General features: G+C 43.2%; 6 protein-coding genes across 7 annotated transcripts; all 6 read left to right on the top strand.

Moving 5' to 3' along the window:
* Positions 1–2,641: 2,641 nt before the first annotated feature.
* Positions 2,642–5,930, top strand: LOC117383666 (odorant receptor 131-2-like). Its single transcript, XM_033980863.1, has 3 exons — positions 2,642–2,677; positions 3,165–3,305; positions 5,151–5,930. Exons 1-3 carry the CDS (start codon positions 2,642–2,644, stop codon positions 5,928–5,930), a joined length of 957 nt encoding a protein of 318 aa, XP_033836754.1.
* A 5,905-nt stretch (positions 5,931–11,835) lies between these two features.
* On the top strand, positions 11,836–14,855 carry LOC117383664 (odorant receptor 131-2-like). The gene is made up of 2 exons (XM_033980861.1): positions 11,836–11,970; positions 14,076–14,855. The coding sequence occupies exons 1-2, from the start codon at positions 11,836–11,838 to the stop codon at positions 14,853–14,855; spliced, it is 915 nt and encodes a 304-aa protein (XP_033836752.1).
* Positions 14,856–19,716: 4,861 nt separating this feature from the next.
* LOC129456892 (odorant receptor 131-2-like) lies at positions 19,717–22,752 on the top strand. Its single transcript, XM_055227756.1, has 3 exons — positions 19,717–19,797; positions 20,122–20,262; positions 21,973–22,752. Exons 1-3 carry the CDS (start codon positions 19,717–19,719, stop codon positions 22,750–22,752), a joined length of 1,002 nt encoding a protein of 333 aa, XP_055083731.1.
* A 1,218-nt stretch (positions 22,753–23,970) lies between these two features.
* LOC117383663 (uncharacterized) lies at positions 23,971–29,952 on the top strand. 2 transcript variants are annotated; one of them, XM_033980860.2, is made up of 4 exons: positions 23,971–24,390; positions 25,698–26,147; positions 26,221–26,320; positions 28,127–29,952. In XM_033980860.2, exons 1-4 carry the CDS (start codon positions 24,102–24,104, stop codon positions 28,446–28,448), a joined length of 1,161 nt encoding a protein of 386 aa, XP_033836751.2. In that variant the 5' UTR covers positions 23,971–24,101; the 3' UTR covers positions 28,449–29,952. The 2 variants fall into 2 exon arrangements, with proteins under 2 accessions (XP_033836751.2, XP_055084085.1); XM_055228110.1 differs by having other exon boundaries at positions 28,121–29,952.
* A 5,925-nt stretch (positions 29,953–35,877) lies between these two features.
* LOC117384315 (protein rapunzel-like) lies at positions 35,878–40,605 on the top strand. The gene is made up of 4 exons (XM_033981609.2): positions 35,878–35,968; positions 36,697–36,774; positions 38,763–38,800; positions 39,379–40,605. Exon 4 carries the CDS (start codon positions 39,404–39,406, stop codon positions 40,085–40,087), a length of 684 nt encoding a protein of 227 aa, XP_033837500.1. The 5' UTR covers positions 35,878–35,968; positions 36,697–36,774; positions 38,763–38,800; positions 39,379–39,403; the 3' UTR covers positions 40,088–40,605.
* A 2,781-nt stretch (positions 40,606–43,386) lies between these two features.
* rpz3 (rapunzel 3) lies at positions 43,387–52,943 on the top strand. Its single transcript, XM_033981585.2, has 4 exons — positions 43,387–43,585; positions 47,386–47,891; positions 50,061–50,334; positions 51,429–52,943. Exons 2-4 carry the CDS (start codon positions 47,398–47,400, stop codon positions 51,849–51,851), a joined length of 1,191 nt encoding a protein of 396 aa, XP_033837476.1. The 5' UTR covers positions 43,387–43,585; positions 47,386–47,397; the 3' UTR covers positions 51,852–52,943.
* Positions 52,944–70,691: the final 17,748 nt, after the last annotated feature.

Raw genomic sequence — 70,691 nt, 5'->3', positions numbered from 1 at the left:
TAACCTCGCACAGCAAGATGGATTCTCATATTTGTGAGTTTACAAAGTCATGACAATCCATCTTGGCATGCTCCTGCTGGTGGGTCTACCACCATAGACCAGCCAAAACAAACATAGTGACACTGACATTCTTCAGTTTATTTGATCAAAAATACTGACTATTTTGGAAAGAGATGGTGTAATCCCTCATTTGTCCAGTAAAAGATGAAATTAAATCAGTCAACTGGAATAAAAGCATGCAGTATAAAAACTACTGTGCAAATCACAACAAAATGTGGCGTGCATAGTCATATATGCACATTTCAGACCAAAGCACATTCATTCAGTATGATGGCTGGACATTACCATGGTGTTTATACTTGCTTATAATTGTTTGGAAAGATGAACGTGGCACCTTCACCATCAACTCATTGCACTGTTTCCTGAAGGAAGCCCCTCCAGGTGAATGGTCTCTATACCCCAAGGTGGTGCACACGGTCTGGAGCCTGGGCAAGTAGAGGTGGATCTGCCCCATACTGGCCAGCATGACCGTGGTTTTCATTGCTGTACAGTCTGTGTTGCAGTCTCCTATTTATTTATTTATTTGATTGGGACAATGCACGTTAATGAACATCAGCATGAACGTAAACACGGATTACAGTGTGTACGGAAAGTATTCAGACCTCCTTAAATTTTTAACTCTTACATTGCAGCTAAATCATTTAAGTTCATTTTTTTCCTGATTAATGTACACACAGCACCCAATATTGACAGAGAAACACAAAATTGTTGACGTTTTTGCAGGTTTATTAAAAAAGAAAAACTGAAATATTACTCAGCCATAACTGTGTAAACCCTCAGTCGTCCAGGTCTGATCCATAGCAAAATATTAAGTTTAAATTTGTCAATTGGACAAATCATTGTAAGATTGAAGATGTTTTGCTGCTCATCCAAGCCGCTTCTTCAGTTCTGGTCAGATCACTGGTGGACACTGCCTTATATCTATCTGAGGGGAGGGGCTAACCACACTTAAACTGTAAATAGCTATTGTCTCCAATTTCAGGTGAAACTACCCTATGCAGCCCTTAACGACCCTGCTATTGTTCTCATTGTTCTGGGTCTGAGGATGGAGTTATAGATGGAGGAGAGATTATGTCTCAAGCCCAAACAGGTCCTGTTTAAGGAAGGAATCTCTTTCCTAACAAGAATAGCTTCTTTAACTCCTCTCTCAAACCATTTCTTTTCTCTGGCTAAGATCTGAACTTCACTGTCTTCAAAGGAGTGGCTTTGAGATGGAGATGTACGTGGATTGTGGTCCAGAGGAGCTCTCACACCAGTGTTGGTACATCCTCTTATGGAGTGGCTGTTTAGTTTCTCTCTCTTTTCTGTAATGCTCACTGCACTCTTCACTACACTGAATGGAGTAGACTACATTACTTCATCTTTTGCCAGACACAGCCATAAGTATTCAGACCCTTTGCTGTGACCCTCATATATTTAACTCAGGTGCTGTCCATTTCTTCTGATCATCATTGAGATGGTTCTACACCTTCATTGGAGTCCAGATGTGTTGTTTATACTGATTGGACTTGATTAGGAAGGCCACACACCTGTCTATATAAGACCTTACAACTCACAGTGCAGGTCAGAGCAAATAAGAATCATGAGGTCAAAGGAACTGTCTGAAGAGACAAGATTTGTGGCAAGGCATAGATCTGTCCAAGGTTACATAAAAATTTCCATAATCCTTAAATGGAAGACGTTTGGTTCGACCAGAACTCATCCTAGACCTGGCTGTCCTAGAGCCTTGGTGAGAGAGGTAAAGAAGAACCCAATGATCAACCATTACTGCAGCATCATGACACTCTGTGACTGTTGTTGAATGGCCCAGCCAGAGCCCTAACTTAAACCCAACTGAGCATCTCTGGAGAGACCTGAAAATGGCTGTCCACCAACGTTCACCATCCAACCTGACAGAACTGGAGAGGATCTGCAAGGAGGAATGGCAGAGGATCCCCAAATCCAGGTGTGAAAAACTTGTTCCACCATTCCCCAAAAGACTCATGGCTGTATTAGCTAAAAAGGGGCTTCTACTAAATACTGAGCAAAGGGTCTGAATAATTTCCGTACCCGCTGTATAGCCAAAGGCTAATTTCCATCCACTGTCCCAAATATTGGCATTCCCATCTTCAGTGGCTGTAACTGTGGGTAACTGTGGGTGTGGCCATTGGCGGACCCAAGCTGCAGCTGATTGGTGACATGGATCCTGTTCGACGAACACTCTTGACAGAGCAGCCTTCACTCATCAGCAGTATGACCGAAAGACTCCAAAATGCCGTGGCACTTCCGCTGGTTACACTGAGCTCCTCTTGTTGTTTTTTGTTATTGGGAATTCCTGCAGCCACTCCAGCAGAGCTACACTGTGTGCAGTCTGAGCTCGGGGTTAGGGCGTTGTTTGAAGTATACATGTCAAAAGTTATTAATATTTCAGCAAATAATAGCAACATGATTGATGATGATTCCATAGCCCTGTTGCATCATTCTCTCTCTTCCTCTCTCCCCCATTCCGTCCTCCCGCCTTCTCTCTCCCCCCCCCCCCCCTTTCTCTATCTGATATGTATCAGTGTTCGGGGGCCTCCTTAGAACAGGCCCAGTGCAGTTCATGGCTAATCTGTCCAACCAGTCTGACCTGTCCAGGGTAAGGATGTGCTCCAGACAGTGTTACATCAAGAACACTAACCCTTTGATCATGAACACTGTAAACTCCTGTATGTGTTATATTTACTCTGATATGTGCATTTCTGAATGGATTTGAATGTTGCTTTCAGTAGTTTTATGAAAACATATTAATTGTTGTTGAACAAGTATTATTTAAACAATCACTTTGATTACTCATATACATTCATTTACACAATCTGATCATTTTAATGTGTTAGTTGGAAAGATGTGTTTACCACAATTTGCATGATGTTGTCTGTGGTACCAGAGGAGAGGAGAAAAGGAGAAAAGTTAAATCTCTACGCTATTTAATCTTACATTCTCCAAACTTTGTACTTCTACTTCACTTAAATATTTTTGAAGTCAGAGTACTTTTTAGCAGTTCTTGACCTCACGTTCTACCCGTTTAATGTATTTAAATATTGATTATATTGTATGTATATGTGTTCTATCTTTTATTTCCACAGGTCCCAATGAATGAAACCAGGGTGGTGATTTTACAAGACACTTTTGCGTCTGCTGTGGCTAAAAATGTCCTCCTGGTGGTTTTGGGACTGACCATCAACTACATCAATGGGATTTTGATACACACCTACAGAAAACACCAGGTACATTATGATATTTTACCTGTGTGTGTTACTGAAGTGATTAAAGCACAGTACCATATGAGCTAAAATGACTTGATATGAGGTGTCTCTTTTTCCCTCTTTGGTCAATTAACTCGCATTTCAATTATCAATTAAAAAGTTTATAATATGTCAGTGCAGGGTTTATATCACTTTTATAAAAAGACACAAAATATGTTTTGCATAATACAACTAGGGTTGGGCAATACCACCATTTTTGGTATTGGTACAATACCAAGTACTTTAGGGGGCTACCTGTATTTTTTCTGTACAGATGCCGATACTCGATAGTATTCTTAACTTAATGAGTGAAGGCATTTCAGTACATTTTATTTAATGGAAATATTTGTATAATAAGGGTGTCAAATAGACTCTAAAGTCAGACACAGATGGATCTGTCCCATACCCTACTGCTGGAAGTGTTTGGACACAAAACACTGAAGAAATGGCCTTAACAAGGTCTAGGTTAGTCTAGGCATCAGTATAAAACTGATGCCTAGACTTAACTTTTGCTTATGGAATATGTTAATATCATCAATATTTGCGTAACAATATTGATACCCCCAGTTGTACTCAATCAGTATCAATATTTTGATACTCCCATCCCTTGTTTTTTGATCCATTTGACTTGAGTATTTTATCAAAAGGATGGAGTATATACAATTTCAGAGGAACACTGTAAATATTCTCTAGAAACACACACATTGTGTACAGGATTAAAAAAAATTTAAATAATTCAAATTTTCTGCATTTTTATACTTCAAATTGATATTTTTATTGCTTGCACCTCAATTGATGAAATGTGTGTTTGGCTGTCAGTCCTTGGCGTGATATAAAAATATTAAGATTCTTAAGATTTGGTTGATTTTTTTGGTTATGGCCTAAAGGATCTTTATTGTAGAGGACAGTTATAGCTTAAAATAGGGAAAGAGCACGTAGAGACGAACAAATGTTGGAACATGAAGGGCTTCTTGTTTCTAGACTTTAGACTTTATTGCCGCCGAGGGGAAATTTTTTTTCACAAGCACAAAGCTTGTTTGACATATACACACAGACAGACAAAAACACAACAATACAGACACATTACAGTGAACTCAGTGAGGCCTGTTGTTCAGGCTGAGGGGATCAGGCTGTTGTCAAAGTGTGCCCTTCTACACCTGAGCACCCCTACCTCCGTCCAGAGGAGAGAGGGCAGAGGGGTGAGGGCCCTACTGCACCTGAGTGTCCTGTACCTCTGTCCAGGGGGCAGAGGAGTGTGGTGTTCCTGTAGTGGATGAATCCTGTACTATGGAGAGTGCAGTGCGTCTAATGGCCCTGTTGTTAATGTCTGCAAGGTTGGGTGTGGGAGTGCTATGATTTTAGCAGCTGTGTGTGTGTGTCCTTGCTCCCTGACCCAAGTGCAGACATTAGGTGGCAGGACATGGTTTGACAGTGAAAACTCATAAGTGGGAGATGGATACTTGTTTAAAATTTGTTGACAGACAAAACTATGGACATGGGTGGTTTACCAACAGCCTAGTGTGCACCCAAGACTACTGAGATGGTTGTTGAATGGTAAGTCCGGCGGAAAACAGAGTGAACGAGTGGATTGAATCAACAGACAGGTCAGTGGATAGTGGCTGTGTGTATGCAAGTACTTAGGTTGGATGCTTCGTCACAGGAAATGTAGAGCTGTGGGAACATTGACGTTAAAAACTACAAAAAATAAGAGCAGCAACATTTGTTTTTTTCTGACCGATGCCTTAAATGTGGCATCACATGGAAACTGTGCAAATCAGTTCAAATAAATGTATTTATTTATTTTTACTCAAATCGGTTTATTTCCAGATATTCTACACCAACCCACGTTACATTCTGTTCGCCCACTTGGTGCTGAACGACATGCTCCAGCTCTTCTTAACCATTGCCCTGGTTATGTTGAGTAGCATCTCACATGATATACTCTGCCACGTGTGCCTGATCTTCATGTGTGCCCTTGTCCTAACGTCTCATAACACCCCCATCAATCTCACCGTCATGGCGGTCGAATGCTACATCGCCGTCTGTTTCCCCCTCCACCACGCCCAGCTCTGCACCATCCAGCGCACCTACGCCCTCATCGGTGGCATCTGGGCCATGACCACCCTGATCATTCTACCAGACATTATCATCCTGGTGGTCACCAAACCTCCGGAGTTCTTTGTGTCTAGGGTGTACTGTGAGAGAGAAATTGTTTTTGACCACCCAGTCATCTTGCTGAAGAGGGACGTCCAGTACATCGTCTACCTGTCCGGTGTCTGGTTCATTCTCATCTACACTTACTGCCACATTTTCTTTGCGGCTCGAGCAGCCAAGTCATCTGCACATCAGTCCAAAAAGGCACAGAACACCATCCTGCTCCATGGCTTCCAGCTGCTCCTGTGCATGCTGTCTTATGTGGACCACTTCCTGTTGAGGGTTCTGATGATTTGGTTCCTTCAGTACATTGTACACATTACATTTGCAGTGTATGTTGTTACCATGGTTCTGCCTCGTCTCATCAGCCCCATCCTGTACGGGCTCAGGGACAAGGTTTTCAGGGAGCACTTCACCAAATACCTGGTCTGTACTGTCATCATCAAGGGTTAGGGGCAGGGAATTTTCATGTTAACAAAAAACAGCGTTGTGTTTGTCAAATAATGTGATTTTTTCTTCATAACTCAAGTATTTATAAAATTTACTTATTCAACAAAGCACTCAAAAACCTAAGAGAATCAAAAATACCAAAATACGTAAGGTGTAAATTGACATAATTGACAATGAAACACTGACACATTTAAGGCCGTAGAGGCCATAGTTCATACGGGGTGGGTTAAAAATCAGGTCGATTGCCCTTGGAAAATTCCCTGCATTCTGGCCAAGTGAACATGTGTATACAGAGCAAACAATATACATCACAATATGACTGTAATGTTCTGAATGCTATCTGCCAGGATATGTGTTTGTATTAATCTTGTGTTCATCTTTTTAATGTTAGTGTAATGTAATGTTAGCAGGTTTCAACACTGTTTTAGCAATCATGACATTCTGGCTCCCATCTAGAAGCCATTTTTAATTTGACGGTGCTGGGATGAGGGGCTAGAATTTATTTTACTTTGAGCATAAAACGACCCATAATTATGTGAACTTGTAAACAAGGACATTGCAGTTTCACTATAAAACTCCTCCTTTGGGGGCTGGACTTGGTTAAGTATGATGAATTCTAATGCCAGTACCATCAAATTGAAAATTAATCAGAGCCAAAACGTCTTAATTTCAGAATCAGTGTCCAGATGACCACCACTGAAACCTCTCTGAAAAACGATTACATTAGGTTTATTATGTTTTTTATCACGTGTATATGTATTTTAAGCTTTTGGTATTATGTGATTTTTTATTAGATATTATAATGATTTAATTGTGCCTACAACAGTGAGTTTAAACATTTATAGTTCTGATATTTTTAGTCACAGTCTGAGCATTTTCACACCTGTTAGTTTGAAAGTATAAATCCGCTTGGAACACACGGATCTGTTACTTACAAGTGGATCATAAATGAGCTTTTACGCAGTTACAGACATGTGTACACAAACAAAAATATTTGTGAAAAAAAATGCACATGTTGATGATAAAAATCTATTTTCAAAGCCCGGTGAGTTAGAAATACAAAAAGGTTTATTCTTTGTTACAACGGATATGGATAGGACAGGGCCTTCTGGCGTCCCAAGCCTCTCCTCAGTCTCCCTCTCAGAGCATCTGAGCTCAGAGTATTAATCAGAATGATGAACATCACACATCACAAAAGAGTCATATCAGTCATGTGTTAATCAGCTTTTACACTTGAAGGCAGGTAAAAGACTGTAGAGTTTGCTGGGGATGGGTTAGTGAGTCTTTACACATGTGAATATCAGGTCTGGGTCTCTGACAGACTGACACAGATGCATCAACACAAAGACATATAAGAGTATTTTCTTCACAACAAGAAAACACATACATTTTCATCACAGTCAAGTGGTGGAAATTTCATAAATTTCAGGGCCATCATAGTGACATGACATAAATTTACATTTCATGCATTTTATACTTACATAATATCTCCATTCTTAGACCTGATGGAGGTGCACTGCTCCTTTGAATTTACTCTCCCTCATCTTTACACTTAACTACACAGAGAATCTCACCCTTTTGCCCTTTATTAGTCAATAACCCAAGACAGGCTTTTCACCTAATGACTGTTTACAGCTAGTTACGACTCTAGGGGCATTTCACCTCGTGACTGTGAGTTATCTGTACTGATTAAATGAATTAACTTTACTTTGGAGAATAAATTCAAGTAAGTCCCAATGCTAGAAACTATGTAATGCAAAGTGTAACACAACTAAACCCATGCTCACAGCTTGCTTTTTATCGTGTAAATGCAGAAAGCTCATGGTGTAGAGGGCACTCCTGTCTCCAATGTCCAGCTTGACAAGAAATGAAGTGTGGTTCACTGGAAAATCTTCTCCTGCTCTTTCATTTGGCTCTCCTGCTATATTTGCTCTGCTCACAGTTGAAACCAGAAGTTTACAGACACTATATAAAAAGACACATACATTTATTTTTCCTCACTGCCTGACATAAAATCAGACTAAACGTTTCCTGTTTTAGATCAATCAGGATTACCAAAACTATTTATATTTGCTAAATGCCAGAATAATGAGAGAAGGATGTTGACAGGATGACAAATTTTCATTACTTTCTTCACAGTCACAAGTTTACATACAGTAAGATTATTATGACTTTAAACAATTTGGGAAAACTCAGATGATGATGATCTGAAGCTGCTGATAGGTTTATTGACAACATTTGAGTTAATTAGAGACACACTGTGGATTTATTTGAAGGCACAACCTGAAACACTCTACGTCTTTGTGTAACATGTCCTGTGGTCTGACAAAACTAAAATGTAATTGTTAATGATAATGAGCTTTGTCATATTTGGAGGAAAAAGAGAGAAACTTGCAAGCATGAGAACACCATCCCAACTTTGAAATACGGGGGTGGCAACATTCGGTTTTGTTTTGCTGCAGGACGGACTGGTGCACTTCACACCTTCACTCACATCATGAGGAAAGAAAAACATTATGTAGAAATACTGAAGCAACATCTCAAGACATCAGCCAGGAAATTAAAGCTTGGGCACAAATGGGTTTTCCAAATGGTCAGTCACCTGACCCAAAGTGACTTAAGGATAACAAAGTCAATGTTTTGGAGTGGCCATCCCTGATCTCAATCCTATTGAATATGAAAAGGCATGTGTGAGCAAGGTGGAATGCAAACTTGGCTACACCAGTTCTGTCAGAAGGAATGGCCCAGTATTATGAGAAGCTTGTGGAAGGATAATGAAAACATTTGACCCAAGTCATACAGTTTAAGGCAGGGGTGTCCAAACTATGGCCTGGGGGCCAAATGTGGCCCTCTGACCAAATTTTTTGGCCCTCAGGCCTTCAGTTGAACTCGCCCAATTGATCATAATCAGTACTTTTTACTGCAAATTTGAATAATCCAACCAATAAAACCTAAATAACATCACATTGCATTGTCATACAGACCTAATATTAATATTTATATATTATAGTTTGGCTCCGATTTTTTGCTTCAGCTCTCCTAACTTCTAATAGCTTAGTTTCAGTGGCTTAAAAGGATGAGTGGTCAAAACTGACCCAAAAGTGAGGAAATCAGGAGTGGAGAGCCATTGTATTAGGAGTACGGTGGTAAACACATGAGTTTTTTGAAGCCCAAAAGATTGAAAAAGACCAGTCAAGTAACTGAATATGGGAATTTTAGCTTTGGTGAGATAAATAAAACATTGTGTGATCTGACATCTTGGGATTTTTGCCTTTTATTGAGCTTTTGATTAATTTATTCATTTAATTTGCATGTTTACAGTGGGGCAAAAAGTATTTAGTCAGTAACCAATTGTGCAAGTTCTCCCACTTAAAAAGATGAGAGAGGCCTGTAATTTTCATCATAGGTACACATCAACTAATAGAGACAGAATGGGAAGACTGAATCTGCAATAGGTGCAGCTTGGTGTGAAGAAATCAACTGTAGGAGCAATTATTAGAAAACTGACTAAATACTTTTCCCCCCCTCTGTAAGTTTGTAGGCCGCCTTGCTCGCACACTGGCCTTTTCAGGTCTGCCTATAAATTTTCAATTGAGATCAGGGCTTTGTGATGGCCGCTCCAAAACATAGACATTGTAATCTTTAAGCCACTTTGTAATCAGTTGGGCAGTATGCTTTTTATGTTTCTTTTGGAGTGATGTCTTCTTCCTGCAGAGTGTCCTTTCAGTCCATGTCAGTACAGTCCTCGTTTGACTGTGGATAATGACACACTGTTACCAGCTTCAGCAGCATCTTCAAAAGGTCTTTTTCTTTTGTTCTTGGGTTGATGTGCACATTTCAGACCAAAACACCTTCATCTTCGGGACACAGAACCCGTTTGTTTCCTGAGCAGTATGATGGCGGGACATTCCCGTGGTGCTTATACTTGTGTATAACTGATGAACGTGGCACCTTCAGACATGTTGATGATGTTCCACAAAAAAGCAGTGTGTTTCAGATGTGCCTTCAAATACATCCACAGGTGTGTCTCTAATTAACTCAAATGTTGTCAATAAACCAGAAGCTTCCAAAGACACGACATCATCATTTTCCCAAATGATGATTATTATGACCTACATACAGTAAGTCATAATAATCTTACTGTATGTAAACTTCTGACTGTGAAGAAAGTAATGAAAAATTGTCTAAAAAATTCTTCTCTCATTATTTTGGCATTTAGCAAATGCCAAATAATTTTGTAAATCCTACTTGACCTAAAACAATTAAAGTTTGTAAACTTCTGGTTTCAGCTGTATATTTGTTATGAAGTATTGATACTGATCACAGTGAAATAGCTTTATATAGAAGTGTTAGTAAGAGGCACGTTGGCTCACATCATGTGGTTAATTGTATAATACTTCAAAAGAGTCGAGTACATTATCCAGTATGGGGGCTTCTTTACAATTGAAGTCAATGGAAAATTTAAGTATTGTATTTAAATGAATAGTAACTGTGTGACTATGTACTTTTGTACATAACCTGTTGATAAACCAGTCATGACCTTTGATATGGTTGTCGTGTTTGTGAAATTGTCAGTAAAAGTTTTGACATAATTTATATTAAATGAAAAAATGTGTTGGCAGGCATTGTTAGTTATAGAGCAGTGTTTCTCTGTGGTACAGGTAATTTGTTGTTTAGAACTAAAGTGGGAATGATGTAGCCCACTTTTAGTCGTGGTTTAGCCCTCATTAGTCTTGGAATAGTCCTAACACTAGACACTGTTATAGAGTTATGTGAAAAGTCATACTTCATAGTCTTGTTGTGTGATTGCTTCTCTTTCTCTCTCTCCCTCTCTCCCTCCTCTCTCCCTCTTTCTGTCCTCCCTCTCTCCTCTCCCCCCCCTCTCTCTCTCTGATATAACTGTCAGTGCTTGGGGGCCTCTTCAGAGCCGGCCCAATGCAGTCCACAGCTAACCTGTCTAACATGTCTGGCCTATCCGGGGTAAGACTGCTCCAGACACAAGCAGAACACGCTCTGTAATGATTACTCTGCATCACTGTGTATTTAGGAAATATGTGTATATTTTAGATTGCAATGCTTCTAATTTGTATTTTAGTATGGTGTGATGCTCTTTATTGGCACATGGACATAACAATACATTAAAGCCACAGTATGTAACTTTTTAGTCAAAAAACAGAGAATGTTTTATTAGAGCTTAGTTTTAGGGCTGTGGTAAAATTAAAAAGAGCAATAGATCACAATCTAAATTCGGTCGATCAAAATGATAAGGCGAGCACATTTTAATGGACAGGTCTATGGATAATCCTTCAGCAGTGAGAGTGTGTGATGGTGAAGTCACCTCTCACTCGTTTAGGTGAAAGCTCTGAGTCAGAGCCTCAGTGCGTCTCTTTGTGACTCCTCATGTGTCTTTTTTACTTAAGTCTGTACTTAAATCTGCATAATCTGACAAAAAATCCAGTGCCTCCTTCTCTCCTGATTATGTGTGTGTGGTGTTGTCTGCCCTCGCTCGCCCTCCCTCTGATCCAGCCACAGATCATCAAGTTTTCACATCTTTCTCTCCTCTAGTGCTTCATATCATTATAATCCAATTTATGGAAAGCAAACTTCTGTTTTCTCACCATTTGTGAATGACACTTGAGACCTAATTTGGCGCACGGACGTCACACGTGTTTCTGTTTCTGTAGCTGTACTGCGCATTTTGCTTTTAGACTTAATATATTGTACAAACTCTGTGTAGATAGATAGATAGATAGATAGATAGATAGATAGATAGATAGATAGATAGATAGATAGATAGATAGATAGATAGATAGATAGATAGATAGATAGATAGATAGATAGATAGATAGATAGATAGATAGATAGATAGATAGATATTCATATGTATATTTTATTTCCACAGCCCCCCATGAATGGATCCAGTGTGGTTATTTACCGAGACACCTTTACGTCCGCTGTGGTCAAAAATGTCCTCCTGGTGGTTTTGGGACTGACCATCAACTACATCAATGGGATTTTGTTACACACCTACAGGAAACACCAGGTAAACTTGACCATTTTACATGTTACTGCACTGATAAAAACACAGTAACATATGAGCTAAAAGGACTTCAGGCACAGATTCATTTGCTTATTAGATACTGACCAATACTAAAATTATTTTCGAAAACTAGATACTCATTTGACCTGATACAGATACTAAAAAAGTCACATTCACAGGACAGAAATGAACCTTTCCTGAATATCTTTAGAATGATCTTGAGCTGTATCAGAACAAGTCTAAGACAGACTAGTATACACCATGGACCACTACACTGTAAGCCCGAACACTGCACTAACTAAAAATGTGTTTAAAAATCCTAGTCATAATTTCAAAAATACTTCTGAAAATGTAAACAATGAGTTATGAATGTCCAAGATTGGAATCTAGTTACAATCAGGTTAATAATTATGTTAATGTTAAGTTATGTTAATAATAATGTTATGTTATGTTAATAATTCACCATAAGATTTTATTATAACACTGCTCTGATAAAGATAAATTGTGGTTATGAGTTTTAGCCCTGGTTATGAATGTGTTGTTCTGCTGAGGTTCTGCTGTGAACATAATTTAAATGGTGATTCTTAATAAGTTGATAAAGACACGATCTGTTGCTATAATACGTAATATTATGTCAACAAATCAAGTTTTTGTTGGTAGAAAAAAAAGATCCCTTTTTTTTATTTTCAGATTGCACTGGAAATGGGTGCTGCCAATGAAATGTGTTGTGTTAGAGAGATTCATTTGATTTTAATAAAATATTTAGCAAGATGAAGTGGATGCTGAAATATTCTACCTGATTTTTTATGTACATATGTATGCAATGTTATTTTTATTTTATTTTTTATTTAAGAGTGAAAACTAGAAAAAATTAAATCAAAATCTGGTGAATTTATTGAACGTACAACTGTTTCGTTCAACTGCACTTAAAAATGATAAAAGATGAAGGTCAAATTTTATTGATGCAGAAACATTTAAAAACAGGTCAGAAGGCTGTACCTCTGTGCCAATGCCAAGGAATGCTTCCCATTGTGGCCTTTTGGGTTTAAGGTCTGTAAGGTGAAAATCCACTATGCTTCAGGTCTATTTAAAACACGGTCATAAAGCAGAGCAATGAGACGACTAATGGAGACTACCTGTGGGTCCTGGGACTGCCGTGTAGCTCCCACACTTGTAGCTGCCATTTGGTATTATATGTAAAACTACTGAATACAGCAATAACAGCATTACTTACTTCAGTGGATAGGTTAGTTGCTTTGAGATGGAGATGTACGACAGGCTGTTGCTCGGGGCGTAGTGTGCAGTACATCTCCATCTCAAAACCACATTAGGAAAAGAGTGAGACACAATCCATCTCTTAACAGAAATGCGAGTCTAAAATATCAGTAATTTCCCCTTTACAGCTCCATCCTTGTCCATAATCTCGATCAGTGTTATGGAATCGTGGATGGATGTGCAGCAGTTGGTGTACAGGGAGAAAAGAAGGGGAGAATGACACAGTGAAGGGGAGGGCCAGGTTGATTATGTTTGTAGATGGGCTGCAGTTGAAGGACTTGAGGAGGGGCAAGACCAAACGATCCAGTGTCTTCATAACTGCAGACGTCAGGGACACAGGCCTGTAGGCATCAAGTCCAATGAGCGGGTGATTCTTAGGGACAGAAACCATGACTGATGACTTGAAATAGGCAGGGACATGGCCTGACTCCACTGAGGTGTTTAAGATCTCCCTGGAGACAGGAGTCAGCTCATTTGCAGTGACTCAGGGTGAAGTGCCATGGGGCTTTGTCCTTTAAAAAACCTAATAAATTCATATTCCTGACCTGAGAGCGCAGGAGGTGAGGAACATGGGTCCAATCGGTCTTGGCTGAGATGGGGTGAGGGGGGTGAAGGAGGGGGGTGAGTCCTTGAACAAATCAACAACTTCAACTCTCACTTTGAAGTCAAGTTTCAGGTCGTCAGCAAAGCGGGGGGTCTTGTAGGTCTTGTAGCTTATAATTTACCAGCTCAAGCTCTTTTGACAGTGGCAGAGTTGTGAGAAACACCATCAATCAGGATGAAAGTGATTTTTTATTTTTATTTTTTTTTTAACTCAGGTATCTGTTTTTCAGATATTCTACACCAACCCACGCTACATTCTGTTCGCCCACCTGGTGCTGAATGACATGCTCCAGCTCTCTGTAACCATAGCCCTGTTTGTGTTGAGCTACACCTCTCGTCATGTGCCCTGCCCTCTGTGCCTGATCCTCTTGTGTGTGAGTGTCCTAACTTCTCATAACACCCCGCTAAACCTAGCCGTCATGGCGGTCGAATGCTACATCGCTGTCTGTTTCCCCCTCCACCACGCCCAGCTCTGCACCATCCAGCGCACCTACGCCCTCATCGGCAGCATCTGGGCCATGACCACCCTGATCATTCTCCCAGACATTATCATCCTGGTGGTCACCAAACCTCCAGAGTTCTTTGTGTCGACGGTGTACTGTGAGAGAGCCAATGTTTTTGGACACCCAATCATCATGCTGAAGAGGGACGTCCAGTACATCGTCTACCTGTCCGGTGTCTGGTTCATTCTCATCTACACTTACTGCCACATTTTCTTTGCGGCTCAAGCAGCCAAGTCATCTGCACATAAGTCCAAAAAGGCACGAAACACCATCCTGCTCCATGGCTTCCAGCTGCTCCTGTGCATGCTGTCTTATGTGGACCACTTCCTGTTGAGGGTTCTGATGATTTGGTTCCTTAAGTACATCATACACATTGCATATGTCGTATTTGTGGTGGTCATGATCTTGCCGCGTCTCATCAGCCCCATCCTGTACGGACTCAGGGACAAGGTTTTCAGGGAGCACTTCTCCAAGTACATGGTCTGTACTGTCATCATCAAGAGTTAGGAGAAGGAAATGTTCATATTGACAATAAAGTCTATTGTTTTGAGACAAATGCTATTTAGTGTTTGTCAACCTCTAGGCTGTGTCTGAATGTCCTCCCCAGCCCCTAAGCCTTCATTCACTACATAGCCCCGCACTCTTTAGTGGACTCTATAGTGCACTCATTCATAGAGTGATTTGGACTCACAGCTCACTACATTTGGGTCATGTGACTTTGAAGTCTGGATGGAAAAAAAGGCAGCTAAACTTGTCTAAAACTAAACAGCTAAACTTTCTGTCATTAATAATGATCAAATTGAACTAATAATAACCGTACAAATTTTTGTCAAGCTAGATCTCACGCAAACAGACTATATAAAAAAAAATGGAATTGCCTGAGATGTGGAAATTATTGCTCTTTTAACAGCTCAAGCCTGGGTAAGCGGCTAACTCTTTATTTTTTGTTTTTTTCATGTATCTCATGTATCTGCTTCATTCAGTCGTGTTGTGTCCTGTTAAAGACCTGTCACTGTTCGCTGTTGTTTTTCCAACTCTCACAATGCACTGTGGTCTATATACTGACCGGTCTAGTGACCACTGATGCCCACTTCTTTTTAAGGTGCATTGTGGGAAAATTTGAGTGCACTACTTTTCACCATCTGGACATTTGGAAACCAATAAAAATGGCCCAAAATAGTGACCTAAGTTGGTGATAGTGTGGACATTTGGACACAGCCTTAAATATCAAATAATCAAATAATGTTTATATATATATATGTATTTATAAATACTTATTATAAAAATATATATATATATATATATATATATATATATATATATATATATATATATATATATATATATATATATATATATATATATATATATATATATATATATATATATATATATATATATATATATATATATATATTTTATAATAAGTATTTATAAAAAATGCATATTCAACAAAGCAAGCAAATAACAAAAACAGGCATGCATTTACATAATTGGCAATGAAACACTGACACATTTAAGGCTCATTTATGCTCCACTTTCGAGATGCATTCAGATACACATGGAGTCTTCTGTCCATTTTTATCATTTTTACATCTCCTTAGAACATGTGGTATCTTATTAGACTTAACCAGAGAAAATTCACTACTGTTGTGTTATACATCAGATTTTAGCAATGTTTGTTTTTTACAAATTTGTTGGTCATGGAGGGCATTGACGAGGTGTTGAACTGGACAAAATGTACTTCAAAGAACATGAAGGCTGCTCAGTATGGGCGAGTGAACGACCCACGGAGCTATAACAACTTTATTACCACTGACCGGTTTATTAAGATAAGACTGTACATGCAGCTATAACATTGTACTAGAATAAATCCATGTAAATGTTGTGAGGATTAGTCACAGGACTTTAAGTCCATGTACACTGATATAAATACCACTGTGTCTAGTTATCGGGCTGAAAAACTGGGCATCCACTGCATATAGGTTTCTAATCCATCTACAAAAGTTAGAACCTTTGTGGGCCATGATTTTGAAGATCCTGTTAATACCAGAATAAGATGTTGTTTACTTTTTGTTGCCGTAGTAACATTATTATTGTCCAGTGCACATTTATGGAAAACCATTAGAAGATTAGAAAAAGGGTCAAATGTCCACAAAAATATGTATTTTGTCCTTGAAAATTTCTTACCCCTTTACTTTGCTGTATTATTGGATTAGTAATAGAGTGTTGATGCCATTACAGTAAAAAAGAACAGTACAGGAAAATGAAACCTCTCTTGAATACTATTTCTTAGGGAACAACCATAGACTGTTTAGTGTTCGGTTTCAGCCAAATGAAGCTCATCGAGTTCCATACAGATCCATATTTGGAATTCAAACAGCAAAGTATTATAGCAACCAACCAATGCTGTTGAAGGTAACGCCCCTTCCCGCCCACACCACTGGTTTAGCAGGGGTGGGCACTTAGCAACACTGTCAATCAAACCTGCTGCTAACACTAATATGAGATGGTGGAAAGATGGTGCCTGATATGTCTGTTACTAATGTTCATATCTTGATTTATGGACAAAATTGCCAAATAAAAGCACCAGGTTCATGTAGCAAAGAGAAGAGGGTCAGGCTGCTGCTTCTTCGTATGTAGACAGTCAGCAACAGAGTGAGGTACAGGAGACACTAACACAGCTCCAACAGATTGGCCCCCAAAATTGACAGACATTGTAAAAACAGAGTTGGTGCGCAGTCCTTTCAAACCAAGATGCACTCAGTCAAGAACAATGTTGCCTATTGTTTTTGTTGCAAACTGTTTTCTACTAAAGATTTCAAAATAATCAAAGGAGGAGTGAATGCTTGGTTAAATATCAATGTCATTCTAACAATGAGCACACAAAAAACAAATAGTTTGACCCAGATGATGGAAACCTTTTAAAATAAGTTAAATTACAAGCAAAATTTGACATCATCATGGCAAATCATATCAGTAAAGTAAAGACAAACATACACATGCCCATTATCTTGGTAAGGGAGTTCAAAATTATCTAATCAAAATCCTGAGTGAGAAGGTATTGGAGGAAATCATAGCTCAAGTGCAGCAGTCAAAGTACCAAACCATCTTCTTGGACTGTACACCTGACATAAGCCAACAAGAACAGATGTCTCTTACTGTCAGATGTGTGGCATTGAATGAAACCAAAGAAATCAAAAAGCACTTCCTTGGTTATGCTAATGTTCAACAAACTATAGGGTTAAATTTGCCCTCTGTCATTTTGAACGTGCTGAAAAAGTTAAACATCCAACGTGATGACTGCAGGAGGCAATCTTATGACAATAGTGGAGGTTCAACGAGTTCAAGTCAACCCAAGATCTGACCTTGTTATAGCAGATGCTGCCAAGTCCTCTAAAAATGTGCTTTGGTTCTTTGGAAATGTACGGAAACACTTCACATATTGTTCAGCGGGCACACAAAGATGGGGTGTATTGAAGAAGAATGTGAGGATAACGGTCAGGTCCGAGAGTGACACAAGATGCGATAGTCGGGATGAAAGTGCTCAGGCTGTGAGGGACCAAGAAGCAGAAATTAAAGAGGCACTGCTGGAGGTAGGGGACATGATCAATGGCCCATAGCGCAAAACAGAACCACAGCACTTAAGGAAGAGATAGGCTCCTATTGCTTATTTTTTTTGCTGTGTTGTGTTCTCAAACATTTGTACAATAGCAAACGCATTAAATAAACTTCTCCAATCAGCCTCAAAGCAGATAGATGCAGCAGTGAATTTCTTTTCCCATACTAAAACATCCCTTTCAGCTTACAGACAGGTTGGGTTCATTGTAGCTCAAAACGTAGCCACCAGTATATGTGGAAAAAATGAACTGCAAGAGAGAGTTTAACTATGAATCTCCTGATGAGCCAGTGGTAGATGCCATGAAGAACCTGGATTCAAGACATCTCACCTCATCCACACCTCTAATTACCCAGAAGCCCTATTTATGCAGCATAGCCTGACAACACTGTCTTCCTCCACCTCGTCTCTCTTGTTCAACATTCAGCTCAAAGACCTCACCATCTACAGCGAGGGGGAGTCCTGAATCGGATGGGCTAACCACCCGAAACAGCCGACGTCCTGAGTCTCTACCGATCCTCCACATCCATTCGTACCATCAATAAATATCTTTATTGTATACCATTGTTGTGGCACAGTCCTTGGTAGTGAATTAAATATTTGTGAGAGAAATAAATTATAGTATCATCAACATATAATAAGTATATTTTACATTTTTCTATGATTTGGGGTAGTTCATTTATATATAAAGAAAATAATAAAGGTCCCAGTGATGACCTTTGGGGAACTCCTCTGCCAACAATAATGAAAAATTAGTTAAACCAGAGCAACACATTCTTAGAAAGACGGACTGAGTATGGTTTGTCCAAGAGGAGGTATTGGTCCACTGTGTCAAATGCCTTCATGGAATCCACAAAATTTGCACCTGTAAGACATTGGTTATCAAAAGCAGTAAACATATCATCGGAGAGATCACCCAGAGCTGTTGTTTTAGATTCGTTGTTGCTAAATCCTGACTTTGGAGATAAAAATATTGTGATCATTAATATAAGAAGGTAATGATTAACTATTACTGGGGTTATTTTGGCACATTTCAAAATAGATGGTAGAGAATTCGTAAGGATAGATAAGTTAAAGAGCTCAGTCAGTGCATAAATTAAAATGTCAGCAGTAAGTTTGATAAATGTGGCTTCTATCATATCAGGTCCACAGGGATTTGTTTTTGTTTTCATTTCGTTAACATTAAGAACTTCTATTAAGATATTCTTCTAAATGAGAATAATGGTGTTTCAGGTCATCAGGATGCTTAGTGTCTTGATATATCTCCAAGGCTTTTTCTCTGCATCTACTCACCTTATTCCAGAAGTTGCCGTGGGATGGATGTTGTGGATGGCATTGCTCCATCCGCTCTAAAGGTGGATGTTGCTGCTGTAGTGGGGGTTGTCTGTTTGAAAGCACCCCCTTGATCCCACTCTCCTAGACTATTTAAGCCCCCTGCTCCCAATATGGCAGCCTCGTTTGCTGCTGCTGCTGCACTGTCCGCTGTTGTGCCTTTACTTTTTCTGGGGTTAATTGTAAGTGGTCCTTTTCTGTGCTGCTGTTGGTCTGTGGGAGTCAAACCCTGGGTAGATCTACTACAGAGGGCTGGTTGTTCAGGTCCTTGTTGTCTTTAAAGTATGGTAAGTTCGGTTCATTTCAGCAAACAACAGCTGCAAGACTCCATAGTCCTGTTGCATCATTGCTTCTCTCTCTCTTCCCCATTCTGTTCTCCCTCCCCCTCTCTCCACTCCCCCTTCCCCTCTGTTATAAATGGCAGTGTTCGGGGGCCTCCTTAGAACAGGCCCAGTGCAGTTCATGGCTAATCTGTCCAACCAGTCTGACCTGTCCAGGGTAAGGATGTGCTCCAGACAGTGTTACATCAAGAACACTAACCCTTTGATCATGAACACTGTAAACTCCTGTATGTGTTATATTTACTCTGATATGTGCATTTCTGAAAGGATTTGAATGTTTCTTTGAGTAGTTTGATGAAAACATATTATTTAAACAATCTCTTTGATTACTCATATACATTCATTCATTTAGTTATGATGAATTTAATGTATTGGTTGGAAAGATTGTGTTTTTTCTTCTTGGCCGCACGTTCTACCTGTCTAATGTATTTAAATATTGATTATATTGTATGTATATGTGTTCTATCTTTTATTTCCACAGGTCCCAATGAATGAAACCAGGGTGGTGATTTTACAAGACACTTTTGCGTCTGCTGTGGCTAAAAATGTCCTCCTGGTGGTTTTGGGACTGACCATCAACTACATCAATGGGATTTTGATACACACCTACAGAAAACACCAGGTACATTATGATATTTTACCTGTGTGTGTTACTGAAGTGATTAAAGCACAGTACCACATGAGCTCAAATGACTTGATATGAGGTGTCTCTTTTTCCCTCTTTGGTCAATTAACTCGCATTTCAATTATCAATTAAAAGTTTATGTCAGTGCAGGGTTTATATCATTTTCATAAAAGGCACAAAATATGTTTCGTATTACACAACTAGAGTTGGGCAATACCACCATTTTGGTATTGGTACATGTATTTTACGGGACAACCCTAAAGGAGACTGCATATGGAGATGCCGACAGTCGACAGTAGTCTTAACTTTATGCCCTAACAAGTACAAAACTGATGCCTAGACTTAATTTTAGTATATTTTAATGGTATTGATATTTGGATAACAATATTGGATAACATTTGTACTGCGTTAGTATCGACATATCAATACTCTCATCCCTAGTTTTGACTATTCTTAATAATGTCTTCATTTTATTTAAGCAATGTGTCATTTGACTTGACTAATTAGCTGTAAATATTTTATCAAAAACTTGTAGTAGTAAAATTTCAGAAGGACCCAGTAAATATTCTCTAGAAACACGCACATCCAAATAGTTTACAGGATCAAAAATATAATTTAAAATAATTCAAATTGTCTGCATTTTTATGCTTCAAATTGATATTTTTATTGCTTGCACCTCAATTGATGAAATGTGTGTTTGGCTGTCAGTCCTTGGCATGATATAAAAAGATTAAGATTGTTAAGATTTGTTTGATTTTTTTGGTTATGGCCTAAAGGATCTTTATTGTAGAGGACAGTTATAGCTTAAAATAGGGAAAGAGCACGTAGAGACGAACAAATGTGGGAACATGAAGGGCTTCTTGTTTCTAGACTTTAGACTTTATTGCGGCCGAGGGGAAATTTTTTTTCACAAGCACAAAGCTTGTTTGACATATACACACAGACAGACAAAAACACAACAATACAGACACATTACAGTGAACTCAGTGAGGCCTGTTGTTCAGGCTGAGGGGATCAGGCTGTTGTCAAAGTGTGCCCTTCTACACCTGAGCACCCCTACCTCCGTCCAGAGGAGAGAGGGCAGAGGGGTGAGGGCCCTACTGCACCTGAGTGCCCTGTACCTCTGTCCAGGGGGCAGAGGAGTGTGGTGTTCCTGTAGTGGATGAATCCTGTACTATGGAGAGTGCAGTGCGTCTAATGGCCCTGTTGTTAATGCAAGGTTGGGTGTGGGAGTGCTATGATTTTAGCAGCTGTGTGTGTGTGTCCTTGCTCCCTGACCCAAGTGCAGACATTAGGTGGCAGGACATGGTTTGACAGTGGAAACTCATAAGTGGGAGATGGATACTTGTTTAAAATTTGTTGACAGACAAAACTATGGACATGGGTGGTTTACCAACAGCCTAGTGTGCACCCAAGACTACTGAGATGGTTGTTGAATGGTAATTCTGGCGTAAAACAGAGTGAACGAGTGGATTGAATCAACAGACAGGTCAGTGGATAGTGGCTGTGTGTATGCAAGTACTTAGGTTGGATGCTTCGTCACAGGAAACGTGGAGCTGTGGGAATGTTGAATTTACATTAAAATTTATATTTACATTAAAAACTACAAAAAATAAGAGCAACATTTTTTTCTGGCCGATGCCCAAAACGTCACATCACAAATAAAGTCTTTTTTTTATTTTTTTACTCATATTGGTTTATTTCCAGATATTCTACACCAACCCACGCTACATTCTGTTCGCCCACCTGGTGCTGAACGACATGCTCCAGCTCTGCTTAAGCATATCCCTGTTTGTGTTGAGCAACACATCTCGTAAAATAATCTGTCCTCTGTGCCTGATCCTCTTGTGTGTGAGTGTCCTAACTACTCATAACACGCCGCTAAACCTAGCCGTCATGGCGGTTGAATGCTACATCGCTGTCTGTTTCCCCCTCCACCACGCCCAGCTATGCACCATCCAGCGCACCTACGCCCTCATCGGTGGCATCTGGGCCATGACCTCCCTGATCATTCTACCAGACATTATCATCCTGGTGGTCACCAAACCTCCGGAGTTCTTTGTGTCTACAATGCGCTGTGAGAGAACCAGTGTTTTTGACCACCCAATCATCATGCTGAAGAGGGACGTCCAGTACATCGTCTACCTGTCCGGTGTCTGGTTCATTCTCATCTACACTTACTGCCACATTTTCTTTGCGGCTCGAGCAGCCAAGTCATCTGCACATAAGTCCAAAAAGGCACGAAACACCATCCTGCTCCATGGCTTCCAGCTGCTCCTGTGCATGCTGTCTTATGTGGACCACTTCCTGTTGAGGGTTCTGATGATTTGGTTCCTTAAGTACATCAAACACATTGCATTTGTAATGTATGTTGTTGTCATGGTTCTGCCTCGTCTCATCAGCCCCATCCTGTACGGGCTCAGGGACAAGGTTTTCAGGGAGCACTTCACCAAATACCTGGTCTGTACTGTCATCATCAAGGGTTAGGGGCAAGGAATGTTCATTTTGATAAAAGAAATATTGTTCTGAGAAAAATCCTTGTTAGTGTTGTCAAGATCTAGTTAAATGATTTGTGTACATGTTTTGTCATTAAATACAATTCTAAACAATAGTTTTAAATTATAAGGCAGATGTCAGTCATGCACCAAAGTTGTTTGGTAATTCAGAGTTTTGGGGGATATGGCCTACAGTAAACAGGAAATGACTATGACTAAATGGGTCTATTGTCAGCTTTTAAAAATAGCAATAAAACATAGAGTTAAAAGTGTGGTACCTGATTTTTACTGTCTTAAAAATGTGAAAAACGTAACTCAACGGTTCACAGTGTTCCAAAATTTGCATTCCAAGCATACCTATTATTTACAGTGATGAGATTATGTTTCACAACTTTCAGAGGACAGAGCTTAGTTTTGCTAAGTTTTGGTAAAGGTAATAACAACAAGCACACTTCCTGATTATCGAACAATAAGACATTTTATAATTATATGTAGACAATATGCAGTAAACATATTTTTGGGGGTTGAGGGGTCCAGAATTGGGTGGGCCAACTAAGTGACTCACAGCCCTCTGTCTAACCAGCCATCTGTCGATATCATCCATCATCAATAAATATAATAAACAAGACCACAGACAGTGAAGGATATGAGTTTTACGCCAGCATAAAGCAGTGGTCTACAGTTTCATTCAATCTGGCAGGACAAAAAACATATAGAAATTTGCTTAAGGATTTAGACATAGACATACAGTGAAACCAGAAGCTTACATACACTATATAAAAATACACATATGCTTTTTTTCTCACTGTCTGACAAAAAAAAAAAAAATCAAGCTAAACTTTTTCTGTTTTAGGTCAATTAAGATTAACAAAATTATTTATATTTGCTAAATGGCAGAATGATGGTAAAAGGATTTATTTGGACAATTTGTCATTATTATTTTCAAAGTCAAGTTAGAAATATTCATTAATATTTGGTGCAATTGCCTTTAAACTGTATGATTTCGGTCAAATTTTTGGGGTATTATTTGGATAGTAATGATAGAGCTGATTATACTCCAGTAGAAGAGTTTGGGTGGATGTTTGTAGCTCAAAGATGTACGCCGCAGTCAGGCCGCTCTCACATACTGCAGTGCTGCGCTTTAAACAGCAGAGGGCAGCATTACTCAAGTGCGACCTGCTGTAACCCGCGCAACCATAGAAGAAGAAGAAGGGTCACGTGACAGCTACATCCGTCACGTGACCCACAGTCTGTGCGGCCGTGTTGACCGGACTCCTCTGTCCTCGGCGCACCGTCCGTGGCCGCTGTTCGTTCGCCGACGCCCCACTGAGCGCACGGAGGATGCAGTTCCGCGCAGACGAGGCCGCGGTGGTGGAGAAGGCCGTGCGGCTCGCCGTAGAGTCGGTCATGAACGTCCTGAGCGCCGTCAACAGCGCCCGAACCAACGAGCTACAGCGGCTGGTGGCGGACAAAGAGCAGGAAATCAGGAGGCTGGAGGAGCGAGTGCGGGAGGCCGAGGGGGAACTGAGGCTCCTGCGGCGGTGGTGGTCCCCCAACGGAGCCCCGGAGCAGAGCGGCGGGGACCCGGAGAACAGCGCGGAGCAGCGGGAGTGTGAAGTGCGAGTCTCCCGTGAGTCTGCGGGGCCCACGGTGTTTTTCGTGCGGTTGATAGATCCGCACAGAGGGAGGACACAGTTTACGGCCCTGGACCAATAGTAAGACGTGAACTTAGACCGCGAACCAATCAGCGCACAGCAACACAAACAGCTGGAGATCCGCTTCACCGGAGAATAATGCGAGTGTGGAGGAAGGTGGAGGAAGGTGAAGCAACAGAGCCCTGGCGATACATGGCGATACGTTGAGATGGCGATACGTTGAAATAGCGATACATTGAAATAGCGATACATTGAAATAGCCATACGTTGAAATAGCGATTCGTTGAAATAGCGATACGTTGAAATGGCGATACATTGAAATAGAGATTCGTTGAAATAGCGATACATTGAAATAGCGATACGTTGAAATAGCGATTCGTTGAAATAGCGATACGTTGAAATAGCGATTCGTTGAAATGGCGATACGTTGAGATGGCGATACATGGCGATACGTTGAAATAGCGATACATTGAAATAGCGATACGTTGAAATAGCGAACCGTTGAAATGGCGATTTGTTGAAATAGCGATTCGTTGAAATAGCGATGCGTTGAAATAGCAATACATTGAAATAGCGATTCGTTGAAATAGCGATACGTTGAAATAGCGATACGTTGAAATAGCGATATGTTGAGATGGCGATTCGTTGAGATACATTGAGCTGTTTTTGCCTCAAAAAGTCTCCGCGAGAAGTGATCGATTACCAAAACGCGCACAAGAAACCCGAGTGGCGACTAATGTAAGCCAAGGCAAGTTTATTTGTACAGCGCAATTCAAAGTGCTTTACAGACATTAAAGACATTAAAATCACAATACAACAAACCAAAACATAAATAATCACAAATAATCATCTTAAAATTAACATTAAAAGAGAACAGCGCAGAATAAAAACCTTTCAGTGTATTGGGATTCCCTCATAAAAGTAGATTATGTGAGCAGAAAACACACATGGAGGTCGATCAGGTGCATGAAATAGACTTTATTTATTTATTTATTTATTCCGATTATGTTCATGTCCAAACCTCTCCAAAATAAGCTTAAGGCACAGTATTTTCAGGGGGCACGTTACCTTCATGATTCCATAGAAATAGAAAGTTAAAACCGTAAGTCGGAACATTCTCCCATTGCTACTGTGATTATAACATGTGTATATGTTTTTCAAAGTTTTTAGTGCAATTATTTTATGTTTTATTGGTTAAAAAGTTCCATAGAGCGACTGTGGCTTTAATGGTCCCTGTGTCCATAGTCCCAGCTGTCTCACCCTCTCACTCCTCTCTGTGCAGTGGCTCTGATGACTGGATCACCTTCTCAAGAACCTACCGATGGAATGGATCTGGACCAGACCTGCTCATCCAAAGACCGGACTGTGTCTGTGCCTGTTTCCCAGCCGCTCCCTTGTCCCCCGGAATCACCTGTCCAAAAAGTGCCCCTCTGTCCCCCAGAAACACCTGTCCAAAAACTGCCCCTCGGCTCCCCCGAAGGACAAGTCCAGCAACCGCCCCTTTGTCCCTCTGATGTCCCTCAGGAGCCAAACTGTCCCTCTGATGGACGTGCCCTACAGGAGACGCAGTGTCCTGTAAACAGACAGGTCAAACAGGAGGCGCTTTTTCCCAGTCCAGCACAGATAAAGCAAGAGCCCTTCTGTCCCGATTATGGATATGTCCAACAGGAGGACAGCCCTGCAGTCTTTCTTCAGAGGGACATGAGTGAGGAGGTGTCCCCCAGTGTCCAGGGTAAGGCACATGTCCATTTTGGGGTAGGTTATGGAGCAGTTTGTCTTTTAATCTAAAGAATGTTGTCCCATAGATATTTTAGGACACTCCGAGCTGTGGCAGAGTGTGTCCCTTGGAGCTGAGGACGTCCCTGTTACTGTGTCTGTCCCCCATTCTGTGCCTGGCCTGAGGGGGTGAGTACTGCGGGACTGTGTCTCTATCAGGAGGATTAGGGGAGGTGCCTGGGGGTTCTAACTGCAATGAAGTACAGAGAAGTGTTACTTTTACGGGGCATTAATCGTTAACACATGACATATTTAGATCACCGTGTTTCTCTTTATTGTTTTGAAAATACTATATTCCCCAGAAACAATGTATTAATATGTTTCACTTTTTTGAGGGTCTGAGCCACAACTCTTTTCTGTGGGGAAAAAAAAGGTTCTAACAGACACCACTCTGCTTCCAAATTGCGATTACTTATCAATTAGAGGCTTTTAATTACCGTATGTTCCGCACTATAAGGCGCACCTTCAATGAATGGCCCATTTTAAAACTGTTTTCATATATAGGGCGCACCGCATTATAAGGCGCATAGAATATAAACTACTGTAGTATCTGGGGTTGTGTTACACATCCACGAGATGGAGCTGCGCTAAAGGGAATGTCAACAAAACAGTCAGATAAGTCAGTCAAACTTTATTAATCGAATATTAAAAAACGCTCTGAAAACTTTGTTCACTCACAAAACAAGTTAATGCATCACAATATAGTAACTCTCGAAATAGTGCAAAGCAATAACAATAACTCAACGTTGTTCAAACGTTAATGTCCATATTCACAGTATCTCCAGCCTTGTTTAGTTGTAAACACGTGAAAGAAACACTAAAGCTCACTTTTTCAGCTCATTCCTCATTCACGAATCCGTCGAGTTCTTCCTCTTCAGTGTCTGAGTTGAACAGTTGGTCGAGCTCATTCAAAGTGCCCGATTCCGTCTCATCAAAATCACCATTATCCGTGTCGCTGCTGTTGTCTGGCAGTTCAGTGACAATTCCTGCCTTCGTGAGCTCGGACCACAGTTGAGACTGATATATCAGCCCAGACATCCGCAATCCATTGGCAGATTGTGGAGCTGACTCCCCGTCTCCCCGTTATTACCGCCATTACTTCGGCGACGCCTCCTGACTACGGGTGTCATAATTGACCATTATTGATCCATATATAAGGCGCATCGGATTATAAGGCGCACTGTGGGTTTTTGAGAAAATTAAAGGCTTTATAGTGCGGAAAATACAGTAATGACACCTCTCGCCCTGTTGCCATGGCAGCAGTATCCATGGGTCCTCTAGCTTTATGAATGTTGCATTGAAGTCTCCCTTAGAAATAAGAGAAGCCACTTAAAGCTTGTCAGGAGAGACTTGAATAACAGCAACAGATGTTAACACAAGATGGCCGCGGTGTCAGAGAGACAAAGCCTCTCAAGAGACTCTGATCATTTTAATACTAAACGGTGAAGGCAGGAAAAAGTATAGTCCTTTCACAAGTAAAGTTCAGTTGCACTAATTTACAGTGCTACTTTAGCTAAGCCAGCAGGTAACAAATGCAAATGTAACCGCTAAGACCACAAAATAAATGTTTATATTGTTAATAAGACATTAAAAGTAAAACATTCACAGGTGGCAGGAAACTGTTGTTGCCATTGATTTCACTCGTCATTTATAAATGATTTGATTAAATTTATTTGGATGACAGACTAAGACTAACTGTGTACAAAACATTTTTATAGCAACTGTCGATTTCACAATTTTGCAATTTTTCAAAATATGAAAAGTTACAAACGATAATTTATCAACTCCATAGGCAGAGAACACTGCCACAATATCTAGGATATTTATATGACACCACTCTGATCTCTGTCCTCCTTGTGTCCCCCCATGTCTCTTAAATCCCCTGTCTGTCCCTCTTTTACTTCCCCGTGCCTCTGTCATTCCGGGCAGGAGCAGAAAGACCACCTTGGCCAGGAGAGACCAGTCGGAGGAGGCCATGCGGCGACGCAGAGCTTCGTGGAGAGCGGCGTCCCGAAGGTATTACGCCCGCAAGATGGCCCGCCTCCACACCCACACGGCCAACAGCTCCGGCCCAGGGACCTCGGTTCCTCTGTTTCCCCCATGTCCCGGGCCCCAGGGGAACATGATTGTACAGTTACACAGCCAGCCACACAGCCAGCCATGGGGTGTGTCCTCCAGGGGGTACTCCTCATGTGAATTGGTTCAGGACCCCCTCAGACATCCCCAGGACCCTCAAAGACCCCCTGCTCACAGCTGATGGTAACTTATGAACTTTAGGACAAAGACGATTTTTGAAGTCATCTCAGCGAACAACAGTCATGACATTTACTTGCACAATCAACTCTTAAAGACACTGTACCTGATTTTTCCTTAACAATGTGGAAAACAGAACTAGTTAATTTTAAAGGTCCTGTTTTAAGTAAAATTGACTCTTGAGGTTTAAGCCATGTCATAATATTCCCCAAAACACACCTGGAGTTGTTTTATTTCATTCACACATGTTTGAGTGACCCTGCATTAGTTTAGTCTGTACATCTGCCCAGCACAAAACGCTCTGTTCCACCTTGTGATGTCACGTCGTGGTAGTTTTCAAGTTAACAGCTCCTTTTACCTTTAGTTCAGTAGAGATCGGAAATTCCAGGGTTGAAATGATCCAAATGAAGCTGTGTGGAGTTTAAAAACACAATGGACTGCTTCTCGTATGACCACATGACATCACAAGTGTTTTCTGTTTGAGAAAAGAACTCAGCCTAAATCTGCAGGTTTGTGCGTTAAAAATGTGTGAATGAAACAAAACACAACTCCAGGTCTGTTTGTGATGAGGAAACATTATAAAATAGATCAGGTCCATGGTGTAAAATGAGCAGTTTAAACTTACCTCATTCATTCTGAGCATCCTAATTATTCACCGCGAAGAGTTTTTCAGCATTTTTCACAACTGTAAGACCAGAGCGGAGTTTTGATGCTAACTTGCACTTCCTGATCATCGGACAATAACATAATTTGACACAGACATTACACAACAGACTTATTTTGACCTCAAGAGCTGCTTATACGTACATATATCTGCACTGGGGCCAGACATTTTGCGCAGATACAAGGGGAAAAATCAGGTACAGGATCTTTAATTCTGCTCTGGATCAGATTTTTGTCTCATTTCATTAGAGAACCAGTCACAGCACACACGTCTCAGTCTGCAGCAGGTCAGGTGAGTACAGGTGGGAGCCACATAGAAAAATTTATATTTAAATTGTTTTGGGTGCATGCGAAATAACAGTAGAATTTTCATGTTGTCTACAATTAAAACTATACCAGTGTAATTCTCCAAACGCCCCCTCGCTTTTCGGACATGTTAGCTCCATTGATGGACAAGTATAGACTAGATTTATCCTTTTTTAGTTGCTCTTCTGTGTCGCCAAAGTTCTTCACGGTGCATCATTTCTCACTCACCTCATTCGCACAAGGCAAGATGGGTGAAGTGTCTTGCCTAAGGACACAACGACAATTTCCATCCAGGTACTAACCAGACCCTGCCCCACTTCGCTTCAGGTGTGGGGCGTTGAGGAGCAGGTACAGCCTCCAGGGACGCGGTGAAATATCATTGGTCAAAAATAAAAACGACTTGTCCATGTGATCACAGCCGCCTCATAAACTTTAATAAGAGAAATGTCAAATCTCTGTTATATGAATGGTTTTGTTTATCTTTGCTTCCTGTATTTATTAATTTTGTGAACCTAAATAAGAATAAATATTTCTGACGTATGTACTCGTTTTTACTGAACTCCTGTGTGATCTGGGGGAGGGTCCAGCTAGGTACTCCTGATCCTGTCTCAGATCTGGGGGAGGGTCCAGCTAGGTACTCCTGATCCTGTTTTAGATCTGGGGGAGGGTCCAGTTAGGTACTCCTGATCCTGTTTTAGATCTGGGGGAGGGTCCAGTTAGGTGCTCCTGATCCTGTTTTAGATCTGGGGGAGGGTCCAGTTAGGTACTCCTGATCCTGTCCCAGATCTGGAGGAGGGTCCAGCTAGGTACTCCTGATCCTGTCTTAGATCAGGGGGAGGGTCCAGCTAGGTACTCCTGATCCTGTCTCAGATCTGGGGGAGGGTCCAGCTAGGTACTCCTGATCCTGTCTTAGATCAGGGGGAGGGTCCAGCTAGGTACTCCTGATCCTGTCTCAGATCTGGGGGAGGGTCCAGCTAGGTACTCCTGATCCTGTCGTAGATCTGGGGGAGGGTCCAGCTAGGTACTCCTGATCCTGTCGTAGATCTGGGGGAGGGTTCACCTAGGTACTCCTGATCCTGTCTTAGATCTGGGGAACGTCCAGCTAGGTACTCCTGATCCTGTCGCTGGTTTAGTTGAAAATGATGCTGCACTCACTAGACCTACATTGTAAAGTGATGTGCAACGCTTGTCCACAGGGGGCAGTGTCTCACACCACGTCACAGCTGAGAGTCATTTGTTTTTATATATTTATAGTGATTTTTCTGAAGATTTGAAGAAATACTTGAATCACTGATCACTCACTAACACATGATGAAGATGATGAAGTACCTTTACTCTTTGAGCTGTACCGTGTCTGGTGAAATGCTGCCATCTGCTGTCTAGAAAAGCACACTGCTGGTAGTTTTCAAGTTAACAGCTCCTTTTACCTTCAGTTCAGTAGAGATTGTCAATTCCAGGGGTTGAAATTATCCAAATGATTCTAGTGAAGCTGTTTTGAAGTTTAAAAACACAATGGAGCACTTCCTGTATTAGCGCATGACATCACAAGGTGGAACAGAGCGTTTTGTGATGTCTTCTCTTTCCTTTTACTATTTATTTGTTTACATGAACTGCATTGCACTCTTGAAAGTTGTAAAAGCAAAACTAACATTGGCCACAGGAAGAAGAGGAGGAGGAGGAGAGGAGGAGAGGAGGAGGAGGAGGAGGAGGAAGAGGCCGTGTTCACTGTCAGATGGCTCCGTGAAATGATGAAATGCTGCCATCTGCTGTGTCAAATATGAAACTGCAGATAAGGCTCAGAACATGAATGGTCTGATCAGAAGTGTTTGGACTGTGGACAGTGATGGGGAAAACACTGCATTATGTAATCTGTTCTGTTACATGCTCCAAGAATACTTTCATATGGACTTGATTATAGTGAAATAAACATGACATAGGATTAAAATAGCTTTATACTTGTACAGTTCTTTATGGTGCGTTTATTTATCATTAATTAAAGAAATCAAAAATCACACTGCACTCACCACAAGAGCCGTTTCCTGTTTTTCTCACCAACTGTCACACTCTCACTGTGTAGTCTGAAGTACACATTGAAGCATGACCAACTGCAATATATTTCTTTGAAGGAAGGTAATTGTATTCAGAATACCACCAAATGAAAGAGTAACTGTACTGAAACAGTAACTAAGTACTAAGTAGTATTCATAATACACATTTTAGGTACACGTATTTAGTTACGTTCCACCATATGGAAATTAATGGATATATTTATATGCATAAGCAGTGAAAAAACAAATCTCCACTAAAAATAACTGATGGTATGCCTGTTGTGCACCTCCAACGTAGGCCCCTTTGTTGTGCTACACCTCCACAGTGGGCCCCTCTCTGGTCTCTGTGCTGCAGCTCCACTATGGGCCCCTTTGGTAGTAGTTTCTCTATGCTGCACCTCCACCGTGGGCCCTTCTTCTGGTCTTTGTGCTACACCTCCACAGTGGGCCTCTCTTTCTGCTCTCTGTGCTGCAGCTCCACCGTGGGCCCCTCTCTGGTCTCCGCGCTGCAGCTCCACCGTGGGCCCCTCTCTGGTCCCTGTGGTGCAGCTCCACCGTGGGCCCCTCTCTGGTCTCTGTGGTGCATCTCCTCCATGGGCCCCTTTATTTGTATCTCTGTGCTGCACCTCCACTGTATGCACCTCTCTGTTCTCTGTGCTACACTTCTACTATGGGCCCCTCTTTTGGTTTGTGTGGCGCTGCTCCACCATGTGCCCCTCTCTGGTCCCTGTGGTGCAGCTCCACCGTGGGCCCCTCTCTGGTCCCTGTCGTGCAGCTCCAACGTGGGCCCCTCTCTGGTCTCTGTGCTGCAGCTCCACTATGGGCCCCTTTGGTAGTAGTTTCTCTATGCTGCACCTCCACCGTGGGCCCTTCTTCTGGTCTTTGTGCTACACCTCCACAGTGGGCCTCTCTTTCTGCTCTCTGTGCTGCAGCTCCACCGTGGGCCCCTCTCTGGTCTCCGCGCTGCAGCTCCACCGTGGGCCCCTCTCTGGTCCCTGTGGTGCAGCTCCACCGTGGGCCCCTCTCTGGTCTCTGTGGTGCATCTCCTCCATGGGCCCCTTTATTTGTATCTCTGTGCTGCACCTCCACTGTATGCACCTCTCTGTTCTCTGTGCTGCACTTCTACTATGGGCCCCTCTTTTGGTTTGTGTGGCGCTGCTCCACCATGTGCCCCTCTCTGGTCCCTGTGGTGCAGCTCCACCGTGGGCCCCTCTCTGGTCCCTGTCGTGCAGCTCCAACGTGGGCCCCTCTCTGGTCTCCGCGCTGCAGCTCCACCGTGGGCCCCTCTCTGGTCTCCGCGCTGCAGCTCCACCGTGGGCCCCTCTCTGGTCTCTGTGGCGCAGCTCCACCACGGGCCCTTGTAACTGTTATAAATGCGTGTGCACGGTGCAGTGTAGGAAGTGGTTTGTCGTTCTGTTTCCCTCCATCACTTCCTCACCTCAGCGACGAGCTCTCGCAACTCAGTAAGACACATCATTGTTTTCTTATTTTCAATGATTGTTTTATTTCTATTGGCTTATAATTTATTGATTGATTGATTGAATGATTAGCCAGTTACAAAATTAATTAGTTAAAATGTTTCATGGTTACTCATATTTGATGAAAGACAGGTCTGTAGGTGCCCGTTTTGTTCCTGGTTTAGTTTCGGCGTGTAGTTCTTCATCTTTCTTTACCTAACCTTCCTTTTTTTTTGTTTTCTGGCTGCATCCAGCTCTAGACTGGATTTAGTTCTGGTTTAGTTCTAGTTTAGACCTGCTTTGGACAAGGTTCTTGATCAGGTTTGGTTTAGTTTCATCCTGTTTTCTCCATTCACTGTATAAAGTGGTGGATGATGCTGCTTTTCAATATCACATCACACTCTGTTGTATAAATGCATTTGTTTGTTTTTCAGCAGCAAGAAAAACTGAAGTACTTAGACCATTATTACTTTTTAAATCCTTATTTGCGTAACACTTCCTTCTTAATTACCCTCTGAAGTTGTATTTGGAGAGATTCATGCACATTTGATCAATCTTTAATCTTTAATCTTTAATTGCTTCAGATGCCACATCCTGTTTTCACTGTCACTGAGTATTTATTTCATTCTCTAATTTTATTTTCGGTGATACTCGTGGGATTCAGCGTAGACATTTTGGTACTAATGAGAAAAAAATCCGCTACTTGCTAATGTGATGTGCAGCTATCCATAGGAGGACTTGTTTCTTTTATTAAGTCATTTTAGATGAATATTCCAATTTAAAATGTCCAAATTAAAACAAAATGAGCCACGGGTGTCATAGATTATAACTATAGAGCAGACACAAGCACATTAAAAGTGCTTTAAAACATGGACAATTCATAATTTTACCAATAGTTTATTAATAATGATTCAGACTTTTGTAAATACTTAACCCATTACTGCCCTTTGTGTCCAGAAATGAAATCGTGTATTGTAGTACTTTGGCATGATCCGGTGTTATTTATTTTACGAAAATTGTCAAAATGTTTCATAAAAAGTGGGTTTCGTGGTTGGTCACACTTGTGGGTTAAGCCAAGGACCTTGTATTTTTGGTTAAAGGCACTATAAGAGATTTTTAATACAGTTAATGTGAAATAGCTCGACATTAGGACTTAAGATAGTGCATACATTTATACTGAACTACTTTTGAACATTAAAGGGCTCGTATTACACTGATCTATGTTATAACGTCGTTTCCTCATCACAAACAGACCTGGAGTTGTGACGTCACTGTGTTTTTAAACTCCACACACCTCCACTGGAATCATTTTGATGATTTCAGCCCTGGAATTGCAGATCTCTACTGAACAGAAGCTAAAAATGTAGCTGCTAACTTGAAAACTACAGCTTCATGACATCACAAAGTGGAACAGAGGATTTTGGAGATGTGTGAATGAAACAAAACATAACTCCAGGTGTGTTTTTTGATGAGGTAACAGCATTTTAACATGGCTTAAAGCTCCCAAGAGTCAATTTAGCAGAATACAGGACCTTTAACACAATATTGTTTTCAGTGAGACACATTTTGCATTTCATATAATACAAAGCAATTATTCCTCAAAATGAAAAAGATGAAGAGTGTGATACACAATATTATTTTTGAGAGAACCTTGTATGTTCTTCGGACTTCATAGCAGGTAGGTGACATTACTGTCAGTAGTGTAGGGTGATGGGGAAGGGCCTATGTTATTGAAAAGAATCCAACCTTTGACCACTTAAAACAAATCCCAGTATTTCGAGGAGGAAAATACTTGTGGAATTTTACATGATGTGTTGATGTGCTGTTAAAACCAGGCTATGTCACTACAGGCTGTTACTGAGGTGAAGAATGACATTTGGTTACGATTCCCCTCACAGTTTAGTCCTGCTTTGTGCCTCTGTAATGGCTCTGGCTCTATCCAAGTCAAACTAAAACTTCTACAAAGTTACTCATGAGTCATAAAGCAGAAACAGGCTAATGTCCAGCCATAGAGATGAACCCGTCCTCATCAAGTTCTGGACAAAATCAATACACCATAAACTCTTATAGTTATAACATTTTTATTATCAATTGTATAAAATGAGGCTCAACATTATAGATTGATGATGTTGTACTTTAATATTGGGCTATAGGCTCATTACCTGCTGCAGCGGTCACTCTGTGGTCAGCGGAGACTCGGGTCCGGGCGGTGTCCTCCCTCTCCCTAAAACACAGACAGACTTTATCTGGACATGCTCCGGATGCTGCGCACCGGGAAAACCTTAAATACAGTAAATCCTCACGTCACTGACCGTTTATTTTAATAAATATCATTATTACAGCGCGTTCTTCAGCTCCCCGCGCGCGCGTCTGTGCTGTTAGTCCCTAGGGCTCGCGCTACAGCCTACACCACGCGCCATGGAGGTGTATTTTTAGTCATCCAAAAATACCCTCGTGCACGAGACTGGTGTTTCTCACACACGACGCACTCTCCCTGTTTCATGTGGAGACTCTGTGTTCACGCGATAACTGCGGCCCCTCGGAGCATCCTCTGCACACTAATGATGTGCGCCTTTGTCCCGGACAAAGTGCTGTTTGTGCCTCTATATTTTCCATTCAGCCCCCGGGCAGCTGTCCACAGGCCCACACTCACACGGGACAGACCCGCGGACAGGCGGAGACAGGCCGGGGACAGCCGAGACAGTTGTCCGCAGCCGCTGCCCTCGGGAGGGGGAGGGGGCTGCACCTGCCGCAGGACTAAGTCCCGATTCAAGCCTGGACTCGCTCTGCTCTCGCCCTCATGATCCCAGAGCTTGTGTTCTGTTGAAACAGCTTTGTGCTTCAGGCTGATTTGCATCTGACCACAAACAGCCAACAGCAGCAGCAGCAGCAGCGGGCGTCTCCACTGTGCTTTACGCGCGGCGGAGGCGACGTGTCTGGAGAGGAGACGCGGTACTTCGCCTTGACGATCCACGGTCGGCTGCTGTCGATGTCCCGGGGAGAAGAGGTACTGTGGGCGGCTGTAGACAGGGACTGTCCCGCGCTGTGCTGTGAGTACCTTTAGTAGAGTCTGGTAGAGAATGGATCCTCTACTCTGTGCGTCTGCGGTAATAACATCATGTCCTCTGCTCAACCAGAGCCTGTCTGAGACTAAACCCACTCTTGTGCTTCGGAACACGCTTGCTCAAGGATATAATCGCTATATTTATTAATTTTTCTAAACATTTGACAACATTTTGTTGACGTTTGACGGATGTTATTAATAAGAAAACACTCTCCACGCTCCGCGCAGCCGCATTACCGTCGCATCCTTTTAACTCCGGTTTGAAGCGGATCTCCGAGTGTCTGTGGGTCCCAGTGTCCTCTACTGCCCGGACTCTGATCCTGTGCTGTCCCGGCCGTAGTGTTTGTTTCTCCTGGAGAGTACAGTGCGTCTGTGCGTCAGCTGGAGCTGTGGAGCCGGTGCGCAAGGCGCTGGGCAGTGGCACATTGGAGCTGCTCGCTGCGTTTCCATTGGCTGTGAGCGTGTGTACACGGGACTACCGGGTGGACTGACACATGTACAGTGTGCAGGGGACGTGTGCTACACAGACGGACCTGTTGGACTGTGTTTTTGAATAAATGGAGCGTTTAAGGCGCCATTTTTAGTTAAAATAAGTATTTTAGCCATAGGGGCCTTTTTCTACTTTTGGGGCCTTTGTGGGACCCCAGGATAATTTTATTGGTGAGTTGATCACCCCTTCACAGCGAACACACTTGGACGTGTCCTTTTTTGCAGGGATTGCTGGGAAGAAGAAGGAGGCCGTCGAACTGAGGGCTTTGGAAAGGGAGCCATAGGAACAGCCGCTGAGAAAAGGTAAGAACCAGGACTTTTAAAGCTGCCTGCTCGGCTCTATGGGGAGCCCAGGCGTCCCGGGGGTCCTGTAGCCCACATTTAGATACCGATGGCCCGGTTTTCAGGTAGATTTGTCCCGCTAAGGGCCGCTCTGGAGCAGGGTGGGTCCGGGACGGTGTGCGTCACAGAGGAATATGGAGGCACGGCAGGGGGAGCCATTCTGCGCTGTAGAGGCGCACGGCTCTCTGTCAGCCCGTTCCAGGGTCACAGGCAAGAGCAGCGAGGCCCGGGGCCCGCTGTGGACCGGCTGGTATCACAGGGCTGTTCATGGGGTAGCCATACTGTGCGTGCGTCCTGGGACAGTGAAGCACCTGTGGACACAGAGACAGAAGGGACATGTTAGGACGGGCGGGGTGAGGACAGGGGACACTACAGTAGGCTTTACTTCACACGTGTGAGTCTGAGGCTCAGTAGGCCTACACTAGACTACAACAGGTCAGTCTGTGTGACCCGACTGAAAACATTCAAGATGGCTCCTGGAGCAGCAGGTGAACACTTCCTGCTTCTGTCCAAACATCTCTCCATTTTAAAGCACATCTGGACTGGCCCCAAGACACACTGGCCCCTCACTGCAGGGGCCCTCACTGTCCTCGAGGGCCCCTCTGTCTGAACAGCCCTCTGTGTGATCCTGTGAGACGGTGACATTAAAGGAAACGGTGTCTTATCCCAAACAGACAGGCTGGTAACGCACAGGGCTTTAAATGCCACATGCATCACTGTGCTGCTCAGAACACACAATCAGCTCAAATTAAAGTCAATAACAACAGCGTGAGCAACATTTAGCCCTGAATATTTTCACACCATAAGAAAAAATGGCCGGATAGGACAGGACTAATATCTGTGTGCCTTTTACGCACACCTGTCTGTATAAACTGGTTGTTAGACTGGACACATGAAATCAGCCCTTATCAACACAAAACTGTCACTGTGAACATGTGGGAGGGGCGAACAGCGCCACCTGTGGAGCGCACGCAGAACACAGGCGTGACTCAGCTGTGCCTGTATCATTTCATTCAGATCAGATGGAGCTTTACGCACATCACTATGGCGCATAAGAGATCCGCATCCTGTGTTAAAGTGAGTACTGTGAAATTGTATAAACCAGGACTAAACGAGGACTAGACCTGTTTTAACCAAGGCTGAAAAGGACTAAACCAGATCTAAAGCAAGACAAAACCTATTCTAATCTCAGTTCATTCAAAAGTAGCCAATGTTTCTGCTTATATTTAACAGCAGGGATTACGGACGCGTTTGGGAGATGCTGTAGATCCTCATGGGGTTTGCTAATGTCTTTTTCCCCGGAGAATGCGCGTGTCGTCGCCACTGACCATTGCTGTAGTCTCGGCGTTATCCCAGGCAATTCCAGGCAGTGCTGTCCTGGTGCTGAAACCTGCCGCGGTTGAACTGCGCCCTCTGCTGTGTGCGCGCCCTCACTGCAGCTCTCAGGGTGCTTGTTTTGTCTGCGCGCGCGGGCTGATGAGTCAAGCGGAGGTTCGAGCTAAAGCTACGTAATATAATGTAATGTTGGTTTGATCCATATAATGCCATGAACCAGCCCCTGAATATGTGAGTAAACACCACAAGGATCATCTCAACCGCTATACTCTCAGGTCTGACGCTGAAATACCACACCTCCACCCAACCACCGGAACCCAAATCCAACTCCTAAACCCACTTCCAATTTTGAGATATTAATTTGAAACTAGTTTACGTAAATGTGTAAGAAAAAAATGTATGACAAGTGTTTCATAAGTTAATGTTTTCATATTTAAATAAGGCATTTTATGTGTAAAAATGTCCAAAAATGCACATGGAAACACAAGGGAGGGCATCTGACACACAAAGATATCTCAGAATATGTTTGTAAAGGTCCAAACTACATTGTTAAGAGGAAGAGTAAGTTCTCACACATGACATGTTTTCTAATGAGTGCTTTGTTTTGATTTCAGGTGCTTCCAGAGGACACTGTAAGCCAAGATAACGTGAGGTAAGATTCACAGACAGGCCACTCCCCCTCTCCTTCCCTCTTCCCTACACACTCCTGGATGACCTCAGGTTGACCTCTGGAAGACTCCAGAACAGTCCACACAGCAGACCCCACCCAGTCCAGCTTTTGCATCTGTCCAGACTAAACAGCTTCTGAAAGTCCTGTGCTCCTCACTGAAGTATTAGATTATATCTCTTTAGTGACACACATCAGGTCATGTCAAATCCAGAAAGAAATAATTGTGAGGATGATACTAGAACGTTGTACCCTCACTACTTCTTAATTCTATGGAGCTACTCGCTGATCTTCAGCTCTAAATGACCTGCCACACATGGTTTATACTATAGAAAAGAGGATGGGGTTATTGTAGCTCAGGGCGTAGAGCCATGAAGATTAGTGCAGCTCCCAGAGGAGAGCTCCAAGTGATAAACTGTGACAGCTGGGTACAGGTGTGTCACATACAGAGCACTCAGAGCTGAGACTGCATTTGACCCACACTGACCGTCTTTTCCTCTGTCACACACACATATATGCTCAGTGCTTTTGACCCACACTGACCCTCCTCTCCTCTGCCACAGAGCCACAGCACCTCCTGCTGCAAATATGATGAACGAGGAGCTGCTGGAGGACCAGGCCAAGCTGAAGCAGGGTCTGGTGAAAGTGCTGCAGTGTGTGGCCACCATCTCGTCCGCAGCGGCTGTGGTTAACCCTATCTTCGGAGTGGCCGGCTCTCTGATCCGAGTGGTGCTCCACCACATTGACGATGAGGACATCCGCACGCTCAAGAGAGAGTTTGGCTCAGTTAACCGTGCTCTGGACGATATCTCCCAGCAGAACCGCAACACCCTGCTGCAGATTAAGAAGGAGACGCTGGACGGCCAGTACTGCCGAGTGGAGGAGAACCTGAAGAACCAGTTCAGGAAGTTCATGGAGATGGTGGAGGCACGGCCCGACCAGCGTGAGCGCAAGAAGGACGACTTCGAGGAGAGCTACAGTAACGACCTGGGTGATCAGAACCTGCACACGCTGTATGACGGTGTGGTGGGCACCCCTAAGCTCTTCAGCAAGCCCATCCTGGAGGTGTACCTGAGGCACAGCCATGGAGACCGCCACACCATGGAGCGCCTGTGCACCCGCCTCACCTACCTCTTCTGCATTGGCCTCATCGCACTCATGGGCTTCGCCGCCATCATCGGGGACGACGAGGAGGGGCTAAGTGAGGAGTGGGCCGAGAAGATGGAGCACGTCCAGGAGAAGATGCAGGAGGCCCTGCGCCGCTGCCACTGACTCACACATTCCCCTCAGCTCCACCATTGACCTCCTGTGCAGAGACTGCAGCCCAGCACCAGGGGGCAGACTTGTGCAGCTGCACAGAGGCCTGTGCTGAAGCTCCGGTTCTTTCTTTATAACCTCCTGTTACTCTAACACGGGACTTTGGCTCATGGCTTTTCTCTTTAGTTTGGTCTGACCACACGTTTCTATATCTGACCATAGCACTTTCTATATATCTGTTCTTCTCGGTGTCACCTGAACGTGCACGTTTCACCGCCTGTGCCTGGATGTCTCATTTTATGTCTCATTTTATATTATTATGTTACTTTTTTTATTTCTTGTAACATATTTACCATGTGCATTAGCATGAAGAATCATACTTTTGTTTCTGGAGATTCTATTACAATCATGTTTATAACAGTTCAGATTATTTTGCTCTCGACAGATAATTATAGCAGCTGGTGCCTCCATGTGAGAACCTCTGCCTGCTCTGTATATATGCACTTCAATAAATACGGGATGAATATTAGAAAGCTCCTATGTCTATTTCTGTGCCAATGAACCCGGACCAAACTGCATTTTTTTATGTGACCACTAGAGGGCGGCACTGGACCGTACAGACCATAAGCAGCACGCGCGTCTCGAGATGCCCGGAGAGGGTAAAAATGTTACGACAAATATAGACTACATCATAACATTTAAGAGCAGATTACACAGGCTACACGTCTGGGGAGGGCATGGATACGACACATCGCAGCTTTAGTTTGAGCAACGCACCATCACCAGAAATAAAAGGTTCTGCGGGTTCCTGGTTGTGTAATAGGAGTCTGCAGTCACCAGGGGGCGCCACTCGACTTGTCGACTGCCTGATGTCCACGAGGCCTCCCACCCCTCCCTCTTCTGTGCGTAAATAGTTATTGCTATTATCACGTGACGTATAACTTCCAAGACATTTTTTATACTACTTGACCAAAACAAAATGGAACTCCCCTTTAAAGGCCCACTGTGTAACATTTCTGTTTTGCTCCAGGGAGATGCCATTGCTTTGCCTGGAGTGTCCCTGAGTGTGGCATTAACTTGCAATATATATCCAGTTACATGTGTTTTTATTACTCAAAAATACCTTTAAAAACATCAATTCTCTGAGCAGGGATGCCACTCCACAGATCTGGCTTGTTATTCGGCCTGGTTTTGTCACTGGTTTCTACGGAGACATGTTTAAAGAGCCTGTACCCATTTTTTCCCCCCATATAAGCAAAACACCTCCCAGTACAGATATATTGTGTAAGAAATACAACTGAGGTCAAAATAAGTCTGATGCGCACTGTCTGCATAGAATTATACAGCACTGTATTGCCCTATAATCAGGAAGTGCACGTTAGCATGCTAGTTGTTCAAAATTTAGCGCTTATAAACTCATCGTGGAGAATAATTTGAATGAGGAATAACTTTGAACCACTGCAAACCGCTTCAAATAATTTAGTTTTTCGCGTTTTTAAGACACTAAAATCAGGTACATCGCCTTTAATGCCATACTGTGGAGCATTCCAGGCAAAGCTGAAACATCTCCTTGGAGACAAGCAGGTGAAAAGTTCCACGGTGCACCTTTAACGAGCTGTTGATCATATCTTGATTGATCACACTTCCAACTGCGTAACCTTCTGAGCTCTACGCTCCAGTGGCTGCGCACAGTGGCGGTGAGTGTAGCCGCCCGCGGTTGTGCGAGGTCGGGGTTAAGCCGCTGTGGAATGGCCCTCATGCCCCGGAGCCGCAGAACAGGTCGGTCCACGGCGCGGATGTGGGAAACGACGCTACACGACAGGTGCGCGCAGATAAGGCAAGTGTCCCAGCCCCATTATCGCACGAGACCTCTGTGTGTGTGCGTGTGTGCGTGTGTGTGTGTGTGTGGGTGTGTGTGTGTGTGTGTGTGGGGGTGTGTGGGTGTGTGTGTGGGTGTGTGTGTGTGTGTGTGTGTGTGTGTGTGTGTGTGTGTGTGTGTGTGTATGTGTGCGTGTATGTGCGCGCCCGGGGCCTCGCCTGATACGGACACGCGCGTCATCTAACCAGTTGACGTCAGCAAAGTGTGGCATCTGAATCAAAGCGCGCCCCAAATTGTAATTACTCAGGAATCGGATCGTAGCTGTAGTTGGTATTAAATTGGAACAGATTGATGTGCTGTAGGACTAATTTAGTTTGGATCATCTTAATTTCTTGGACTCAAGTGCGCGCTCTCATTTTGGAATAACCTATAATCTGTTGTGCTATTCCAAACCAATACGCACAATTTTAGATGGATTTCCAAAGTGTACAATTCCTACCGTATACATTTGGATCAGGAATAAAGTCTGAATATCATATAAGCCGTGCACTTGGCTGATGCGCGCCCCAGTGGCTCGTGTGCGCATTCAGCAATATGAACAAAAAAGATAAATATTGTCATAAATTGTACGCAGTCCTCGTACCATAAACCCCATTAAACAATTACCGTGTGGATGTGACTGGCCCCACTCAAATCTCACTCCATGTATCACCAATTATCTGACATTTCGCTGTAATGTCCCCTCTACTCGTTGCTGGTTTGGCCGCAGTAAAGATGGAGATTTGGGTCTAAACATAAATGAAAAGAAATATACCTTACCTCATTGCGGGTGGCTGACGGAAAGGGGCGCGTTTGGCACATTTGGCGCAAGGGACCCAGAAAAAGCGGAGTAAAAATGACCGATTCCTCCTGATATGTGGCTTCTTGTTGCGCAGATACGGGGGACGTGTGCGCGCTCTGCCTGTCCGTCCGTGCGTCTTTGCGTGTCTGTGCGCCTGCTCGCCTCTGCAGATCCAAAGTGCGCGTGTAGACCTGGTTCAGTTCTGCTTTAGTCCTGTTTTTTTAATCCAGTGTCTCTTCAACTGAGGTGTAACATTTGTTTGGTCCAAGTTTAGACCAGATTAAGTCCAAAGTTAAGCCTGGTTTAGTTCTTGGTCTTGAGATGCGGCTTCTTGTTGCGCGGATACGGGGGTCATGACGCACCACACATCACCCCAGACGTGCGCGCGCTTTGCTTTGCTTTGCGTAGACCTGGTTCAGTTCTGGTTTAGTCCTGATGCTGGTATTTTTTTAAATGAGACGCAGCATTGGTTTGCTCCATTAGTTAATTCCTGATTTAGTGGTTTACGCCCGGTTTAGTCCTGATGTAGTCCTGGTTTAGATTCAGTACAAACCTGACTTTGTCTTGGTGTAGAGATTCTTGTCGCGCGGATACGCGGGTCTTGACGCACCGTACATCACCCCAGACGTGCGCGCGCTTTGCCCGTCCTCCCGTGCGTGTGTCCGTGCGTCTCTGCGGATACGACGCGCACGCCTCTCCATCGGTGCCAATTTTATCCAGACACCACCGAACACCAAACTTTCCTTTCTTTTCTCCCTTCTTCCTCTTCCACCCACACCGCGCGTCAGGCTTTGGAGCAGGTGTCCGCGTTTGGAATCGTCCCTAGATCCCGTGCGTAAAGACTGCGGATCAGGTAAACGCCACCCCCATTACTAACATAACCACGACTCCAGACGTGTCTCTCTTCTACAACATGACGCACAAACAGTACAGCTGGTTGTGAATCGTTTTAGTGCAAACGTAGCAGGCTGGATCTGGAGTAGTGCAGTTTTGATCATGTTGAAGCTAAAAACACTTGGACGTTTACGTGAGACCCGTGCGTAAAGACTGCGGTTTTTCGTGTGAGCGCAGCGAGTAAACGTCACTCCCTTAGGATTATACTCCACAAATTTCAGATTCTGCGTGGGTCTTAGCTATACATGACGCTATACATATGTTTTGTTTAAATATTCAGTCTATTTATTCGTTACGCATGCGTTTAGTTTATTAAGTCTGTATTGCTGTGTTTCAGATGACACCACAACATTCTCCATATGCCATATTTAATGCAGATGGGGTGAATCTGGGTGAAGTGAATATGGTTCAAATGCAGATTTTTGTTGTAATACAGTGAGTTATTGGGTCGAGTCATTATTAGAAATGATCAGGTTTAACATTTGTCAATTTACCTTTTGGATATTTCATGGCAAACACAATGTAATCAATAGGTGAAACGGTCTCTTGCGTCTCATCCACACAGAGTAGAATCTGAAAACCACCAATTATAATTTGTTGTTTTATGCCGCAACATATCACCGAAGCAATTTTCTGGTTTATGAATTTTGTTTACAGTAGCCATGAATCTTTTTCCTCTTTCTCCATAACCTCTTAAAGATCATATATTAAGCAAAATCGACTCTGGTGAGCTTCAAACCAAATTATAATGCTGTTTCCTCCTCAAAAACAGACCTGGAGTTGTGTTTTGTTTCATTCACACATGTTTGAGTAATCCTTTTGTTAGTTTGTCTTCAAATCCAAAGCTCAAAACGCTCTATTCCACCTTGTGATGTCATGAAGTGGTAGTTTTCAAGTTAACAGAGTCTTTCACTTTTAGTTCAGTAGAGATTGGCAGTTCCGGGGCTGAAATTATCCATTATTCTAGTCTTCACCAGAATCATTTGGTTGGACTTTAAAAACACAGTGGAGCACTTCCTGTATTACCACATGATGACATCACAAGGTGGAACAGGGTGTTTTCTGTTTGAGAGAAGAACACAGTCTAAATATGCAGGGTCTGTGTGTCAAACATGTGAATGAACCAAAACACAACTCCAGGTCTGTTTGTGATGAGGAAACAACATTATAACGTAGATCAGAAAATAGACTGGGATGTTTAAGTCTAAAAGTAGAAGCAGAGAGCAGAATCGTCCGGGACTCGCTGATGCTCTGTATTTTAACCCCGTAAATAATGAATTACATCCGACGTGAGTGCTCTGGGTGAGGCGGAGATGAGGATGCGCAGGAGGATCACTGCCCTTTCTCTTTCCCATCCAAATTACGCACCCGAGCCTCCTCACAGACGCTCGTGTCTCTCTTTGGCTCAATGCGTCATTTTCTGCCCCGTCACTTCGAGGAGAAGAAGAGGGGCTTTGGAGACGGTACCTTTGTGCCAATAAGTCAATAAACAATCAGTATACAGGCTTAAGCACGGGACGCTTTACACTAGGAGTCTATATGTTTCAATCTACAGACAGTTTAGATGTGGTTTAGTCCGGTTTGAATCCTGGTTTAATCCTAGTTAGTCCTGGTTTAGTCCAAGTTTCTCCAATTAAATCCTGTTTAAATTCTGGTTTAATTAGTTTTGGTGTAGTCCTTGTTTAGTCCTTGTTTAGTTCTGGTTTAGTCCTGGTTTAGTCCTGGTTTAGTCCTGGTTTAGTCCTTGTTTAGTCCTTGTTTAGTCCTGGTTTAGTCCTGGTTTAGTCATGGCTTAGTCTGGATTTAGTCCCAGTTTAGTCCTGGTTTAGTCCTGGTTTAGTCTTGGTTTAGTCCTTGCTTAGTTCTGGTTTAGTCCTGTTTTAGTCCTTGTTTAGTCTTGGTTAAGTCTTGGTTTAGTCCTGGTTCATTCCTGGTTTAGTCCTGATTTAGTCCTGGTTTAGTCCTTGTTTAGTCCTCACTCAGTCTGGGTTTAGTCCTGATTTAGTCCTGGTTTAGTCCTTGTTTAGTCCTCACTCAGTCTGGGTTTAGTCCAGGTTTAGTCCTGATTTAGTCCTTGTTTAGTCCTGGTTCAGTCCTGGTTTAGTCCTAGTTTAGTCTTGATTTAGTCCTGATTTAGTCCTGGTTTAGTCTTGGTTTAGTCCTGGTTTAGTCCTGGTTTAATCCTGGTTTAGTCCTGGTTTAGCCCTGGTTTGCTTAACCCTGGTTCATTCTTAGTTAGTCCTGGTTTAGTTCTGATTGTATGAAACTCCTTCAGCGTACGTCACATCTGCTGACTGTGTCCAACCAGGAAGTAAAATGATCAACTTCACCAATTTGGCAATTTGGCATTTGTTTAGTCAAATCTTAAATATAACAATGTTTTAGTGAAATGAGCTGCCCATCCAATAGTGATAATAGAGATATTTCAAAGCCTTGACCAGCTCCTACATCCTGGCACCGCTCCTATTTTTAAAGCTCTTTTATCCTGAGCTCATTGTGAATCTGACTCTTTTCATCTGAACCTGAAGTTGAACTCTCTATTGTTTCATCTTTTCACTGTATGAACAATTGGACCGGTGCTTATTTAATGCACCGCAAAACCAACTCTAAAGAACTTTTCACAGAGTCAGAGGTGCTTTGGATCAAGATGTTTGACCTCCAACCACACAGAGGACATTATCAGACCTGGACTTTAAATGATACTAACATTTGTACCAAAACTAGATACTCACTGGAAAAAGTTTCATAAATAGAATAAATTTGGATGTAAATGGTTTTGCACAACTTAAGAACCATTTTGGGTTGAACATTATATTCTAACATATAAAAAGAGTTGAAATATTTTTTACTTCTCAATGTGAAATCAGAATTTGCACAGAATATTAAGCCTTTTCCTTAAATCATTTTTTTAAATTATTTTCCAAGATATTCTGTATTATATAACTGTGTATATATATATATATATTAAAAAGGACACACACACTGAAACATTTGCAAGTTATTAATAGAATAAGTCTTGATCAGGATCCAATTTTTGTCCAAAAATGTATTAAACATTCCAGTCAAAGCAGTACCATCTCCATGGAGACAAGCAAGTGGCAGACCTCTTACCAGAAAAGTTACACAGTGCACCTTTAATGTTTTTATGACATGGCGAAGGGAAGAAGTGCTGGGTCCACCACAAGAATCATGCAAAGTTCGAAATTACCAGGTAGGATGAGCAGGAGAAGAGATGGAGAGGTTTTATCTGCACAGGCACGTCTGGTCTTCTGTTATTTTATTTTGTTAGATTCTTTTTTCAGCCCAAGGTTTAGTTTGTTTTCACACCTGACAGTTGGGACAGTTCACTTCAGCGTTTACATGGGCCTATCTGGTCCTATATTACACAAAATTGGCTCTTTTTATGACTTTTATCCTTGTTTTAATGCTGCTATCAAAACATCCCTGGAGTTGTGTTTTGTTTCACTTTATTATTGGTCTGTAACATCTCCAAAGTTCAAAATGCTCTGTTCCTGTTCCACCTCGTGATGTCAAGAAGTGGTCATTTCCAGTTAGCTTTTATATAGTAGAGATTAGTAATTCCAGGGCTGAAATTATCCAAATGATTCTTGTGAAGGTGTATGGAGTTTAAAAACACAGTGGAGCACTTCCTGTATCACCTCATGACATCACAAGGTGGAACAGTGGAGTGTTTTCTGTTTGAGAGAAGAACTCAGCCTCAATTTTGCGACAATTTTGACTTTTTAATGACTGTTCCAGGTGTGAGCAGACATGAGTGCCTCTTTGGAGCGCCTGGTGGCTCAGAAGAAGGAGGCCATCGAGGCGGTGATGGACATGCTGGAGCGAGGAGCCGAGGTTCTGGCCAGCGCTGTGGGCGAGTTCCTCCCCCTGTGCGAGGCCGCCGCCCCCCTGCTCCGTCTGGCCCTCGACAACGTCCAGAGCAAGGAGGTCTTCTACGTCAAAGAACAGTTCCTGACCGTGAGGAGGCAGCTGGACCTGCTCTCCACGCAGCTCCACGACATCGACGCCGAGCTGCAGAGGGCCCGGCTGGACACGCAGTACTTCTCTGTGGAGGAGAACATCAGGAACCAGTTCAGGAAGTACGTGGACATCCTGGAGGCCAAGGCGCAGTTCAGGGAGGTGAAGACCCGGCTGTTTCTAGAGCATTTCTCCAAGAGCGGAGGAGACAAGAACCTGCACGTGCTCTACAGCGCCATGATGGGGACCAATCTGTTTGGGGAGTCTGTGTTGGAGCTGGTGGACAGGTGAGATGGTTGTGTCTTCAGAATAGAGACAGAACGTTGTGGTAATTTTGAGGGATGGGATGAGACACAACCTTCATAATCAGTCTAGTTGAAATTATGTCAAAATCTTGTTGTCATACCTCACTTTAAAATGTGACTAAACACCTAAACTCCGCCCACAACCACATTTCAAATAGAGCTGCTAAACTGGGCAGTGCCTGGAGGATTAAAGAGGAGAATGACGGGGTGAGGAGGTCTGGAGGTGTAAGGACCAGTGCGATTGATCTAACACCCACAACCAGGTGTAATCAGAAACACCTGTCTGTAATCAGGGCAGTTCTTTGTGATGTCACCAAGTACTTAAAATTGCAGCGGCCATTGGAGCCAGGACACGCTAATTATTATACGGTTTTGATCAGAAACCTGCAACTGTATCTAGTTCCCATTGAAATTACAAAAAAATAAATAATAAAAAATTGTTAGAGATAGTAGATAATGCTATTAAAACACCACATATACAGTTTAGTACAAAAAAAAAGTTGATTTAGTGTTTAGTTTCGCTTCAACTGCCTCATCACCTTGAGAATACGAGGGGTTTAGGAAACTTTGGGAAAATACATAATTGAACAGTTGAAAAAAATCCATAACTCTTTTGTTTCTAAACATTTTTATTTTATTTTTTCAGAGCATTTAGAATGACTCTTCCCACAATAATCTGAGCAAATCCAGCACCGAGGAACAAACCCTCATTGTACAGTGACACTTTGAGTCACACGGGTCAAATTCACAAACCCAGCTGTGTTTTACCGTCGACATTTTAACACCAGAGATGCCCCGAGCGTAAATGCCAAAGACAGGGGGCAGTATGTGATCTCCACAGACCTGACTAGTCCTGATTTCTTCCTGTGGGGCGATCTTAAAGAAAAGGTGTTTGTGAATAAACCTCAGACAATAAACGACTTAAAACGTAATATCGAGGATCAAATAAGAGCATTAGCCCAGAAATGTTTTTAAATGTTGTGGAAAGTGTTGGATCGGGCTATTCAGGGCCAAACTAAAAATGATGGACACTTACTTGGTGATAAACTCAAGAGTAAGTGAACAATTATAACCGTATATATTGCCAAAAATCTCAGAAGGTTCAGTTCACCTACTGCTAAAATTTGGTGAGTAAAACTTAAGAATTATAGGAGCTACTGAAGATTTAAAAGTGTCAGAGACTTTTTGTACATACATCAGTTTGAAGGCTTGTGACATTTCCACTGTGGTTTGAAACAAGAAATGATTCAAAGGAGGACAAACAAAAAGTGGATAAAACGATTTCCAGCGTTTGAGGAACACTGCTTCATTGGTCTTATTCGGCCTCGCTCACTTTTGCGTCTAAATGCGACTAAACAGCACTTTCTAAACTGGTAAAGCGGGAATCCCATTCATTTTCATGGAGAATTTGAGAAAAGTTTTGCCGCTAAATATAAATATAAAGTAGGTTGAAGCGTTTTATGTTCATGTGACCAAGACGTGACCTCTGCACTGATGTTCTGGAGGCTTTAAAAAGACTCTGTAGTTTGTGTAGAACTTATTTATGGTCAAGATCAGCTGTTCCATGCAAAATAATACAACCTGAATGACATTTTCGGCAACTTCTGGAATAAGGTTCCTTGTAATTGATATGTAATCTGGCATTTTTCTCTGGAACAAATTGCCTCTTGATATGCGAACCATCACTGACTTTGGTCTTTTTAAATCCAGGCTTAAAACATATTTATTCAGACTGGCTTTCAACACTTTATAATTTGTTATATTAATGTACTTTATTCTATTTTATTCTCCTATTTTACTGTTTTAGTATGATTTTAGAAGCACTTTGGTCACCTTGAGTGTTGTAAAGTGCTCTATAAATAAATGTTGATTGATTGATTGATTGATTTTTACACTGGGAATGCAAAAATCCAACTTGTTGTTTGTTCAAAATCCCCCAAATCTTTCCAGTTTGGATTTGACGAGAGCTAATCCCTGAACACGTGTTACGATGTTTCATTTTGCCTCCAGTCGCCTCCACTCTGAACATCGTGACGACGTAGCGTTTCACACGGTCTATATCCTTGCGCGTGTAGTGTGTTGCCATGGAAACTGTGTCTTCCCATATCATATCACAACTGCTCTGCTGTGACCCTGCCCGTCTCCCCGCAGGTACCTGGCCCATAACCGGAGGCTCCTGGAGGACTTCTGCGTGCGCATGAAGGAGCTGTTCTGTCTGGGCCTGATCGCTCTGCTGGGGCACTGTGCTCTCACGCAGGGGCCTGAGGAGGAAGAGGAGCTCATCGGGGAGTGGAGCGCCAGGATGGAGGAGGTGGAGGCCAAGATGAAGGACACCATAGCGTCGTGTATCGAGGCCTTCCCGGAGCAGGCCAAAGAGGACTCCCAGCGCTTCCTCCAGGAGAGCGAAGAGGAGGAGCTGCAGCAGGTCACTACGATTTTTCGTTTTGTAAATTTAGTCATATTATTTGCTGACTTAAACTAAAGCCCCAGTCACATAGTTTTCCAGAAAATTGCCAGGTTGAAAATGCCAGAACACTCAACACAGACGCCCCTTTCATACATGCACCAGTCCCAGAACGTTGCCGCTTTGCACACTGTCCCACTTCATGTATCCTGTTAACAGAACATGCTGGAGACATTTATTTTGTGTTTAAATTTCTTGAGCCTCAGGTTTGCATTAGTCATATTGTTTACATACAGGTTAAATCAGCTGGAACTCTCAAAGGCTGGAGCTCGTAATGTGCAACGTGGAAACATCCATCCTCCCAGTTGCCTGAAACAAAGCACAAACCAGACGTTTTCTCACGTAGCAACGAGCTGCTGCAACCTTTTATTTGAATGGAATGCAATGTAACCATGTAGAGTAATCTGGAAACAAAGCTCGTAACCACAGAAACCAAGTCGTGGTACTGTAAATTTTTTAGCTTTATTGGTACTTTGCAGTGATATCACATCGGGGGTGTTCTACATGTATGTGTATGGCTGTTGGCTGCAGTTACCATCGTGAAGCAATGCACACTGTAGAAATCACTGCCACACATTTGAAAACACATTTTCAGGAGCCTGTGATCAATTCAGGTGTTTATGATTCAGCTGTTTCATTTTCAACAAGGTGAGAGTGACTGAAAACTAGTGTGAGTGTGTAATGTTATTTGAGAGGGACTTGTTTAACGACATAAATCAGCTCACCTGTTGTAGCTCCAACTAAGTTAATTCTTTCTGGTCAGAATGTGTTAAAATAAAGCTCAGATTAAAGTCTAACAAAGCCTCAGACAGAGCATGCCTACGGTTAGCATCACATCCCCAGAGAATCTTGATGACATCAGATGCAAAATATCGATTCACACATAATCCCTGCATCTTCCCCTGTAATTTACCTGGGAAATTACCAGATCAAAAATGCAGGGAAATCAGTTCTCCTTTAGTCCCCCAGACCCCATCCCTCCTTCCTCACTCTGCCCTTTAGTCAGAGACTAAACAATAAACTATATTTTGTTTTTGTCCAAATGAACCGTGCAGGTGGCTGAGGCTCTACTCCAGGCCCTGCTGAAGAAGTACGACTGGGTGAGCTGGTCCGTGCGGGTCATCAAGTGCTCGAGCAGCGCTTACAGGAGCTGGAGGGCGGGGGAGCACTTCCACCACATCACAGGGGATGCCTGGTTTGAGGTGCCCCCCGTCAGGCACCTGCTCCTGGTGGTGTCCTACAGCAGCGACCCCAGGCCCGTGCCCAGGCAGAGCATCCAGGAGCTAGTGGAGGCCCAGAGCCGCAGAGCCGGCCCCCCTGCGCTGGTGGAGCACCTGACCACCCACCTCCAGAGCGACCGCCTCGTGGTCCACGCCATCACCCGCCATAAGGACTGTGCTGCGGCCTGGAGCTTCAGTGATGACTGCCACTACTGGGACCGGCACAAGACGGGCGCACTGTGTGTCCACTCAGAGTGAGGACACGAGGCAGGTGCTCGGAGTAAGGACACGAGGTGGACTCTCCTTGTGTGTGCACTCTGAATGATGACACGAGGTGGGTGCTCTGTGTGTGTGCTATCAGATTGAGGACACGAGGCGGATGTTCCCCCTCTGTGTGTGTGTGTGTGTGTGTGTGTGTGCACTCGGTGTGAGGACACTAGGTGGCTGCTCTCTATGTGTTCTATGTTTAACAAAGACAGTATATTCTTTTCTAAAGCTGCTTCAAAACAAATAAATTATTATCAACTGTAAATTAAGAATCTCAGGTTGGGATGTGTGTATTCTCTTGACCAAAGGCCTTACAGCTCCTCAGACGTATTTGACCTTCTACATGCTAACTGTCCATGTGTGCTCCTCCTGCCCCGCTGTTCACACTCACAACTGAGACCTATGCTTCCTCTTAAGTTCTGGATCGATCCATAGACTGTACAGATGGACAAAAGTAGCCCCGTTAGCCGCAGCAAGACTAGAGTCATTTCACTTTCTATTGTAAAATGGTGGCCCCTTTCTCTGTAACTGCTGCTGCGGCTCAATCTTAAAATGTCCGTATCCACCCGCTCTACATGATCCTGCTGTTTTTATCTCACTATTTTATCTGTAAATCAATAACAGACCAATCAGGCGCCTTCTTTCCCCGAGGTCAGACACGTGCTATTGTTAACAACGGGTTTGATTGACAGCTGTCATGCCTTGTTGCTAAGCGTCCACCCAACAGCTCAACCAACAGTGTGAGTATCTTCAACAACCTCGCTCCTGATTGGCTCTTTGACAATGACACTCAGAATTCCAATTATGGAACTTTGCCCCAAATTAGCCGCTATAACTGGTAGATTTGACTGGCTTCATTTGGTTCCAACTGAACGCTACGGATGACGTCACGCTCCCTTGATCCATTTCTTTACAGTCTATGGTTTAGTCCTAGTTCTGTGTGTGTGTGTGTGTGTGTGTGTGAACGGTGCCTTTATATTAGATATTTACCATGTTCTGAAAAAGAATAATACTAACATTCACTCACTTAATAAACAATGCACCATATCAGTGTTGCTATGACAATAAACAGTATTTCACTCAGACTTGGAGTTGTTTTTCCACATCGACACCTGTCTATCTGCTCCTCTCTACACACGTTCACCTGTCTGTCCGTCCGTCAGGTCATCAATGAGCTTAAATCAATCGATATCCTGCAAAAATCGACTTTTCAGAGCTTTTAACCACGCCGTAGTTGTTTCCCCTCGATATTTACCCACCTGAAGTTGTATTCGGAGTGATTCGTACACGTTTGAGGAATCTTTAATCGCTTATTTTCAAGACGCCATTTTGTCAATCAAAAAACGTAACAGTTAAATATGAACTTTCAGAAGCCTGAGCAGTGTAAAACGATATAAAGATACAAAGGAAACGTGACGATGAATGTGAATTGTTCTTCTTATCATATACTCAATATACACCACAACAACAGCCAAGTTACAGGTCAGATCTGTGGAGAGGTGACTAGAGACATTTAGTTTATTTAGCTTAAATCTATGATAAAATGACATGACATATTTAGATCACTATGTTACCTTTTATTGTTTTGAAAATGCTATATTTACCAAAAACATGTTTCATTAGTTTCACTTTTATGACCCCCTCCCTTTGCTCTCTGCGCTAAGTCACTCCCCCTTCAGAGCGCTGTCACAACACAATCAGCTGCATCCCACTAATGAAACTACTGCACATCACATCAGGTTTGTGAAGTTGTTGTGTACAGTTTTGTATCGTGTTTTTGTGTATTTATGGAGAATTCCTGTTTTGGGGTTTGAATAGGGCCTGGGAGAGATCACTAGATTACTCAAACATGAATGACATCGTGTTCGTGCATGTTTTTGATGAGGGAGAAATGTTATAATATGGTAGAAAGCTCAACTAATCTCATAATTATCTTCAGTAAATGAAATACTCTTATTGAATTTAAAGATACACTACGTAACTTTTCTAGTAGAGGGTCTGTCAGCTGCTTGTCTCCATGGAGATGTTATTGCTCTGCCTGGAATGTTCCCCAGTTCGTTTAATTTCATAAATGGTATGTGAAGTGCACCTTGCCTCCCGGTGCTTTATCTCGTGTGATGGTTTGAGCAGAGTTAGCGGTATTAGCGGCGTTAGCGGCGTTAGCGTTGTTAGCGTGTGCTGTGATTGGAGCCGTTTTTTCTCTTTGGTCAGCACTTCTCCTGGAGCTGTGAAGGACTGCAGACTGACAAAGTGCTGAACTGAGCAGATCTGCAGTGTCCCTGAGGCAGAGAGAGGGGGAAGAGAGAAGAGGAGAGCAGGAGAAAGGAGAGGGAGAGCGAGGGGGAGAGAAGAGAGAAGAGGAGAGCAGGAGAAAGGAGAGGGAGAGCAGGAGAGAAAGAGAGAGAGAAGAGAGAAGAGGAGAGCAGGAGAAAGGAGAGGGAGAGCAGGAGAGAGAGAAGAGAGAAGGGGAGAGCGGGAGAAAGGAGAGGGAGAGCAAGAGAGAGAGAGAAAAGGAGAGAAGGAGAAAGGAGAGGGAGAGCAGGAGAGAAAGAGAGAGAGAAGAGAGAAGAGGAGAGCAGGAGAAAGGAGAGGGAGAGCAAGAGAGAGAGAGAGAAGAGAGAAGGGGAGAGCAGGAGAAAGAAGAGGGAGAGAGAGAGAGAGAGAAGAGGAGAGCAGGAGAAAGGAGAGAGAAGAGAGAAGGTGAGAGCAGGAAAAAGAAAAAGGAGCGACAGAGCTAGAGACAGAGAGAGAGAGAAGAGAGAAGGAGAGCAGGAAAAAGAAAAAGAAGAGACAGAGCTGGAGAGAAGAGAGAAGGAGAGAACAGGAAAAAAAGAGACAGAGCAAGAGAGAGAAGAGAGAAGGAGAGAGCAGGAAAAAGGAGAGAGAGAGAGAAGGGGTTAGGGACAAGAGAGAGGGGGAAGAGAGAGCAGGAAAAAGTGGGAGAGAGGGAGAAGATAGAAGGAGAGAGCAGGAGAAAGGAGAGGTAGAGACAAAGCTAGAGAGAGAGAGAAGAGAGAAGGAGAAAGCAGGGAAAAGGAGAGAGAGAGAACTAGGGGGGTCGAGGACAAGAGAGATGGGGAAAGATAGATAGTTTAGAGGAGAAGAGAGAAAAATGGAGACATGGTTAAGGAGGAAAGAGAGGGAGTGAAGGAAGGAGAGGGCAAAAGAAAGAGGAGCAAAATGGGTGAAGAGAACATAGAGTGAGAGAGAGAGAGGTGGAAGGAGAGAGAAAGAACAAGGGAGATGAGGAGGAGGTGGAGGAGAGAGGGGTGGGGCAGCGAAAGACGGACGAGAGATAGGAGGTGGAGACTCAGAGTGGAGAGAGAGGAGGGAGACAGAAAGACCAAGAAGGAGAAGAAGTGATGAGAATGAGAACGAGAAAGAGAGGAAAAGGAAGGGAAGAAAGAGAGAAAGAGAGCGGCGAGGGAAAGATAGCAGGAGGAGGGGAGAGGGTCATTAATCATACATGATAAAGCAGGACTGCTCTGGAGACTGCAGCAGAAATCCCAGGCCTGTGCAGTGTTTGGGGAAGTGGCGGTAGATTTTACAACAGATGCCCTTCCAATTATACGACCGGAGGGAGGGCTGTTGGGGAAGTGTCTTTGGCAGGAAACATTACAGTATATATGAGCGTATTCCAGTAAGACTTGAACCCTAAACCATTTCGTTACAGTTTTTATTTACGTTTTTTTTAATGGTTTTCTCATTTACCTTATGCGTTCCGACTATCCTAATTAATCACTGCGATGAGTTTATAAGCACATTTTGCAACTTTCAGAGGCCAGAGCGGAGGTCGCCATCACAGTAACGCTAACATCAACAATGCTAACAAAACAACTGGCACGCTAACAATGCACTTCCTGATTCTCAAACAAATAAAACAAGCTATAATCGCACAGCAGTCTCACCTCAAGAGCTGCTTTTACAATATGTATATGCATTATTATTAGTCTGTCTACATCTGTAATGCTTGAAACGCTCTGTTCCACCTCGTGATGTCATGAAGTGGTGGTTTTCAAGTGAATATTTAGCTTTTACCTTTAATTCAGTAGAGATTGGCAGTGGTTCAACTGTTTTTTCAGCCTAAATATTCAGAGTTTGTGCGTTAAACATGTGTGAATGAAAAAAAAAACACAACTCCAGGTTCGTTTTTGATGAGAAAACTACATTATAACAGATCAGAAAATAACGAGATATGGGCACGTTAAATCGACCACACACACACCCCTTTGTTTACATTTCTGTGGGCGAGTGTGCAGTCAGATCAGTTGACCTCACTACTCTGTTCAGTGGAAAGAGATGAATTAACCGCAGCACTTCCAGGACACCGTACACCAGGGGTCACCAACCTTTTTTAACCTGAGAGCTACTTTATGGGCACTGAGTCATACGAAGGGCTACCAGTTTGAGACGCTCTTCTGAAATAACACATTTTCTCAGTTTGCCTTTAGTTATACATTATTAATAATGATAATCATCTATGTGAACACACTGATCATGTTGCAAGACACTGATCACATTAATGATTTCTCAAAATAATTATCAACAATGAGCAAGGAGGGAAACATATCAGTATTCAGCACTTTAACTTTACTAATCTTAGTAATTGTTAAATTTCCAGATGACACTTACATCACTACATCTCAGGAAAAGTGTCCCATTTTCACTATCCATTGACAAACCTTTTTAACAAAATATAAATAATAGACATTGCACCATGTTTCATAAAGTTATCAATTATGTAATGTTAAAGAAAAATAAGCTTACATATTTTTAAAGCCTGTTGTTTACCCAAAGCTGCGTTTAGCTCTGGGCTTGTTCTGCCCATAGTGCGCGTCCCCGTGGGGAGTGCGCGTCCCCGTGGGTAGTTAGTGTGGAGTTTTGTGAGATGTAGTGAAGTGTCCCTCCACATTGTGCCGCTTTGCCGTCACCACAGTCGCTCCACAGATGAGATACGCGCAGGTTTCTTTTACAGTCTTAAATCGTTGTGAAAGTGATCTCTTTATTTTCTACCATGTTTTGGAGTAAGAAACTGCATTCAGCGCATCCTCACATCGCTCGAGAGCGGAGCATTGGTTTTGTCACGCGCAATACTGACCTTTGAAGTGAGTAGGTCAAAGTTCACCTTAACTTATCTAAACTTCACGTATAATGAACATATGTTTAAGATATTGCCACTTTTAAATCTATATAAACACAAGGGTGATAAAAAAAATATAACAACAGAATAAAATTAAATTTTAGATGCAGCTTATTAGTGAGTTGTGCTATTTTTAGAACCGGTCTGCGGGCGACTCATGTGGGGCCTGGGGGCGACAGGGCGCCCGCGGGCACAGGGTTGGTGACCCCTGCCGTACACACTGATACAGCCAGAACTCTCGGTATCTACAGTATGTAAATATGCCACAAGTGAATATTGCATCATCCAATATGTGATGTTTCAGTCCACACTGGTCACAACAGCCCGTTCCAGTTATATGTGATGTTTCAGTCCATGTACGCTCACTGGTCAATACAGTAATGAGATGTCCACGTACACACTACTGTCATATATGATCATTACAGTCGTATGAGACGTTTCGGTGCCTGTCCTCTGGAGTATGTTCATATCGGATCAGTTCATTTGTGAGGCGTTTCACACTCTGGTCGTATCTGATCATCTCCCATTAGCGTTAGCAGCAGGTTTCATTGATAGTGGTGCTAAGTGCTCGCCACTATATCTGCTATAGCCTCCACGATATTCATTTGGCCGGAGGCACCACACTCACTTACCTCTCTCACCTCATATGGGATCACTTCTGTTATGAGACGTTTCAGTCCACGTACAAACAAGAGTATGGTCGTACGTCCCACACTTGGAGCGTAGTGACTGACAACTGCCTGAATTCTGAAGCTGCTTATTTGAGACTTCACTCTGTTCTACTGTTGTACAATAAGAGTATATTTTGACTTCAAGATCTGCTTTTACAGTATGTATGTATATATGTGTCTTTCTGTCTCTCTCCCTCTATTTCTCTCTGTCTCTCTCTGTCTGTCTGTCTGTCTGTCTCTCTCTCTCTCTGTCGCTCTCTCTTTTTGTCTGTCTCTCTCCCACTCTCTCTGTCTTTCTCTCTGTCTCTCTCTTCCTGTCTCTCTCTCTATTTCTTTCTCTTGCTTTCTGTGTGTCTCTCTCTCTCTGTCTGTCTCTCTCTCTATTTCTCTTACACTCTCTTTCTGTCTCTCTCTGTCGCTCTCTCTCTGTCCATCTCTCTCTCTCTGTCTCTCTCTTTCTCTCTCTCTGTCTGTCTGTCTCACTCTCTCTGTCTGTCTGTCTGTCTGTCTCTCTCTCTCTCTGTCTGTCTCTCTCTCTATTTCTCTTACACTCTCTTTCTGTCTCTCTCTGTCGCTCTCTCTCTGTCCGTCTCTCTCTCTCTGTCTCTCTCTCTGTCTGTCTGTCTGTCTCTCTCTCTCTCTCTCTCTCTCTCTCTAAGTAGTAGTAGTAATACTAATAACAGTAGTAGTGGTGGTAGTAGAGGCAGTAACAGTAGGTCTTGTGGATGTAGTAACAGTATTCTGGTAGTAGCAGTAGTGTAGTAGTAGCAGTAGTGTAGTAGTAGTAGCAGTTGTGTAGTAGTAGTAGTAGTGTAGTAGTAGTAGCAGTTGTGTAGTAGTAGTAGTAGTGTAGTAGCCTTAGTCTTAGCTGTTAGCAGCATTTGTCCACTGACCCAAAGGTTGACGGTTAGATCTCCTCTCCACCATCGTTTCCTTGGGCAAGACACTTTTGTACCTTGCCTCTTGGATCTGTGGACTTGTGTATATGTGTCTGTACTGTGGCAAGAAACATTTGTCCAGTATACTCATATGTGACCAGTCCATTTATGAAACGTTTCAGTCTTTTCACACACTATGGTCATATCGTATCCGCTCGTTCCAGTTATACGAGACGTTTCAGTCCACGCGCGCCCTGAGTATGGTCGTACTATGGTCGTACTATGGTCGTACTGTGGTCGTACTATGGTCGTACTATGGTCGTACTACGGTCGTACTGTGGTCGTACTACGGTCGTACTACGGTCGTACTATGGTCGTACTTTGGTCGTACTACGGTCGTACTACGGTCGTACTATGGTTTTAATATGGTCGTACTATGGTCGTACTGTGGTCGTACTACGGTCGTACTACGGTCGTACTGTGGTCGTACTACGGTCGTACTACGGTCGTACTGTGGTCGTACTATGGTCGTACTGTGGTCGTACTACGGTCGTACTGTGGTCGTACTATGGTCGTACTATGGTCGTACTACGGTCGTACTACGGTCGTACTACGGTCGTACTTTGGTCGTACTACGGTCGTACTACGGTCGTACTATGGTCGTACTATGGTTTTAATATGGTCGTACTATGGTCGTACTACGGTCGTACTACGGTCGTACTACGGTCGTACTGTGGTCGTACTGTGGTCGTACTATGGTCGTACTATGGTTTTAATATGGTCGTACTATGGTCGTACTACGGTCGTACTACGGTCGTACTGTGGTCGTACTATGGTCGTACTATGGTCGTACTATGGTCGTACTATGGTCTTAATATGGTCGTACTATGGTCGTACTGTGGTCGTACTATGGTCGTACTATGTTGTACTTCCCACAGTCGGGGCAGAGTGACTAACCTGTGTGCCTCAAGCTGCATATTTGTGACTTAACTCTGAAGTGCTGTTGTTCTAAAGACAATGGGACAAAACACAGAGAGAGCGTCCTGTAAGCGGATGTCTAGACACTGCACCTGCCCGGCCCCGCCCTCTCACTCTATCTCTGTCGTTCTTTCATCTCACACACACAAATGTACACGTTGGTTTTCCATACACCTCGGGGACGTTACATTTATTTCCAAGAGACTCATTCTAAATAATAATGATACTTGAAATTTAGTGCTTTTTTGGACACTCAAAGTCACGTTACAAACAGTAAACAGTAAAATCATTATCACCATTTTAAGCTTAACCTTAATCTAAACCCTAACCTTAACCTGTTTAACCCATATGTGAATGTTAAGACAAAATTTAGATCTGCACGTGATGAATATCTGCCCATTTATACGCCCTGAATACAATTTTTTTTCCCCCTGTAATCGTTAGGAACAAAATGGACCAGACCAGAGACCACATCAGAGTCGAAAGGCTAGATGAAAGATCAGACCACAGACCAGACCACAGACTACACCAGAGTCCAGAGACCAGACCAGAGACCAGAGACCAGACCAGAGACCAGACCAGAGACCAGAGACCAGAGACCAGAGACTAGAGACCAGACCAGAGACTAGAGACCAGAGACCAGAGACCAGACCAGAGACTAGAGACCAGACCAGAGACCAGACCAAAGAGACCAGACCAGAGACCAGAGCAGAGACCAGAGCAGAGACCAGACCAGAGACTAGAGACCAGAGACCAGAGACCAGAGACCAGAGACCAGAGACCAGAGACCAGAGACCAGACCAAAGAGACCAGACCACAGACCAGACCACAGACCAGACCAGAGACTAGACCACAGACTACACCAGAGTCCAGAGACCAGAGACTAGAGACCAGAGCAGAGACCAGACCAAAGAGACCAGAGCAGAGACCAGACCAAAGAGACCAGACCAGAGACCAGACCACAGACCAGACCAGAGACTAGACCACAGACTACACCAGAGTCCAGAGACCAGAGACTAGAGACCAGAGCAGAGACCAGACCAAAGAGACCAGACCAGAGACCAGACCACAGACCAGACCAGAGACTAGACCACAGACTACACCAGAGTCCAGAGACCAGACCAGAGACCAGACCAGAGACAAGACCAGAGAGACCAGACCAGAGACCAGGCCAGAGACCAGGCCAGAGACCAGAGACCAGAGTCCAGAGACCAGACCAGAGACCAGAGACCAGACTACACCAGAGTCTATACCAGAGACCAGACCAAAGAGACCAGAGCAGAGACCAGACCAGAGACTAAACCATAGTCTCTACCAGAGACCAGAGCAGATTAGTGGTTGAGTGGCTACATAATATTGATCCAGTGCAGGCACCACACTGTAGCTCTCTCTGTCTGTCTCTCTTTCTGTCTCTCTCTCTCTCTGTCTCTCTCTTTCTGTCTCTCTCTTTCTGTCTCTCTCTCTCTATTTCTCTCTGTTTCTCCTTCTCTCTCTTTCACTCTGTCACTCTCTCTTTCTGTCTGTCTCTCTCTCACTCTCTCTGTCTCTCTCTCTTTCTGTCTGTCTCTATCTCTATTTCTCTCTCTCTTGCTTTCTGTCTGTCTCACTCTCTCCTTCTGTCTCTCTTTCTGTCTCTCTCTTTTTGTCTCTCTCTCTCTTTCTGTCTGTCTCTGTCTCTCTCCATCGCTGTCTCTCTCTCTCTCTCTCTTCGTCTGTTTGTCTCTCTCTTTCTGTCTCTCTCTCTCTATTTCTCTTACTCTCTATTTCTGTCTCTCTCTCTCTCTCTCCTTCTCTCTCTCTCTCTCTCTGTCTCTCTCTTTCTCTCTCTGTCTGTCTCTCTCTCTCTCTGTCTGTCTCTCTCTCACTCTCTTTTAGTAGTAGTAATAGTAGTATTTGTAGTAGTAGTAATACTAATAACAGTAGTAGTGGTGGTAGTAGATGCAGTAACAGTAGGTCTTGTGGATGTAGTAACAGTATCCTGGTAGTAGCAGTAGTGTAGCAGTAGTAGTAGTAGTAGTAGTAGTAGTAGTAGCCTTAGTCTTAGCTGTTAGCAGCATTTGTCCACTGACCCAAAGGTTGACGGTTAGATCTCCTCTCCACCATTGTTTCCTTGGGCAAGACACTTAAGTATGTGCGAATGAAGTAAAGTGTTACTCAGTGCCAGAAGGTTCGGGGTTCGATTCCCGTGTCTGTATGGAGTTTGCAGGAGAGACACAAAACATGAACATAGAGTAAATTCTTCAGCTAAGAGACTGTCCTGACCAAGACCAGCTCAAGATCTGGAGGTTTCAAGATGGATCAAATGTGTATAAATACTTTGTTTTCTGTAGCAGATGTAGCTCCTGTGTGCACTGCCCCACAGAGGAGTTAGCATCACTGCACCTGCTTTTCAATTGAGCTCTCGCTGAGTTCTCATTGATTTTTATATTGGATTGTGCACTTTACTGTCGGCTTTATTCTATTGTAAAATATATATATACTCAAATGTGAAAATGTGATAAGTATAGATTTAGAGAGTATGTTTATGTTTGAATACGACTCAAAAGAAGAATGAGCAGCAGAAACAGCAGAGGGCGCTGTGAGCTCTCACATATAAAGGCAAATAAGAACTACAAAAACCTGGACTAAAACAGGACCAAACCAGGACTAAACCAGGACTAAACCAGGACTAAACCAGGACTAAACCAGGTCTAAACCAGGACTAAACCAGGATTAAACCAGGTCTAAACCAGGTCTAAACCAGGACTAAACCAGGACTAAACCAGAACTAAACCAAGTTTAACCCAGGACTAAACCAGGACTAAACCAGAACTAAACCAGGACTAAACCAGGACTAAACCAGGACTAAACCAGGACTAAACCAGGTCTAAACCAGGACTAAACCAGGACTAAACCAGGTCTAAACCAGGTCTAAACCAGGACTAAACCAGGACTAAACCAGGTCTAAACCAGGACTAAACCAGGACTAAACCAGGTCTAAACCAGGACTAAACCAGGACTAAACCAGGTCTAAACCAGGTCTAAACCAGGTCTAAACCAGGACTAAACCAGGACTAAACCAGAACTAAACCAGGACTAAACCAGGTCTAAACCAGGACTAAACCAGGACTAAACCAGGACTAAACCAGGTCTAAACCAGGACTAAACCAGGACTAAACCAGGACTAAACCAGGTCTAAACCAGGTCTAAACCAGGACAAAACCAGGACTAAACCAGAACTAAACCAAGTTTAACCCAGGACTAAACCAGGACTAAACCAGAACTAAACCAGAACTAAACCAGGACTAAACCAGGACTAAACCAGAACTAAACCAGAACTAAACCAGGACTAAACTAGAACTAAACCAGAACTAAAACAGGTCTAAAACAGGACTAAACCAGAACTAAACCAGAACTAAACCAGAACTAAAACAGGACTAAACCAGGACTAAACCAGAACTAAACCAGAACTAAAACAGGACTAAACCAGGACTAAACCAGAACTAAAACAGGACTAAACCAGGACTAAACCAGGACTAAACCAGGACTAAACCAGAACTAAAACAGGACTAAACCAGGACTAAACCAGGACTAAACCAGAACTAAAACAGGACTAAACCAGAACTAAAACAGGACTAAACCAGGACTAAACCAGAACTAAAACAGGACTAAACCAGGACTAAACCAGGACTAAACCAGGTCTAAACCAGAACTAAACCAGGACTAAACCCAGAGCCTGCTTGGCTTTGGACCGCTCTGCTGGTGCGTCATAATAAAGCAATGCATATCAATATATTAAAAAGAGCTGCAGAGGAAGAGGTGGAGGAGAGGAAGAGGACAAGAGGAGAGAAGAAGAAAAGCAGGAGAAGAGGAAGAGACAGAGGAGAGCAGGAAGAGGAGAGGAAAATGAGGAGGAGAGGAAAAAAAGGAGAAGAGGTGGAGGGAGAGAGAAGGAGGAGGAGAAAAAAAGGAAGAGACAGATGAAGGGAATGTGGGAGGAGGAGAGGAAGAAGAGTGCAGCGGAGGAGAGGACTGATGGATGGCACTGCTCTGTCGTTCTCTTATCTCTGCTAATGCAATTACCCATCAGCCCCTGCAGCTCAGAGTGCACTAATCCCATCAGACAGTTCAAACATGAGGCTGGTGCAGGGCCCCTGTGTGGGGACCCGAGAGCATAAGGGCCCGAGAGGAGAGCACAGGGGCCTGAGAGGATAGGGGACCGAGAAGAGAGCACAGAGACTCAAGATCACAAAGGCCAAAGAGGAGCACACAGGGGCCTGAAAGCGCAGGGGCCCAAAATCACAGGGGCCCAAGAGGAGACCACAGGGACCTGAGAGGAGAGCACAGGGGCCCGAGAGGAGAGCACAGGGGCCCGAGAGTAGAGCACAGAGGGCCGAAAGCACAGGGGCCCAAGAGGAGACCATAGGGACCTGAGAGGAGAGCACAGAGGGCCGAGAGCACAGGGGCCCAAGAGGAGAGCACAAGGGCCTTAGGAGCTCAGGGGCCCGAAAACACAGGAGAGCTCAGGGGCCGAAGAGTAGACCCACAGCCAAGTGTGTATTGAGTCTGGCAGAACACACAAATGCACACACACAGAGGCACAGTGGCTGGCACTGACACCTCAGAGCAAGAAGGTTCCGGGTTCCGTCCCTGAGTCGCCGGGGCCTTTCTGTGTGGAGTTTGCATGTTCTCCCTGTGTCTGGGTGGGTTTGCTCCAGGCACTCCAGTTTCCCCCATCAACCCAAAACCTGCACAATAGGTACAATCGTCCAGCTCAGTCCTGACCAAAACTAGCTCAAGATCTGGTGATGGGTCCCACTGCTCCTGACAGGTTGCCCCAGAGACACTGAAGGATGGGTCAAATGCAGAGGACCAAATTTCCCAACATGGACAATAAAATGTATCTTAACTTAATCTTAACATGCACACACATACACACAGGCTCCAGGTTGCAACACCCTCTATGTCCAGAAGGGGGAGCACTCACCCTAACAATAAGCTCACTACACTGTCAGATTTAGTACACAAAACCCCAGAGACGCAGGTCCTTAAGTGTTTCATTGACATTGTTGTGTGAGCTGAGCTATAGAGAAGGTTCAGATGTGTTCAGATTATAATAAAACAATCTCAGCTCTGGTCTTTCGCTCTAAAATCAGGCCTGATGTGGTGACTCTACAAATCAGAATGTGGTAAATGGACTTTAAAAAACACAGAGGAGATTTATAGTAAAAGAAAAATATAAAATCAGTTGTTAACTTGAAGTTGTAGGAGTGAAGATGTTTTGCTGGACCGGTGTCTCCAAGTAGAAGTCGTCAGGAAACTCACAAACACTGAACAATACCTGCTGTTTGATTCACGCCATCCACTGCAGAACAAACTCCCCACAAACACAGAGGGAAAAGTGAAGGAGGAACAACATGTGGAGAATTATAATCTGCACATTTTAAATCACAATATTCATCTAAAGCAACAAATCTGCTGAGTTTCATGTTCCACAACTGCGATGGAACAGTTGCAAACACAGCAGATTTTTTTTTTTTTTTCCATTGGCACAAAAATTACTACACGGTTCTGTTGAATTTTACGAGTATCATCAATTAAGAAAATAAAATCAGAGAACAAAGTAAGTAGGGAGCACTGGGTTTGTACTGGGGAGTCAGAAAAGGGAGGTTGGTCGCAATACGGTGTCTTGAAAAAAAGTGATTAAAGATTGCTCAAACATGCACGAATCACTCCAAAAACAACTTCCGAGGGATAAATGAAAAGAAAAAAACTGTGAAAAGTCAATTTTTAATAGCACCACCTACATTTCCTAGTCATTTTTGTCAACTTTGGTGAAAAACCATGTACAAAATCTGACTAAATCTAAGTTTGTGTTGATTCCGGTGGCCTTCATTTTCCAGTACTATGTGACATTACACAAGACTTCCCTGATTAGTGCTTCTGTTTGTAAACACCAGGCTGCAGGGGCGGAGTTTGAAGTGTGGATATCTGTTAGGCCAATCACATTGCTCCTTATACCTCCTCCCCCCTCACTCCCCTCTTCAGTCCTCCAGGTACTGCCCAGTTTAGCAGCTCTATTTGAAATATGGTTGCAGGAGGTTTAGGTGTTTTCCACTTTAAAATACCATAAACAATTCCATCTGATGTGAGTAATCTGATGTCTGTCTGAGTGTTCACACCTGTGCAGGTTTTAACAAGGAACATTACACAAAAAGGCGAGTTAAAGGAGCTAAAAATCGAAAAATATGAAAAACAGAACCAGTTCATTTTAAACAGTTTGTTGTGGTTACTCCTCACTTACGTTATGCATTTAGAGCATCATAATTATTCACACCAAGAAGACTAAAACTCAGGACTAAACATAAGATAAAAGCCAAGATTACACAGGACTAAACCAGGACTGACCTAGGACTAAATTTAGGATTGAACCAACACTAAACCCGAAACTGGACCATGGACTAAATCAGGCTAAGACTAAAACATAGGACTGGGGTAAAGCAGAAGTAAGTCTGGACTAAACCAGGACTAAACCAGGACTAAACCAGGACTAAACCAGGACTAAACCAGGACTAAACCAGGACTGAACTAGGACTAAATTTAGGATTGAACCAACACGAAACCCGAAACTGGACCATGGACTAAATCAGGCTAAGACTAAAACATAGGACTGGGGTAAAGCAGAAGTAAGTCTGGACTAAACCAGGACTAAACCAGGACTAAACCAGGACTAAACCAGGACTAAACCAGGACTAAACCAGGACTAAACCCAAAACTGGACTATATAGAACTAAACTAGAATTTAACCCGAGTAAAACCCAGGACTAAACCTGCACTAAACCAATGACCAAACCCTAAATTTGACCCTGGACTAAACCAGAACTAAACCCAAGATTAAAACCCAGGACTGGGTTAAAGCAGAACTAAACCAGGACTAAACTAGGACTAAATGACAGAACCAAGACCAAACCCTAAACATGGACTATGAACTAAACCTAGGACTAAACTAGGACTTAACTCGAGACTAAAACATAGGACTGAGGTAAAATAGGACTAAACCTGGACTAAACCTGGACTAAACCTGGACTAAACCTGGACTAAACCAGGACCAAAAAACTAAGGACTGAAAATAAGATAAAAGCCAAGAATACACAGGACTGAACAAGCACTAAAGACCAAAGACCAAACTCTAAACTTTACCCTGGACTAAATCTGGACTAAAACCCAGGACTGAGATAAAGCAAAACTAAACCAGGACTAAACCAGGATTAGTAACTAAGCCTAGACCAAACCCTAAACCAGACTGTGGACTAAACTGGAGAACTAAATGTGGGACTAAACTATGACTTAACCCAAGACAAGACAGGACAAAACCAGGTCTAAACCAGGGGTCCAAATCTAAGACATTTACGATTGAATGTCTTTATTATTGGACTTGTGGAATGTTTATAAAGCAGCAGTGAGACCCTCGTGTGTGGACATCTGTCTGGTTAGGGTCCAGGGGTCAAAGGTCAGGCTGCACTAACATACCAAACCTTTATGTTCTTGGACAAGCCAGGAATGAACCGTGAACCATCCACTAACTCCAGAACACGTATGCAGATGTGTGACCTGGTTTATGGTTAATATCTCAGGGACTATCCGCATGAAACGAAAACTGGCACAAGTGTGATAGTTAAAGATGCATTATGTAACTTTTCAGGTGGATGGACTGTCACCTGGTTGTCTAGAATGTTCCACAGTATTGTAAGGAGAAAGCTGAGAACTGATCTTTGTATTGATGCTATGCTGCTATGCTTTACTATAGGTTACCATGGCAACGATCTCTGTAGTTCCTCTTTTACATCTCATAGGTTGGACCCTGCACTAGTAAACTTACAGAGTGCAACTTTAAATGAAACCGCACCAGCCAGGTTCTCTTCTAAATCCGATTAAGTGCTATATTAAATTATGTAAACTTGTACCACACGATCTGGATTTTAAAACATGACCTACTGTAACTGTGTCCCCAGATACGAGGTACACATGTTCAAATCAAATACAGCTTTTACTGATAATAAGTGCGATCCTGATTTAATCTTAACTACAAAAAACATTGGACACGATGGTCAAGTTGTTTATGTTATAATTTGGTGACTTTTTATTGCTGCGCTCCACCTGAAATTTTGGATTGGTTCCCACTCAGTGAACAAAGTGTAAATAAACAGAGCTTTGTGGGGGACTGTGACTTTTGGTTTACCCTCATTTCCTCCATTCCTGACAGTGGATGTGGCTCCATGTTTGAGTGTTTGAGTGAGCTGATAGGACGTCCCACAGGAGCAGAGCGGAGCGTGAGAAAGAGAGGGGGGGGGGGAGGAGAGGAGAAGAGAGGGAAAGAGAGGAGAGGAGGACAGAGAGAGACAGAGAGGCAAGAGAGAGAGAGGGAGAGAGGGAGAGAGGAAGATAGAAGGGCGAGAGAGAGGAGGAGGAGAGGAGAAGAGAGAGAAAGAGAGGAGGACAGAGAGAGGAAGAGGAAGAGAGGAAGAGAGGGAGAGAGAGAGGAGATGGAGAGGAGAGGAAGAGAGGGGGAGGAGAGAGAAGGTGAGGGGGAGGAGGAGAGGAGAAGAGAAGAGAGGGAAAGAGAGGAGGACAGAGAGAGACAGAGAGAAAGAGCAAGAGAGAGAGAGGAAGATAGAAGGGCGAGAGAGAGGAGGAGGAGAGGGGAAGAGAGAGAAAGAGAGGAGGACAGAGAGAGAGAGACAGAGAGAGGAAGAGGAAGAGAGGGAGAGAGAGAGGAGATGGAGAGGAGAGGAAGAGAGGGGGAGGAGAGAGAAGGTGAGGGGGAGGAGGAGAGGAGAAGAGAGGGAAAGAGAGGAGAGGAGGACAGAGAGAGACAGAGAGGCAAGAGAGAGAAAGGGAGAGAGGGAGAGAGGAAGACAGAAGGGCGAGAGAGAGGAGGAGAGGAGAGGAGAAGGAAAGAGAGGAGAGGAGAACAGAGCAAGACAGATAGAGAAAGAGAGAGAGGGAGAGAGAGAGAGCGGGAGAGAGGGAGATAGAAGGGTGAGAGAGAGGGATAGAGAGAGAGATGGAGAGAGGAAGATAGAAGGGTGAGAGAGAGGAGGAGGAGAGGAGAGGAGAAGGAAAGAGAGGAGAGGAGAACAGAGCAAGACAGATAGAGAAAGAGAGAGAGGGAGAGAGAGAGAGCAGGAGAGAGGAAGATAGAAGGGCGAGAGAGAGGAGGAGGGGGGAAGAGAGAGAAAGAGAGGAGGACAGAGAGAGAGAGACAGAGAGGAAGAGAGGGAGAGAGAGGGAGAGAGGAAGATAGAAGGGAGAGAGAGAGGAGGAGGGGAGGAGAGGAAAAGGAAAGAGAGGAGAGGAGGTCAGAGAGACAGAGAGAGGAAGAAAGAGAGAGGGAGAGAGCGAGGGGGGGATAGAAGGGCGAGAGAGGAGGAGGAGAGGAGAAGAGAGGGAAAGAGAGGAGCGGGGACAGGGAGAGACAGAGAGAGGAAGAGAGAGAGAGTTCATAGTTCATAACACTATAAACAACTTGTTTAATCATTCTGTCTAGAGTAGAATTTGGTTTGAGTTTAATTTCAGTTTAAAGGCCCAAACAAGAGTTTCTGTGACATCACTTCTTCCTGTTTCCTGCTTTACATCAAGAAACAACTCACCCATTCACTCACACACACACACACACACACACACCCACACACACACACACTCATGCACCAGTGTACACAGACACTGGGGTCGAGGGGGTGAAGTGTCTTGCCGAAGGAGACAACGACAATATTAATTTATTAGAGCTGGAGTCACAGCTGCCAACCTATGGTCCAGTGGATCTGAAAGCTAAACTAAAGATGTTTATGCAGGATTCAAACCAACAACCTTCAGCTCATTGGACAAACACTCCAACAACTGAGCCACTGTCACCCCAACTGAGCTAATGTGCATCTTTAATGTTTGTAATTTTATAAATGAGGATGCATTTGGGACACAGACGTTCGTCACATCAGCCTCTCTGACCAACAATTACTCGCTCTCTACATTCACCAAGCAATGTGTGTGAAGTGTCTTGCCAAAGGACACAGCGGCATATGCCCTGGTCAGAGCTGGAGTCACACCGCCAGTTGTTAATGAGGAAACATTTGAACCACTGACCCATCGCCTTATTCCGTCTCTACACCACCTCCTCTTGTGTTTGTCAGGCCTGACTCAAACAGAACCGTCCAATCAGATTTGTTTATTTCAGTGACGCATGTGAAACGAAGGAACTCATTGGTCATCCATCTTTTTTGAACAAAATCAGACTTCTCTCTCCTCAGATTAACACTTTTGTGCTTCACTTATTGATTCTGCAGAAATCCATCCATGTTTTTCAGCGCCGTGTGATATTTTTTCCTTTCTGTTTTCCTTGTAAGCAGCCATATTTGTTTTGATACACACAGACCATGCATGTCCCTGTTTGGCTAATCCACCTGTCAGTTTGAAGTGGAGTTTATTCAGTGTATTCCTTTCAAGAGTATAATTAGTAGTAGCCCGTACAGTGATGTCATGTGTGTTTTAGGGGCTTTCTGTGCTTGGGCTCGGTGCACTACTGTGAGCTCACTCTTAATTATAGATTTAGTGATTTAGCAAATGCATTTCCTCACCATCACAAGGATCAAGGACTATTAGAAATGCAAATTGCTCCTGTGAATCTGTAGGGGGAAAAATCTATATGTTTTCCATAAATGACCTTCTGGTGCCCAGGCAGAAGAACTCACCGCTCCTCAGGGACAGTTCACTCACTATGTTTACATGGAACCCTATAGACTGATTCCTCTCTGTGTTTTTTGTACAGAACGATATCAGTCTGGTCCATAAGTCCTCTACCACATTGCCAAACGTAACTGTGCAATCACATTTGTTTATCTCAATGACACATGTGAGCCGAAGGAGTTCATTGGTCAGTGTCACCTGCAATTTATGAACAAAATCACATTTCTCTCACTTCAGATTAAAAGAGTTTAGTGTTTCATTCATTGATTCTGCAGAAATCCGCCATGTTTTTCAGCCCCTGTGATATTTCCTACACTTTACTTTTTCCAATACAGACGGACCATGTGTGTCCCTGATTGGCTAATCCACCTGTCAATCACACCCATCTGAAAAAGGGGAGATTCACCAATGACCAGACTCACATCTTTGTAAAGTACTGAAGAAA

This window comes from Periophthalmus magnuspinnatus, chromosome 16, assembly GCF_009829125.3.
Source record: "Periophthalmus magnuspinnatus isolate fPerMag1 chromosome 16, fPerMag1.2.pri, whole genome shotgun sequence".
Lineage (NCBI taxonomy): Eukaryota > Metazoa > Chordata > Actinopteri > Gobiiformes > Gobiidae > Periophthalmus > Periophthalmus magnuspinnatus.
Note: the sequence above shows the minus strand (reverse complement) of the source record. Positions and strands in the feature narration are given on the sequence as shown.

Excerpts from the sequence above, each read along its gene's own strand:
- LOC117383666 (XM_033980863.1), top strand. The coding sequence starts at position 2,642 with ATGGCTAATCTGTCCAACCAGTCTGACCTGTCCAGG. Across the intron at positions 2,678-3,164 it reads ACCAGTCTGACCTGTCCAGG|GTCCCAATGAATGAAACCAG; the intron begins GTAAGGATGTGC and ends TTATTTCCACAG. Across the intron at positions 3,306-5,150 it reads ACACCTACAGAAAACACCAG|ATATTCTACACCAACCCACG; the intron begins GTACATTATGAT and ends GTTTATTTCCAG.
- LOC117383664 (XM_033980861.1), top strand. The coding sequence starts at position 11,836 with ATGAATGGATCCAGTGTGGTTATTTACCGAGACACCTTTACGTCCGCT. Across the intron at positions 11,971-14,075 it reads ACACCTACAGGAAACACCAG|ATATTCTACACCAACCCACG; the intron begins GTAAACTTGACC and ends TCTGTTTTTCAG.
- LOC129456892 (XM_055227756.1), top strand. The coding sequence starts at position 19,717 with ATGGCAGTGTTCGGGGGCCTCCTTAGAACAGGCCCAGTGCAGTTCATG. Across the intron at positions 19,798-20,121 it reads ACCAGTCTGACCTGTCCAGG|GTCCCAATGAATGAAACCAG; the intron begins GTAAGGATGTGC and ends TTATTTCCACAG. Across the intron at positions 20,263-21,972 it reads ACACCTACAGAAAACACCAG|ATATTCTACACCAACCCACG; the intron begins GTACATTATGAT and ends GTTTATTTCCAG.
- LOC117383663 (XM_055228110.1), top strand. The coding sequence starts at position 24,102 with ATGCAGTTCCGCGCAGACGAGGCCGCGGTGGTGGAGAAGGCCGTGCGG. Across the intron at positions 26,148-26,220 it reads GGTGTCCCCCAGTGTCCAGG|ATATTTTAGGACACTCCGAG; the intron begins GTAAGGCACATG and ends GTTGTCCCATAG. Across the intron at positions 26,321-28,120 it reads TCTGTGCCTGGCCTGAGGGG|GAGCAGAAAGACCACCTTGG; the intron begins GTGAGTACTGCG and ends CATTCCGGGCAG.
- LOC117384315 (XM_033981609.2), top strand. The coding sequence starts at position 39,404 with ATGATGAACGAGGAGCTGCTGGAGGACCAGGCCAAGCTGAAGCAGGGT.
- rpz3 (XM_033981585.2), top strand. The coding sequence starts at position 47,398 with ATGAGTGCCTCTTTGGAGCGCCTGGTGGCTCAGAAGAAGGAGGCCATC. Across the intron at positions 47,892-50,060 it reads GTGTTGGAGCTGGTGGACAG|GTACCTGGCCCATAACCGGA; the intron begins GTGAGATGGTTG and ends GTCTCCCCGCAG. Across the intron at positions 50,335-51,428 it reads AAGAGGAGGAGCTGCAGCAG|GTGGCTGAGGCTCTACTCCA; the intron begins GTCACTACGATT and ends TGAACCGTGCAG.